The 72,089-nt window shown below is 39.7% G+C and overlaps 1 protein-coding gene across 5 annotated transcripts; it reads right to left on the bottom strand.

Annotated features, from left to right (window-relative positions):
- Positions 1 to 30,219: 30,219 nt before the first annotated feature.
- LOC131226691 (uncharacterized) lies at positions 30,220 to 51,892 on the bottom strand. 5 transcript variants are annotated; one of them, XM_058222326.1, is made up of 6 exons: positions 51,612 to 51,892; positions 36,258 to 36,343; positions 34,495 to 35,283; positions 33,025 to 33,237; positions 32,622 to 32,746; positions 30,220 to 31,207 (listed from the first exon to the last, which is right to left on the bottom strand). In XM_058222326.1, exons 1-6 carry the CDS (start codon positions 51,612 to 51,614, stop codon positions 30,624 to 30,626), a joined length of 1,800 nt encoding a protein of 599 aa, XP_058078309.1. In that variant the 5' UTR covers positions 51,615 to 51,892; the 3' UTR covers positions 30,220 to 30,623. The 5 variants fall into 5 exon arrangements, with proteins under 5 accessions (XP_058078309.1, XP_058078306.1, XP_058078304.1 ...); XM_058222323.1 differs by lacking the exon at positions 51,612 to 51,892 and adding an exon at positions 43,226 to 43,566; XM_058222321.1 differs by lacking the exon at positions 51,612 to 51,892 and adding an exon at positions 39,215 to 39,348.
- Between the last annotated feature and the right edge of the window lie 20,197 nt (positions 51,893 to 72,089).

Below are 72,089 nucleotides of genomic sequence, written 5' to 3'. Positions count from 1 at the left end.
AAGTCCACCACTTGGGCAAGAGTAAGGACTCGTATGCAAATGAATGGCTCTAATTCAGTGTTAGACAAGCATTGTGGGCACATGGGAGGCATTCCCTCCATGTTTTTTTAAAAATTTTATTTATTTATTTATTTAAGTATGCTATACCCTTTCTTCTCCTCTGCTACGTATGTATCCGGTTCCGCTATTTATTATGTGTGGCTCATAATCTCTCTCTCTCTCTAACCTGCTCCCTTTCCATTCCATCTTTCATTTATGGGGGGTCAGAAGTCTGTGGGCACTACCATGATGTATGTGTTTTATCTATGACGTCCATCAATTTTTCATATTGTATTAAGCTATGAGCTTAAAATTGAAGTAGATCCAAAGCTCAAGTGGATCAAGGCAAAGGAAACAATTGGGATTGACTGCCCACCGTTGAAAACTTATTGTGTGTGGTAGAAGTTATAAATCAAGCTTCTTCTTTTTCTTTCTTTTTTTATCCATTATCTAAGCTCACATGACATTATAAATAAGTTGGATGGCAAATAAACATCCTTAGGAAGGCTTCAACCTTGGGCGTTCAATTACTCTTCCTGTGGTGTGGCCTACTTGAGCTTTTTAAGATCATTTTCTAGTATGAGCTTGCAAAATAAATGAGTAAACATCACGGTGGGCCTTAAGAAGATTTCAATGAAAGGAATTATTATCACCACTAATTCTTGTGGTATGGTCCACTCAAGCATTCGATCTGTCTCCTTTTTAAGTTCATGCCCTAAAATGATCTTTCAAAATGGATGGAAGGATTGGATAAAACACATATATCATGTTGGGCACATAGAGGCCCTGACATTACCGTTCGTAGCTAAGGTTGTCAACGGCCCGGATTTCAAACTGTTTCAGGCGGGGTGGTCAAGTAGGCCCTATTCAAAATTCTGATTTTTAATACCCGAGCCTTGCCCATTGACACCCTTATACGTCTCTAATTAGGTCCTGGTGGTGTAGTACCTAATCCGCGTCCCTCCATACTCAGAGGGGTCACTACTGAATAAGTGTCACTTTATCTCCACTTGCGTGCATTGTACGTGTCATACCCAATAATTTAAATATAAACAAAATTTATAGACTTTTGACATGTGGTTGACCACATGATAGCAGCTCCTTTTACTTTTTCATATTTTTAAATCAATATTTTACTAATTTTCTCTCAATTACTTGATGAGGATGTGTGATAAGTTGCATGTAATAACCTTTGTGTGTGTGTGTGTGTGTTTGTGTGTATAACAACTCATTTATCTTTCATGCAACTAGGCTAGTGTGGGGTCCACCATGGCATGCATATGGAGTTCAATCCATCAAGAAGGTTGGCTCCACAATAAAATAGAGATAAAATTTTATTTAATTATTAAGCCATCTCATGAATTAAAATTTTTAGGTGGTTGTCAATTTTATTTTTTTAAAATGTAATTAATGCAATTATGTCTACCTGATTTTTGTAGCCCATCTTTTCATAAATGGCCAATATTGCCTCTACTAAATAGGTTGAATGACATGCATGCACCACGGTCGGCCCCTTAGATCCACACGCAAGCAAGCAAACACGTGAGATTTGAGCTTTGCTTAGATTTTTCTTCCAAGAAAGTCAGCTTTACTTAGGTTTATCTAGATAAAAAGTCAACAAGTTCCAACTCGTGTGACCCACAACATACTATACACCGTCGGTCGCCTCGAGTGTGAAATGACCTGATTTTATGTAAATAGCTTAGCTCACTTAATAAAAGGCTTAGATCTCACACACGTGTCACATGGTGACAAAAGTGCTCATGTACGTCACCACACGTGTAAAATTAGCAAACATCCAAGCAACACTGGACCGTTCGATTTTCACGCGCGGAGATGATGCTTTCCGAGCAATTTCAATCTCACGTAAGCCTGCTTTCTACCTTACCATACACTCGTGCATCAGGACATTCTGGTTGCTTTCAATGACGTGGCTAATGTTACAACCACATTTTCATTCGGTCTAGAAGGCCATTTGCTTGTTCAGTAATACGGACGGTTGGGATCACTACTGAGTGGGCCATTGTCTCAAAATTCATACCCGTGGGTCTGTTTGAAATGAGGGATTATTGGTTTAGATGATGTGAAATTGCGTTTGGTCCAGTCTATATTTCATCCATCCTTTGAAATGGGTGGGAAGGATTGGATTAGAAGTATTTTACCTTCCAACGATGCCTACAGAAAATACCGTAGGAGTTTTCGTAGATTTTGAAATCAACGTATAACTTTCACTATGAAATCCAAAGCAAAGAAGTGTGTAATGAGTAAGATTATTGGCTACTTCAAGAGTGTAAAATCTTGAATCCGCATGATTATTTTTGAATTGAATTCACAATAATAATAAAAAAGAAATTTTAGAATTTTATTAATTAATCAATAATACTTAAAAGAAAATGCAAACCTAATTAAGAGTCTCAATGTAACTAAACCAAAATTGATCAGAATAGTAAATTTTACTAAAAATATAAACTCTTATTAATCTAAAATGAAGGAGATATGTACAAATTAAAATTTATTAAAAATAATAAAATTTTCTTATAATGATAATTTTAATTCCAAAAAAGGGTTTTCTTGCAAAATGAACCGACGGTGACTTGCTTATTTTGGCAGATTGACCTTGGATGATCTATTATGATCAAAATTTATAGAGAGTCTTGTATTCATATTCAAATCAAAAGTTATTATTAATTTATAATTCACACTTCGAATAATAATTTTTTCTCATAGGAAATAAATTTTTTGAAACTGTAGAACTTGACCTGAATTTAATGGATTACCTCTGTTTTCGTTCTAGCTGTTTTTTAGCTCAGCTGTGCCAAGAGTAGATATGCTGTATATCAAAATTTGATCCACTAGTTATAATTCCAGCGTCCCCCAAACACTGAAAAGTATACAAAACGGCACTTTAAAAAAAAATCAATCTCAACAACACCCAGATCCATAGCTCAGGTAATAGACTGAGTGAAAGATATCTCATTCCAACACTACAGTGGGTGTACTAACAAGCTAAAAAAAAAAAAAAAATTCAATTTCAACAGCTGGTATGGAACACCAGCGTTTGGTAGGGCCGCTGTCTGTATTTCATCCAACTCGCCTCATCATGGTGAAAGCGTTTCCTCTTTATTTATATATATATATATATATATATATATATATATATATATATATATATATATATATATATACACTCACCTGCGAACCAGTTCGTACGTACTAGGTACGAACTCTTGGGTGACTGCTGGCACGGGCACAAGAGCGTGCTTAACGCTTCTGTTAGGGAAAGATCCACACCGTCCATCAGGTACAAAGCTCCAATTGTTTTCTTTCAATTTTGATAAAAAAGGCTAATGGCCCACCTACTTGAGCGTCGAAGTAGCCTTTTTTTATCAAAATTAAAAGAAAACAATTGAAACTTTGTACTTGATGGACGGTGTGGATCTTTCCCTAGCAGAAGCGTTAAGCACGCTCTTGTGTCCGTGCCAGCAGTCACTCGAGAGTTTTCCCTTCATCATTGGATTCTTTTCTGCGCAGGACACTGGGAAAATGATAATTTTAGCATTTCACTCCCAAAAATTGCTAAACATGCCCCCAAAAATGATGATTTGGAGGAGCAGATTAGGGGGGCCCTCTCTGTGGTGCCCACCTTGATGTATTTGCAGTATGTCTGCGTCTACGAGTCAAAAAATGAAGCAGATATAAATCTTAGGTGGACCACACTATAAGAAACAATGGTAATTGAATACACACGGTTAAAAACTTCCTAAGGCTCATTATAAGGTTTATGTACCGTCTAACCCGTTGATAAGGTCAAGTAGATAAGGATGAAAGGAAAAAAAAAAAAATATCAATTTGATCCAAAACTTTTGTAGCCCACAAAAAAAATTTTAATGGTCAATCAGCACTATTTCCTATAATATTGTCCACCTCAGATTTGTATCATGTTTTGCTCCCGTACCTTAAAATGATATGCAAAAATAGATAGATGGCATGGATAAACCAATCATACATCAAGGCGGCCCGGTCAGGGTCACACTGCATTGGCTGAGTCCGGATTAGGTGTGGCCCACCTTGATGTATGTGTAATGTATCCACGCCGTCGATCCGCTTTTCAGCTCCCATGATTCGGTCAACAAAGAGAGTAATAAAAAATTATCCATAGGCCACAGGCCATCATCAAATCACGATCATAGGATCGGCGTGGATACTTTTAAGGGTGGAAAGGTACGTCCAAAAGGGAATAAGGTGAGACCCGGTCTCACCCAAGACGGTGTGGCCCCTTAACATAGGGCTCACCTTGATGTATGTATTGCATATCCACGCCGTCCATCTGTTTTTTCAAGTAATTTTAGGCCATGGGTCAAAAATATATATTAAATAGAATTCAGTAAACAGGGGCGATTGACCATTAATGGGCTAAAAAAGTTTTAGATCAAGTCAGTATTTGTTTTATCCCTTCATTAGATTTATGTGACTTATGAACAGGTTAGATGGCAAATAAACATTAAGAAAAATCTTACGGTGGGCCTTAGGAATTTTTACTGGTAGATCATTCAATCACCACTGTTTGTTATAGTATGGTACACCTAAAGTTTGGATCTTCTTTCTTTTTAGGATCACGGCTTAGACAGATGGACGGCGTGGATACAGAAGAAATAAATTAAGGTGGGCCACCACGGAAAGGGACGCACCTCCTTGGGTGGGTGAGGGGTCGTCATTATACGTATTGATGATGTTTAGGGTTTGCCAATTCCACGCGCGCGTGGGACCCTGCCCATTCGGAAGGAAATGCATGCGTCAACGTGGAACACGTGTGATAGACTTGAGCTATCCATCCATTGGAAATAAGAAGTGCTTAGATTCTCTCTGCCTTGAAATTGAATTGCGTAATGAGTTACCCAGTGCACTCATCGTACTGAGTGAACTCAGTTGGGCCCACCTTGAATGTATGTGGTTTATCCACGCCGTCCATCCCGTTTTCAATCTAATTTAAGTGGTTGAGCCCAAAATTGGAGCATATCCAAAGATAAAGTAGATCATACCATTGGAAACAGTACAGATAATGATCTCCACCGTTGAAACCTTTCTAGGCCCCACAATGATGTTTATTTGTCATCCAACCTGTTCATAAGATCATACAGACATGGATGAAGGGAAAACACAAATATAAGCTTGATCCAAAACTTCTGTGGCTCCAAGAATTTTTCAACGGTATAAGTTCAATTCAACTGTTTCCTTTAATGTGGTTCATTTGAACATCTTATATGCCTCATTTTTGAGTTCTAGCTATAAAATTATCTGGAAAATTGGATGGACGGAGCGGATAGAATATATAAATCATGGTGGACCCCATAGAGTTTGCTCACTACGCAATCCGCTTTCCTCTGCCTCGGACGACGACTAGATTAGATACTGACAAGGTCAGTATCCAAATGGCTACTGGAGTGACGTCACCAAGCTATGTGTACTCCACCATAATGCATGTGTTGTATCGATACCATCCATCCATTTTGAGAGATTGTTTCATGGCATGAGAAAAAGAATGAGATAGATCTAAAGTTCAAGTGATCCCACCATGGAAAACAGTGGGGACAATGACATCCACCGTTCAAAACTTCTTAGTGGCTTGGAAGTTTCCAATCAAGCTGATATATATATATATATATATATATATATATATATATATATATATATATATATATATATATATGCACTTCATTTATGCCTATGTTAACTTATGAATAGGTTGGATCTCAAAAATACATCATGGTGGGCCCTATAAATGTTTGGTGGGTGTGACTCCTCCCATCAATTTTAGTGGTGGGTCTACTTGAACTTTAGATCTATCTCATTCTTTTTCTCACTTCATAAACAATGATCTCTACAAACGGTTGGACGGTATGGATACAACACATGTATCATGCTACTGTCTACAGAGCTTGATCATGTCACTTCAATAGTGATTTGACTACTGACATTGTCAGCATCTAATCCATGTCCCTCTTCATCAGGGAATTAGTTCGTTTCATTGGTCTAATGGGCCACGTGTGAACGTGTGTGGACGTGGAAGCTTTCATAAACATGTGGAATTAACAAATCTCATTAATAAATGCCCTGACACATGTTCCTCATGGTGTATTAAAAGTAGAACTGGGCATTTTTTTACCTGATCTAGTGGATTTGACCTGATCCGAACTGAACCGACGGCTTGGATTGGTATGGATCGCGTAGGGTCATTCAGATCCAACAGATTTTCGAATCGAGTTCAGATTGGACCTGATCCAATCCGATCCGGATCTATTAGTAGGCATGTATTTACTATTTTACCATATATATGCCTTTTATGTGTTTACCCTACCCTACTTGCACCCGAATGCTCGCCGCGCAGAGCCCTAAATCCCCAAATCGTCTCGTCTCTACCCAAACGCAGCAGCTCACTTTCTGCAAAGATTCCGAAGCTCTTCTTCCATGAGCAAAACCAACCATTTGAGCATGCTACTATTGTTACCGTTGGTGGTGGTGGTCTTTCATTGTCTATACAACAACCAAACAGTAGCAAGAACAACAATAGTCTGTCTCCATTTCTATATCCACCATGACAAGATTTCTCAATAAATATCTTTGCCTTTTTAACCAGTAGCTTTTAAGGTGTTTGATTTATTTCCTTTGATGGGATGTATTTATTTATGGAAATTTGAAGGGATGGGAGGTGGGTTTTTCAGCTTAGCTCAGTGGCAGGAACTGGAGTTGCAAGCATTGATTTTCAAGTATATGTTGGCTGGGGCTTCTGTTCCTTTGGATCTTGTTCTGCTAGTTAGGAAGAGGCTGCTCAAATTTAAATTTGGACTGATCCGAACTATGACCAATCCGATTCGACTCGGATCGGATTAGGCCATGTACATTTCGGATCGGTTCGAGTCAGGTGACCCAAACTCGGTCCCGGATCGGATCGAGTTCGGGTCAGGCCATTGAGATTTCGGATCAGATCGAGTTGGACCTAATCCAATCCGACTCGGTGCGATACCCAGCTCTAATTAAAAGAGAATACGGATCCTTTACTTACAACACATGATTTTTTAATTTTCCTATATTGTGGCTATAGACATTATCATTTACGTTGTAAGCACTATTATAATCATTTACATCACACCAAGTTTAGAATTTATATATGTGGCAAGCAAGTATCCCAACTCATTAAATATATCACTTTGATCTCTTGCATTAGCTTTAAGCAAACGATGAGTTTGAGAAAACCAGGGTAGTAAATATGGAATAATCTTTTTATGATCAAATAAATATTATAATATTAGGAGTGATGCAAGTGCAGCTTATCTCAAAAGAGATCGTGACGCAGGGATGAACGTGATAAGGTCAATCATCGTCTTCCTCAAAGATAATTACTCCAAATCCACAGAACTTTCTCTGTTCTCCTCATAGAGATTTCTCGAATCCATAAGGAAAGAAAGCAATAAAATAAAAATAAATTATAATAAATTTGTAAATTGATTGATGAATGAAAAAACAAGTTCATAACCCTTTAAATAAGGATGCCAAGCAATGTGAGAGAAATCAGAATCATACTACAACTAAAACTCCTAGAATTCGCAACTTATTATAAGTAGTAAACTTACTATTTATAAATAAGTATAGACGGGCATGTCTACTAGTGCGCAAGGTTTTCGGCAAAAAATAGTGAGTATCCTATTTGGCTTCACCAAGCTATTCTCTTAGTTATTCTAAGCACTTCTCGCGTTTGGCGCAACACCTAAAGCCCAATGGATGAAGAGTTATAATCAAACTAAAACTTACTATTTATAGTAAAAACGGAATTCAAATAGGAAACGATCGTCGATCTAGTGGTATTTCACAAATCTGGCTTGCGTAACCCAACGTAACGGGTTGGGTGGCTAAAGTAGCTTGTTATACCCCAAAATCATATATTTTACGTCCGATAACTTATTCCGGTTTGCAAGATACGCCCGATTTAAGATCTAACGGTTCAGATCACTTATGTCGTCAACCGACCCTTTTCTGATCCATCTTGGCCATGAAACTGTCCGCGACCCACTCTACATCAAAATGCAGGAGAAGAATTCCATATAAGAGTTTTTTCATGATGTATGACTCGTGTTTATACTCGGTTATCATTGTCATGCTCAACGGCTTAAAACACACCACGGGGCCATAATGTACTACATTATGAATATAAAACTCCAAACAAAAAAGTCAAAGACATGTCCATATTAAAAAAAATAATAATAATAAATGCAAGTATGCAAAATTAAGTGACAAGTATTGAATGGCTGAAAGTAGTAAAAAATCACATAGTTTATTGGAAAAGGCATTCCCTATTACTTGAAATAGTATGTATGATCACCTCACTCGTCCGAGACGGTTCTTTCCCGTTCACATTACCGAATGTGAAATACTATGCTTATGAAGGCTCAAAGAAGATTTATAATAAATCGCACAATTGGCTGACTTAATATCTCACGCTTAAGATAGGTCTTCAACAATAGTATCACAAGTCTATAATTTGAGTAAATAATGAATAATCGTAGGCCTTCATCAATCAAAATGCACACACCTCTTATTCACCATAATGTTGCCTGTTTTTTTCTCTCGTAGATGCTTATCCTAATTTATTTTAGTTTGGCCTTTCAACTTTTGTCTAACCTAATATTGAAGTTTGAAAATTCATATAGTTTTAGTCTAACTTAATTTTCATCTATTTTTGTTCAGCGCATCATTACAGCATGTTCAAATTAATTTAGCTCTTCGTCCATCACCTTATCATCAAGTATCAAATTCTTAAATTATCACCTAGTGATTTCTTTAGGCCAAAAACCAATTAGCCAAACCACAATTGTCTCATGACCACCAAGGTTTAGATGATTCTCAATTATTACTGATCACTTCACCCACTCGAACTGCCATCAGTAATTTTCATTTTCTACCTTTTAATTTGCTTATTGATTATATTAAGTTCTTTATCAATTCAATAAAAGTAGTGCTTGACTTCTTTATTTTTATTTTTTTGACTTTTGAGTATATTATATTATTGTTAAATGATATACGTTATTATCGGTGTAATAGAAAGTTATTGCTTTTAAGAATTTTATATATATATATATATAAGGTACTATGCGCTTGACCTCACGATAAGCTCCCGTGAAGTCGAGCTGTGTGGGCCCCACCGTGATGCGTGTCGACCATCAACACCGTGCATTTGATGGGTCTCCTCTAAATTATGGGATATCCCAAAAATCAGCCATATACAGAACTCAGGTGGGCCATACCATCTAAAATCATGTGAAGACACCGTTAAAACATATAAAACCACTTGGTGGGGCCCACCTGAGTTTTGAATGCTGCTGAAACTTGGTCCGAACCCTCATCCAAGTGGGACACACATAATGGATGGGCTGGATTTGCAAACCACATCTCGGTGGGCCCAAAAAATGATTATGAATTTTTTAATGGTGCACGGCCCCTCCCCACTTCTGTATGTAGTGTGGCCCACACAAGTCACCGATTGACTTGATTTTTGAGATCTACGCCCACAACGGAATGGTGCATCTGACTGATGGGGTAGATGTTCGAAATGCATCACGGTGGGGCCCACACAGCTCGACCTCATGGGATGGGTGAGCTCGAGCGCATAGTACCTTCACACACACACACACACACACACACACATACACACATATATATATATAACCTTATATGATAGACTAATGCTCTTCTTCACAAATTGCCTAATTTCTTGTAATATGTGGTTAAGTAGACAATTGATCTTCTCGGATCCAATCTATTTATTTCAGCGCTTATGATTATGTGGCGTTTTGTTCAATTTAAGTTATATTTGGCTCTGACATGCCTAGCACAAACATACACACATATCTTATTTGCTAAGCACTGCATGTGTGATCATGTGTCCCAATTGAAGCCAATACATTGTACCATGGCTTATTTTAACTATTAGATTATATTTTAAATGTTAATCTTAACCAATGAATATTCAAATCCAAGATTTACATCTAAGGATAATTAATGAAGCATGATTGTAAGATTATAACTTTTTATGCAGTGATGGGAGAACATAAACAAGTCAGGTCAAAGCACTCCCACATCCTCGAACGCACCACGTGCCATTGTCCATCTTCAATCATTCTAGATATGCTGCATGTGGCAATGATGCCAATGTGTATAAGTTCTACCATCTTGCTTCAAGTGCCTACATATGTCAAGTATCTTAATGCATGTCTTGTACAACATGTGTCACCATACTTCTTCAAGCACTTCATACGTGCCATGGTTCAACTTCAAATACTCACACATGCTGCATACGCTTCATGTGTATTGTCCATCTTCAAGGATCACATGTGCCGGGTATGCTAATCTGGTGTATGTCAATCGCTAACTAGAATTTTTTTAAAACACTTTGCCTACAAGAAAATTTTAAAATAGATAATAAATTTCTAAATATTATTATATTGAGAAGTAAATAGGAAAAACAATATTTTCTTTCTTACATTTTAAAAAAAATAAGGTTTCAACTCAAACATTACTACCTTATGGCTTACTACAAATCCAAACGTCAAAACAACGGGAATAGGAGACAAAAAAAAAATTAAAAATTAAAAATTAAAGCATAACGAGGCAGTTCAAAACTCAAGTGGGTCATACCACGAAAAGAAAAGAGTGGGGATTGAATGCTCACTGTTGAATCCTTCATGGGCCACAAAAGTATTGGGTCAGGCTATCTTTTTAAATCCAGATTGGATTTTTCTGCTTGTGGCAAAAAGAGAATATAGATTCAATGTTTTTGTACTTTCAAATTATAAGTATAAATGATCTCATGAACAGATTGGATGACATATAAACACCCTGGTAGACCCCATAAAGGTTTCAATGGTTTCATCCCTCATTTTTTGCCAGTGTCCTAAAATAAAGGGGTAAAAGGAATGAACAATTGAATTTCTCACAAACATCATAGTAGGCCCCACTCAAGATGAAATCCAACCCATTATAATCGAGGATTGATCAAATATGTTTGAACGTGTGGGGCCCACCCATGATGTGTACATGGAATCCAAACCTCATGTTCACCGTACAGGCCATGAAGTAATCCAATCCAAAACTCAAGTGGGTCACACTATAGGGAGCAATATAACCTGAAACCTATGATCCAGGTACCCATTGACAGCCCCATTGCCACGGATATTAATTTTTAGTGCCTGAGTATCAAGTGGCTTACTCTGCCTGAGTATCACATCACTCTAGTGTAGCAAAAGTCTTAAATTATGATTCCTCAAAAAATCAAAATGGGCCAACAGCTCGGAATCAAAAGTCAGCAGTCCGTTGATTGGACTAGATATGTGACTTTGTCTTTCTTGTAGTGACTTTTGTAAGACAGATTCTCCCCGATATTTGTGGGACCAGACTCCGACCGCCCGTTTTTATGTCCTCATAGGACGCGGATTGCGTGGTGATCCCAACGAGGAGGCGGCTACTGGTCGGTTCTCCGTGGGACCCATCATGATATGTGTTTTATTCACACCGTCCATTCATTTTTGGAAATCATTGAAGGGCTTGATCCCAATAAACAAGGTAGATTTAAATATCAGGTGGACCACACGCCAAAAAGACAGTAGTGATTGAATGTCCACAGGTAAAAACCTCCTACGGCCCACTGTAATGTTATTTGATATCCCCTTGTTGATTAGGTCAATAAAAACATGGATGAAGGGAAAAAAGAAATATTAGCCAGATCCATAACTTTGGTGGCTCCAAAAAAAAAATTAAGGGTGGGTATTCAATTAAAATTGTTTTATATGATGTGGTTCACTTGATATTTAAATTTACTGCATTTTTAGGGGTCGATCGGAACCATGGATTTGAGAGGGTTTCAAATCCTTTGCTGGGTTGGCAGCATAAAGTAAATGGGGTTTCAAATTCATAGTGAGAACTTGGATTATACGTAAAATCATTTCAATAGTTGCATGTGTAACATTTGTGTCACTATACTATTATTCTATTGGGCACGATGGCCTACTAATGATGATCAACACCATCCAAACATTATCTATATAAATTAGTACCGACCAAACATTGTCTCCGTAAATTAAAGAATAAAAATCCTTGGTTAGTTATTCCGACATGATCCTGTGCTTGTGGCCCATCTAAGACTGTCTTGGAATTTCATTACTTTCAGGTAAAGCATATATTTCAGCCAACTTATTACAACTATTGTGTCAAAAATTACATATATCAGTAGTTAGAGACAATAAAATTGATTTAGTAATTAAATTCAAACCCCTTAAAAGATATGCATAGCTACTTTTGAGTTAAAGTTGATTCAGAATCCAGGGTGCCAAACGCAGCAGGAGAATTTCATATTCAGGGGGTTTCAAATCCAAGGGGTACGAAATCCACGCTCCCAAGCAGGCCCTTAGGTTCATATCATAAAATATTAGATAAAAATAGCCGGCATGAATAAAACATATATATCATGGTGGGGCTCACATGCCACAAATCATTCGCCGGGAGCAGAGTCAACTTTTTTTTTTTTTTCTACACACCCACTCACATGGACCACAGGGTACTCGAACCCATGACCTCAGCAGTAAGGACATGCGCGCAGTGGGGTATAAAGACCATGGGCCCACCATGACGTATATGTTTTATCCAACCTATTGGTCCCCAGTCCTAGTATAAAGACCGTGGGCCCTCTATGATGTATGGGTATTATACCTGTCTGCCCATTTATAGAACATAGTGATGTTAAAACTTTATTAGGGCCACTGTAATATTTATTACTGTTGATAAGGTCACGTAGACATGGACAAAGGGAAAACAAAATTATGATCTTGATCGAAAATTTATGTGGCCCATAGAAAATTTTCAACGGTAGGCATTTAATTCCCATTGTTTCCTGTAGCGTGGTCCACTTGAGGTTTGGATATGTTTCAACTTTGGGCACATGATCTAAAATGAGCTGAAAAAACTGATCGGCTTGGATAAAAAAACATACACCACGGTGGGTCCAAATAGTCCTGACACCTCACGTGGCTATGTGATGTTTGGGTCACCACGCAATCCACGCCCTTTTTCAGAACTTGAAAATGGTGAAGACCTTTCAACTACACACGTCATCTGTACGGAATCTAAGACTGTCCAAATCATTAAGCTAATTGTGGATTGAACTTAATTTAAAAATTGTACGGAGAAGATAATATTAACCGTAGGATTTTTCTTTTTGAAAATGTGGACCATTTATTTTAGTCCTAACAATTGGATGGTTAGGAATGCCTAACCAGTGTAATTTACATATGAGAAAAGGTACAATAAGATCTACCTGGTTGAGCTTCTCATTAGGTCGAGCTCTGTGGGCCTCTTTACCATCTATGTCTGACATCCAACCCATCAATCAGATGCACCTTTCGATAGTGGGACAATAACTTAAAATCAAGCCAATTCATGACTTAGGTGGGCCACAACATGGACAGCTGAGAGTGGATACGCACCCATTCAAACCTTCCTTGCTTTTTACGGGACCCATTAAGATGTAATTCATACATCCATCCCATCTACTGTGTGTGTCCCACTTCGATGAAGGGTACCAATTTCAGGCCATTTCAAAAATTAGATGGGCCCCACCTGGTGTTTTTAGATGTTTTAGGCATAATTTCACATGATTTTAGATATGGTGACCCACCTGAAATCGAGACATTGCTGATTTTTGGCACTTCCTGTAACCTAGTAGGGGGGCACATGGTTCGGTCGGGTCCAATTTTAGGGTGAAATTGGAACTGGACTGTTCCCAAACAGTTCTAGGAAAAACAGAATCGAAACCGAATCATTTGCACCCTAGAACTGAATTGGAACTGGACCGTAACCAACTAGTTCGGTTTCGGTTCTACAATTCTGCACTTCTTATAATACAATCCAATTGCATGATTTGTTTTTATAATCCAACGTAATTGCATGATTTTTTTATAAGCTAGTCCTGTTGCATAATTTTTTTTATAAGCTAGTCCTGTTACACAATTTTTGGGAGACAGGGATAGAATAAAGAAAAATTAGTGTTTCTTTACTTTTTATGTTTAAAAAAATTTAAATGTTTATTTACTGAGGGGTCTGGTTCCAAGTTTAGATCCAAGGTTCGACACCCAGATCCATAGCTCAACTGGCAGACTGAGTAGAGATACCTCGTCTCAACACTTGAGGTCTTGGTATCGATCCCGAGTGAGGGTGGCTAACATGGAGTGGGTACTGACATGGGTGTGTACTAACAAGCTAACCTAAATAAAAAATAATAAAAATAAAAAGATCCAAGGTTCAGTTTTACAATTTGGTTCGTGGTCCAGTTGGATTCCATAGAACCCTGAACTAAGAACCGAATTGAGCTAATCGGTTCTTTGATTTTCGGAACCGGAACTTGCACGCTTCAGAACTAGACCAAACCAGGCAGTCTGGTCGGTTCCGGTCTGGTTTACCTGTTCCACCAATTCTGTGTGCACCCCTATAACCTATTGGGGACCCACCAAATGAACAGTGTGGATGTCCGGCACATCATGATAGGCCATTTTCAGTTGAATTTAGACCATCACTGCATTTTACTCCTTAATTAACCTTCTATTTGTAGGCCACACCACAAATCAATATGTTAGGATTGTACCATTCTAGAGGACTTTAGTCCATAACCTATCCATGGTGGGGCCCACGATGGGTAACCACAAGGGACCACTAAAGCATAGTACTAAAATCCGAATGCAATGTGCAGTCTGGGTCGAGGATCACATGACTCCTTTCTGTCATTTCTTGTTGCAACCACCAGATTCGTTCACATGGACTTGGGTCCCACCTAAGATTTGGTTAGCTTTCAGTTGAAAAATATTAATAAAAGGTGCATTAAATTGCAATAATTAATTAAATTATGGATTTACTCATTTCTTTGTGTTTGGGGAGAAAAACTTGGACACTCTTGAGTGTGATGGATAATACACTGGCACTTGGATTTTTATTTTTATTAATGTTTTGGTGAAAGTTTTAGGAAGAGTTGAGAAAGAGAAGTTTTGTATTTTTATTTCTCTTGTTTTAATAAAGAAAAAAGGTTTAAATTATTGTCTTATGAAGTAGGTGTATTACCTAATCACATAAAACTTGTTACTTCTTGTTTATTGCAGTTTTTGTTTGTTTTGCATCAATCGTGTGCGAATGTTTTTCATAACAAAATTTATTTATTTAAATATCTAGCCATTGCATACATTTATTGGACAATTGAAAATGTCTAGTGAGTCTATCTCAACAACCAAGTATCCATGACTAAGAGGTTAGAATAGTTCAACCAATTTGATTTGGAGATTGTGACTTACCGACATAAGTTTAATTGACATGTGAATAATTTCTCTGTGCGTGTATCAAGCGTCATACTCCATGAGAAAATGTTGGGGCATGTTGGGTATTTGGATAGGATTTGCTTGGTAAGTAAACAAGATCTTCTTATGAATATGGATTGTTGATTGTTTGAGTTGACTCGAATTTGATTGGGACTTGTATAGGCCAGTACTACAAGTCAACCCCTCGGAACCCTTAAATCGACCAATTCGAGCCAATTTACACTCCACTGGAATGAGCCATGACCAGTCACACCTTGTTCACTCCTAACTTGAAAGTCGGCCTAGAAGAGTGGGCTCACAGGATCCGAGAGTTAACACAATATGGGACATTCGCAAAAGTTGAAGATCTACGATGTACCTCCAATGGTTTGCTTATACTATGGGAGTAAAGAAGCCTTATCACCCCTATTGAGTCTACAGTTAAGATGGCCTTGTTATAAAGGATGGGTCAAGCTCACTATTGTCCTTTCTCTCTTTAAGATCTCTCAAATTTTGAATTACCTAATTTCATCTATTAATATTTTCTTGTATTTTATAGATCACTATCTCTCGAATTTTGAATTACCTAATTTCATCTATTAATATTTTCTTGTATTTTATAGAACGAGTGATCGAAAGATAAAGATGAGTTTGGATGGAATAATGATTATTCCTATTTAAACCAACATCATCCATATCTTTCTTTCAGCCAAAATTAATTTTCAAATACACTTTGAATTTGAGAGTCCAAACAAAGTTTGGAAAGAGAAAAGTAGCCAAAAACATATATGGGACCTACCCATTAGTGGTTGGTCATAAGTGAGCTTCACAGGAGCCATGTTCAACATAACTTGAGCAAGTCATGATTCAACTTGAACTCAGACAAGTACAAGGCCAGACAAGTTACTAGGTAAAAAAAAAAAAATGCTTACTAGGGGAGGAGGGAAGTTCCACTCCAAGTTAATAGCCATTTCACCCCTAAGAAAAAGGGACACTAATTGCGTGTAATCAATGTAACCCCCTCATATGGCCTAATGAAAAAGTATAGTGTACTTAAGTCTTAAGTGAAATGACACTTTGCCATTTTTACTGGATGTCCAATTATTAACATGGACACATAACACTTTTTCAAAGAGCATATTAGGTGTGGCTGGGCTTTACCTAACTAATATTGCCCTGACCATGGGCTCACCTGAATATATGTATTGCATATCCACATCGTTCATCCATTTTTCCAACTCATATTAGGGTATGATCTAAAATGGAAACAGATTCAAATCTTAAGTGGACCACGCCGCATAAAATGGTGGTGATTGACCATTAAAAACTTCTTGTAGGCCACGAAAGTTTTGGATCAATCTGATATTTATTTTTCCCCTTCATCCAAGTCTGTGTGATCTTATCAATAGGCCGGATGTTAAATAAACATTATGGTGGGACTCACTGCTCTTTCTCATGGTGTGGTCTATTTAAGAATTGGGTCTCCTTCATTTTTTACCTCATGCCCTAAAACAAGTTAGAAAAATGGATGGACAGCATGGATATACAAAATATACATGGAAGTGGGCCCACAGTCAAGGTTGCAATGTATTGGATGAGATCAAGGCCGCACCTAATCCACTCCCACCTTTTCACATGGTCATGTCACTACTTAATAGCAAGCAATTTTAAATCATGAAAACAGATGCAACTGAACTCTGTCAGGCATGTGCATGAAGTAGGTGCTCCCAATAAACCTCCCTATAGTCTGAAGCAAGCTTCATAAATACGGCGAGGCCTTTTCAACTTTTCGTTCATCTAGAAAAGTAGCCCAACTATTATATTTGTGTTTCCATGGTCTGAAATGGAGAACCCATCAAATATCTAAGAGTTGTCCACTTCATTTTATATCAAGTGTCATTCTCGGACATGTCCCACTCAATTTTTGCACCCACATTTAATAGAAATTTTTGTTGCGACATTAGTAGGTAGCATTTACAAATGTTAGTTGAGAGGAATATACACTAATCATTTTATAGAAATTTTCATCCATTACTTGGGAGGGATATACACCATTCATTCATGAAAGAGTCCAAACGGATGTCTGCTGGGGATCACATGTGACACGTGTATGACATTTGAGCCCTTAATTTTATAAGGCTATTAAATGACAACCAACCGTTAATGTACTTTTTCACAATAATAAATCGTTACCGTACATGTGTGGCCCACCTGATGTTGGACTGGCTGATTTTGATTCACATACAAATTTTGTGGGTCCCACATGATGAATGAAATGGTTCGGAGGAGCGAATCATTGTACTATCCAGCAGTCTGTATGCAGAGGGAAGCGTGGTCCCATCCATCTCGTGAAAAATATCGTTCTCGGCAGTTTCTCGACGTCGGAGTATCTCGGGAGATTTTTAGATTTACGTGTTTTTGTCGTCATGGATCATCAGGAAAGGACATTGCTCTATTATCCTGAGCAACGGTAGTACGGGAAAAGTGGGGCCCACGTAATGTATGCACAAAATCCAAGTCGTCCATCAGATGCATCGCTGTATTTTATCCACAATGCCCAAAAATCATGCCGATCTGTGAATCAGGTGGGCCACAGCATAGAGAACAAGATGGGAGGAAACACCCACCTCTGATTTGCGTGGGGGCATATAGTGTTACGTATGTGTCATCCAGGCCATTCAAACTCATCATCTGGTCTGGATGAAGGGTCAAGCCATGAATCGGGTTGCTTTGAAAGTTAGGTTTGTGTCCATGCAGTGCAAATCAAGGGTGGACGTTCCCTCCCAATTAGTTAACTATGGTGTTGCCCAACTGAGTTGTATTATATCATGCTGATTTTTAAAACAAGAGGATATCATGAACATACTCATCTCATGGAGAAGTTGTATGTGCTGCAGACATCAAGTGGGCCCCACATTTGCCAATACCAGTACCATTGGACTGTAGGAGAGAGAAAAATCCGAGTGAAAATAAAATATTAAAAATATTTATTATTTATTTAATGAGTTCCTTTTAACTTTTAGTTAGTGGTGGGCCCACCTTGATGTATGTATTATACATTGATATCGTCCATTCGTTTTGGCCTATAGACACAAAATAGGGATGTGCATCGAGTTGAACCGCCTTAGCTCGACTTGACTTAAACACTGGCTGACCTCAGCTCGTATAGGTCCTCGAGCTTGACTGGCCAGCTCAACTCGAGCCAATTCAAGCCAAGTTCATGCCAAGATTGAGCCGAGTTCGCCATTGTAGCATTTTCACAAACACCACCTTCGAAATCTCACTACATTTGAGACAGTAGCAATGGTTTTACAAGTATTTTATCAACTATCTTCTAAGCAACATAAAAATTAAAAAAAAAAGAATGCTGGTTTCACATACATACCTTCCTTGCCATCGGCCACAATTCTTTGAGTCATTTCATCAAACACTTGGTGAGCAACATCAATATCAAAGTAACTGAGTCACCGAACTAGTTCGATCTGAGTTCGAATTGAGTTGGGTTCGATCCGAGTTGAGTCAAGTTGGGCTAGGTCAAACTCGGCTCGAAGTCATTTTTGAGCTCAAAAAATCAGCTCGACCCGGCTCGAACTCAACTTCAAACCCCGTCAAATTGAGCTTTTTTGAGTCAAGTCAAGCGAGCTAACCGAGCTAGCTTGGTTCATGTACACCTCTAACAAAAAATGAATTAGGTCCAAATTTTAGGCGCTCCATACCATAGGAAGGAGTGGTGATTGACCGTTAAAAACTTCTTGTGGGCTACAATGGTGTGGGATCAAATTGATATTTTTCTTTCCTTTCATATAAGTTCGTGTGATCTTATCAACAGGTTGGATGGCAAATAAAGATTACAGAAACATTATGGTGGGCCTTAAGAAGTTTTTAATGGAGTGTTGTAACATTATGGTGGGCCTTAGTAAGTTTTAAATGGTGTTCAATCAGCACTGTTTCTTATGGTATGGTTAACCTAAAAGTTGGATCTGCTTCATTTTTTCGCCCATGGTCTAAAATGATATAGAAAAATGGATAGACCATGTGGATGTAGAATACATACATCAAGGTGGGCCCCCATGGCAAGGGCTGGATCATCACGGGCAAGGACGAGGCTGCACCGAATCTACTCTCACGTGGAATATGGGAGTGTTAGAAGCCCAACTGTATCACATATATCACATGTGAAGTGTTTGAAGTTGTATTGTAGAACATGTGGCACAAGACACACATTAGCATATTTGACACATGTGCCCCACTTAAAGCTAGATGGTAGAACTTGTACACATTAGCACTATCGGCACATGTAGCATATTCCCATCAAGTGACACATGTGGCCCATTGCGCATGTGGGGTGTTTTGTATGTGTGTGGCACCAAAGAATGTGAATGATAGTATGAGGCACGAGAGAAGATAGATGGTGGATATGTGGTGCATTAACACATGTGGGACTCTTTGCTTGTCAAGGGAAGATGGATGGTGGCACATATGACATGGTAGCAGATGTGAAGCACAATAAAAGATAGATAAGTGCTCATTTGGCACCGTGAAACATGTGAAGTGATTGAAGATAGATAATAGTTTCATGAGAAATGGCGTTTTCTTTTCTTTTCTTTCCAAGAATCTAAACCAGCCTTAAAATCTAATGCATTTTAGAAATATCACAAGCTTATCAAAATAATATCATTTTATCACTTTCAAGTGGAGACATCACAATAAATTTAAAATTATTTGCAATATTTGTTACAATGGTCCCATCTCAATCCATAGGCTGCGAACATGAGGTGATCTCAAAATCCTAATCTACAACTGGTCCCCCTCCTTGCCTCACTTCTCACCTACCTTATTGACTAAGGGGATTTGTATGATCATGATTGCATGACGCGTGGAGTCTACTTTTGATAAATTTTCATTTACACCATCAACGGCTTGTTTGGTTGCTAGGGAATTTATTTTCTAGCTTTTAGAATTTTTGGGGAATGTTATAGCTGCTTAGGGGCGTTTGGCATATGGAATTAGATAAGATTAAGTGGGATTGAATAGACACTACCACCAATTAAATCTCACACCATACTTATTTTACCAAGTATATATGCATTAAAAAATGAGTCATGTATTATGGAGGATTACAAAGAATTCCATGAAATTATAAGAATATTTTCAAATCTGTTTGAAAATTATATTTGAAATTTAAAATATAGCATTTCTTGGATATTTATTAAATTTTATTTAGTTGATAAATAGTTGATTTAGAAAACTTAAAAAATGTCAAAAATTCTATTTCAAGTTATAAGGCTTTTCATTTCCCCTAAGAAAAAACTTGGGCAAGTATTTTTTAGAGTATGTTTGGGCAGAAGGATAACCATGAAAAGCATAGTCCACCGATGAGGCTTTTTTTTATGCGATATGAATGATAAGATGTGACCATTATTACAATTTTTTATCACGAATTTTTTCAACAATAGCTGCATGGTGAATTATTATCTCATAAATATTTTTAAAAAAAAAAAATCAATATCCATACAAATTATCTAAAAATAAAATCTATATTCTTTTTCTTCATTTAAACACTCCTCTTGAAAAAGTTGAGAAATTGAACTTTTGAAGTAGAAACCAACCAAAATGTGTAAACCTAACTTTTATTTTTTGCTAGAGCTTTGCAAAGTAACATACACCCTTGGAAAAGTTAGGGAATGGAATTATTAGAGAAGGTAAAAATCAATTTAAAAGACTTAAAAGTGTTTTTTAAGCTTTACAAAGCTGACGTATAACGCATGTCAGCTATTGTACACACCACCACATGTTCCAGCACGCCATATAAGTAAAACATCTAACCATCCATCATATAGACCTCACCAGCATGGGTAAGAAGTGAAACATCCAAGCCATCCATCACATGGACCTCACCACGTAGATGCTACTGCCAAAAGTTAAAGGTGGTCCACTCAGCATGCATGCGATAATATTAGGAATAAGGGAATTGGTAAGAAACGTCTGGCTGATTTTTCACAACCATACATTCGTTCAGTTAATTTTGGGCCCCCAAACTAAACGGAACGGCGTAATTCTTTGAGTTACGAAATCTTCTACTGTTACTCTTTTTATAGATGGCTTGGATCTTGCTCCCGCTGGCACACATGATGGCACGTGTATTAACCAACTTGTACACACGCGTGAGCTTATCAAAGCTCATTTTTATCAAACTAAAAGAATTACTAAGCTGAGAAATATAAAAGCAACCAAATATCTCCCAAATCTTTGGCTTACATAATGGATTGCCCTAACTTCTAAAGGAGAATTACACACGGGACAACCACACACTCCAACTGTGTATGTAGAGCTGGCATGGGATGACTCGACTCATCCGATTCATTTAGACTTGACTCGATCTGAAGTGAGTGGGTGAGTCGATCGAACCAAGTAGACTTCGTCCAATATGAACTCCAATCGAATCATGTTCGGGTCACCCAGTAACTTGACTCGGCTTGACCAAAAATCTAACTCCGTACTGACTTGACTCAATCTAGAACCCAACTCCTACATATATATTAAAATAAACTTCAAATTTGACGTTTTAGATCTAAGATGTATGTGTGTAGCTGATGAAGAGGCCACAATTCTGGCAGGTTCACCTAGGTTTTGAGTTGTGATTTCAACCCATGGATACTTGCTACACCTGACCCAATTCAGTACTTGTGATTGGGTCATACTCAATTCAGATTACTCCAGGCCATGACCCGGACTTGGATCAGGTCAAGCATGCTGGACTTGATACCAAGCCAGGTCGAGTTTGGGTCAGGTCTATTTCAAAATCGAATGGAGTCGGGTCAACCCTAACTGGGTCCAACTTAACTCGATGTCTAGCTCTATGTTTATGTAGAATAGAAACCATGCATGTAGTTAGGGTTGTCAACGGACTGGGCCTGGGGATGGTCTCGGCCCGGACTTTGAACTGTTTCCGGCCAGGCCTATTAAAAATTCTAATTTTACAGGCCCGGCCCGGCCCATTCACACTCCTACATGTGGTGCAACTCCTCACGGCCGGGCACCGTACATCCGAAGAATCATTTCTATCGAAAACACTTGTGGTGCAGTCCACTTCAAACAATCAAACAATCAGGACCGTAGTTTACGCATTCAATTTTTTGTAGCCCACTTAAATTTTGGAGTGGCCCACTTAACTCATGGATCGATCTGTCTTTGTATGTACCTTACATCCATGCCGTCCATCCATTTTGACAGCTCATTTTAGGGTATGATGCAGAAAATGAAGCAGACCCACATCTCAGGTGGACCACGCTTGAGGGAGCAGTGGTGATTGACCACTAAAAACTTCTTATCAGCTACAAAAGTTTTGGATCAACCTGATATTTGTGTGGTCCATTCATCCAGGTCTTTCTGGCCTTATTAACAGGTTGGATGGAAAATAAACATTCCAGTGGCTCCCAAGAAGTTTTTAATGGTGGGTATTCAATCACCACTGTTTCCGGTAGTGTGGTCCACATAAGGTTTGGATATGCCTCATTTTTTAGATCATGCCCTAAAATGAGCTGTCAAAACCGATGGACGGCGTAGATGTAAGGCACATACATCGAGGTGGTTCCCACAGTCAGGAATCCACCGAAGCCGTGCCTGACATTATTAGGGGCGCATCTAATGGAGAGATTAGATGACACTCACACCATTAGGCCCACAGCTCGAACGTATGGGAAATCCGGTACGTTAGAACGCATGTGATCATTCTCCAGTTCTTACTAAAATGTCTGTTGTAGCCATCATTCTCCCCCAATCAGGGAGATGCAGCGTGTGAACAGTTCATCCGCGGTGGTACCCATCCAATTAAAATCAAAGGCCAACCAATCAGGCCCACCTGCACAGACTGGCGGTGATGCAGGAAGAGCGTGAGAAAGTGAAAAAGAAGATAAACGTCTTTACCTCGTATAAAGGCCTTGAATCTAAAAGGTCGTTTTTTGATTTTTTTTTTTGATTTTTTTTTATTTTTTTAAGATGCAGAGAAAATTTGAAATAATTTTATTGAATAATTATCTAATTGTGTATGATTTCCTGATTAGACCAATAATAAAGAAAAGATAAATTCTAATTCAAAATTAATTAAAAAATAAATAAAGTATAATCTTTGTAAAAGTTATCCAAAATAGTAAAACTCATTTAAAGTCTAATTTGTCAAAAAATAAAAAGTCTAGATAAAACTTAGGCCTCGTTTGTTAAATCTGAAGTCTAAAATCTAAACCCTGAATCTGAAATCTGAAGCCTAAATCTAAAATCTGAAGTAAAAAAACTTGTTTGGTAACTATGGCTGAAGTCTGAAAATTAAGTAATGAATTTGTTAAAAAATATCTGAAATGTCTGAAATATGTTAATTTGACACATTTGCCCCTATGCCCCTATCTATCTCGTGTTTGGAAATGCTTTACGTTATAAAGAAATTATTTTTTATTAAATGAAAATAAAATTATTCTATTTAATTCAAATAAACTATAAAGTATTTAATAGAAAATTAAAATATCATTATTCATAAAAACAGATAAAAAATTAATGAATTGCATGTATAAGTGTGGCGGCAATTTCTTCTCGCATATTGGACATAATAGTTTGTTCGAAGTTTCCAAATACTCCTTCCACTTCAGGCATATCATTCTCTGATTTGATATTCATCTTTGAAAGAGCATTTTCATCATTGTATTGTTGGAAGAGTGGATCGGATATAGATTCTTTTTTGATGTAGTTAGCATGATTTTTATTAAGAGTGATGAAATGATTTTTAATAAGAGAATGAGATCAGTGAGGCAACTTAACATAAGCATCACACTAAAAGTTTTCTTCCGTGGGATTGTGAAGTGAGGCCCATTGCTTTGAATTCGAGTGAGATTTTATAACAAATGCACCCTTTGTCTTGCTTAGTTCAAAACCACATTTTCAATGTTCCTTTGTTGGTTGGATTTCAGCTGTATGTCTAGTGGGCCTCATCATGGTTTATCCAACATTCACTGGGAGCTCGGCATGTATCTTGAAAGTAGACTGGTAGCTCTTAAGAAAAAAAAAAAAAACTATTCCCTTGTAAATATGTGGCCTACCAACTCAGGGGACTCGCCTGATGTTTGGGCCAAGTTATTAAGATAGTGGGGCCCACCTGATGCATGGATCGGATGTCCCCCAGGGCATGCCAGGTTGGTATGTAATTGAGGTGCATGTGAACTTCTCTAAACTACATATATTGGTTTGTTTTTAATTATTAAAATCCAAAAATCCAAAGGAGAATGATCACTTGAGTTTGAAGGTATGGTAATTACCATAGGTGGGAGTTGTATGGATCCACCGTTATGATTGAGTGCCGTCCAACCGTCCATTAGATACTCCCCATGTTAGGCCTAGATCCCAAAATCAAACCTGATCCACACAGCTCAAGTGGACCACACCAAAGGAAACCATAGAATACATCCATATGGAATGCGGGGTCCACCATGTTGTGTATATGCCATCCAACTTATCAGTACAAATCTAAGTTGAGCCACATCAAGTGAATATATTGGTTTTAGCCATGATTGTACATTTTCCCCTGCAGGTGCCCCACCCGAGTTTCGGATCGGGATGATTCGATGTATGATTAATATGAGGATTTTCAACAGATGTACAGCTTGGATTCCACATAAACATTACGGGTGGGCCCCACATAGTTGGAATGTTTGTGATCATTACTAAAATCAAATTTTCATGGCTCAAAAAACCTAATTTAGAGATCACAGTCCCCAAAACCTGATTCAAAATGTGTCGTTTGGGTGTGCAATCCACCCCAAAAATTCTATATAGCACAGTTTCACAACATCCCAACATGCAATTTGTTTGGATATGATGGCCATGTATTTGATTATTCCACGTTTTCACTAAATGGGCCATTAATTCTCCTTAAACAATGAACCCATCAAAAAAGTAAATAAAATAAAAGTGATCCACAAAAACAAATTGATCTTGATAGAGGAGTTTTTAAATGAAAAAAAAAAAAGTTCATTGGCACACGGTGCGCACTGAGAGTTAATGCTGGCATTCTCAAAACTTCACTGGCCCCACGAATGTTTCAACTGTGGACATTTAATTATCACTCTTTTGGCCCACTTGAGCATTGTATACGGTTCGTCTTTGGCCTCATGTCTTAAAATGAACTCACAAAACGGATGGACGGTGAGGATTTCTCACAAACATCCCAGTGGACCCATCTGCGTTCCCAGCGCAGGAACTCCCCGCGAAAGGCTTTCGCAGGAAACCAGCGTCCTAGACGGAAACGGATTGGCTACTCCCCCAGCTACTAGCGCTGGTGGTCGGTGCTCTGTTAGCCCTTCCATGATGTATGTATTTCATCCATTCCGTTCATCCATTTTTACAGATCATTTTTGTGCTTCGCCCCAAAAATTAGAGGGATACAAATCTCAGGTGGACCACAATATAGGAAAACAATAATAATTGGATATGCACCATTAAAATCCTCCTAAGGCCCACTGTACTGTTTATTTTCCATCTAATCTATTCATAAGGTCAAAAATATCTGGATGAAGAAAAAACAAATTTCATATTGATCTGAAACTTCTGTGACCCCAAAAGGGTTTCAATGGTAGACATTCAATCCCCCGCTGCTTTTTGCAATGTGGTCCATTTTTTCTTTAGATCTGTCTTATTTTTCAGTTCAAGCCTTACGTCGAGCTCGAAAAATGGATGGACGGTTTGGATATAACAAATACCTCGTGATGGGACCCACAGAAATGACTTCAATGCACCAGCCAATCCGTCCCAGGCTCCCAGGGACGCGGATTGCGTACTGAGTAACCCAACACGCTGAGCGTACTGAGTAAACTCTGTGGGGTCCATCATGATTTACATATTTTATTCACTCCGTCCATACATTTTAAAAGATAATTTTAGGGCTCTGTACCAAAAAAAAAGTATATCCAAGTCTCATGTAGACCTCACCAAGGGAAACAGTGTGAATTGAAATTATACAGTTGAAAATTTCTTAGGGGTACAGAAGTTGTGGTCCAATTAATCATTGGACATGTTTCTTTTATTGGATCACACCTTAAATTATCTAAAAAAATTGATGGACAGTGTGGATCAAACACATAAATCATGGTGGGGCATAAAAAAGTTTCATAGGTTAAAAGTTGATTTTGTATTGCGCAGACAGCTTAAAAGAAAAAATTGCCATAGTAACTTGAAAAGGGATACTTTTGGAAGCAAAAACTTTTTGTTTAATAAAAAATCACGGAGCGCATTCCGTGTTCACCATTAAGCGAGACTCCTATCATGGAAATAATTCAGTGAAAAACCACTTAGCGCTTTCCGTCTTCCATGTTAATAACGTATTAACAAACACCACTAAACATGGAAAATTTTTTCAATTCCGTGTTAAGTGCAAAAATTCAGTGTTAACAAACACGGCCTTACAAGAATCTTAGCATAATTAATCGGAATTACTAAGAATAATAAATTTTCTCTAAATTTTTATTTTTGAATGGCAAATGTGTCCCAAACTTGGAAATCGGGCTCACAAAATTTTTGATCGTTGAATCCAGTGTCGACAGCCTCCGTAGTACCCCATTCTCGACTCTCAGCACCCATATATCAGGTTCCGATCGTAGTATCCTACAAGGAGAATTTTTTCAGTATGAATTTATTCGTAATAAGCATAACCATAAGCATAACGCACGAACAACAACCAAGACACCATCACAAAATTCACTATGATAAAAAAAACTTTAAAGTACAATGTGCATAAAGGAAAATACAATAATAATAGTAACAGAAACTCCTGAAACTCAAGTACACGTTCCAGCTCCAACTAAGCTCGCGTCACTTGCTTTTCTTGCGAAATAGAAGACGCCGCCCACTTTTGAGTGGGTTGTCCCTAAATGTCCGATTACAGTAAAGATTGATAGGTCGTGCGTCAAATGGTAATTTCTCCCCATCTTTGGCCCAATTACATTATGACTGGTGAGCCAAATCTGATGAATTACTTTTGCTTTCATTTGATCCAACAATGCTATCAATCAATACTATGAATGTATCAAATATGATGAATTACTTCCGCTTTCATTTGACCTTCTTTTGATCCAACGATATTACGAATGTATTTATAACTTGTCTTATAGCAGGTGGCCAAATGATACTACTTAATCCTTCAGGTCAAGGAAGACATCTTCTAGTTTGGGTGCAACTTGAGCCGGGTCAATCCTAACGCGGACATTAGCTCATTTTGGGTAGGACTTAGAAAAGCCCATGTTGTGCATGCTACGTGGGCCACCCAGCACCGTCTAATTTCAAACAGTGGAGAGAGATTTTCCAATCGCCCTTGTTCAATCTAAAATAAAGGGTTAAGATTTTAGATTATTTTTTAAAGTGTCATCTGGCCCCTACATCTATTATTTTGAAGGCATGATTTGATGGTTAGGCCTCCACATATGTTATTTTAGGATTCGGTGGTGACCCCTCCAATACGGAGATCTTGGTAACAGTCGGTGCAGGAAAGTTGTGGCCTCACCATGATGTATGTGTTTTAACCACCCAGCCCAAATATGAGGCAGATCCAAATTTCAGGTGGACCACGCAACAGGAAACAGTGGTGGTTGAAGCCCACCTTAATGTTTATTTGCCATCCAACCTGTTGATTAGAGTCACACAAATATCGGCTTCATCCAAAACTAGGTCTCCCCCAGGAAGTTTTTAATGGTGGCCAGAACTGTTTCCTGTTGTACGGCCCACCTGTGATTTGGAACTGACTTGTTTTCTGGATAATGCCCTAAAATGAGCTGACAAAATGGATGGGCTGCATGGATAGAACATATACATCATTGTGGGGCCCACAAGACCTACTAGGAGCATTGGCATGGGCCTTTTTTTTTTTTTTGTTAGCTTGTTAGTACACCCCACTATCAGTTCAACTTCACTGTTAGCCACCCCCACTGGGGATCGATACTAAGACCTCGGTGTTGAAACGAGGTATCTTTCACTCAGTCTACCACTTAAGCTATGACTCCTCTTGAGGTTGACCCATGTTCAACTACTCTACAACTTCTCTAAGGCATTATAGTATTAGAAACATGGCCAAACATGATGTAGTACAAAAAATAAACCGTTAGGATTGATGGAAAATATGAGAAGATTATGTTGGTTTGATGATCGGGTGGGCCATTAAAGAGATGTGGTGTCAAATTACAACAAATGATAATGACAATGCTCTACCCATCAATGTGCATCTATTGCTCACGGATGAGTGGACCAGCCTGATTTTTAGGATAAAACACATGCTACATGGGGCCCACCACTCAAACTCACATGAGTGCCATGTTAGCACGTGTGATACACATTACGTGATATCCAGCAAGCTGAAATCAGTACACGATCTGAGCTAAAACGATATCCAAAAGAGAGCAGTGCATTCTTTCCAGGCCTGGGCAATGCTTCAACGATAGAGCAGATTCTACACACAATCTTGCAAATGAGCATTTTCAAGAACAAGGGCCCCACCTTAGATCACCCATGGCACAAAATCAGCCCTAACCTGGTAATCCTAACCATCCGAGAACAAGAGCTCACAACCAACAACGGTCACTCAATCATGGATTTAAGACTCATACAAGTCCGATACAAAGGTAGGGCCCCTAGTCACACCCCTACACTAACTTTGATGAACGGATTAGGTCCATGGGGCCCACCTTGATGTATGTATTTTAAACTCACAACATCCATCCATTTTGCCAGATCATTTTATGGCATGAGCCCAAAAAATGAAGTAGATTACCCCACTGTAGGAAAGTCTTGATTGAAAACCCCACTTAAAGGAAATGGGATTGGGTACTGAGTTATGCAGTACGCTCTCATCAGTTGAGCCCACCTTGAATGTATGTGGTTTATCCACACCGTCTATCCGTTCTTCCATCTAATTTAAGGGGGTTGAGCCCAAAATTGAAGCATATCCAAAGATCAAGTGGATCATACCACAGGAAAAAGTGGGGATAATGATATCCACCGTCAAAACTTTGCTAGGCCCCACGATGATATTTATTTGTCATCCAACGGGTTCATAAGATCATACATACATGGATGAAGCGAAAACACAAATATAAGCTTGATCCAAAACTTCTTTGGCCCCAAGAATTTTTCAATGGTAGACATTGAATTCAACTGTTTCCTGTGGTGTGGTCCATTTGAACATTGTATGTGCTTCATTTTTAAGCTCAAGCTCTAAAATTATCTGTTAAAATGGATGGTCGGAGCAGATAAAAATATATAATCATGGTGGATCTCACAGAGTTTACCCAGTACGCTAAGCATAGTGAGTTACTGACTCCGCAATCCGCTTCCCATTTAAAGCTTCCTAGGCCCCGCCCTAATGTTTATTTGCCTTCCAACCTGTTGAAAAGGTCACACAAACCAGGAAAAAAAAACAGATTGATCCAAAACTTGTGGCCCACTATGTTTTTAACGGTCAATCATCACTGTTTCCCATGGCATGGTCCACCTGTGATTTGGATCTGCTACAATTTTGAACTCAATACCTAAAATAATCTGGAAAAACAGAGACAGCACAGATATAGAATACATGCATCAAGGTGGGCCCAAAGGGCCACACCGTCTTGGGCAAGGCCACCTAATCTGCCCCGATTGGTAGAAACCATCAAGCCACAAACAACAAGTGTTGGGGCCCATCCATCTGCTAAAAAAAAACATTGGAACACTACATTATTATACCATCACCATTTCTTACAATGCAATGACATCCCTCCCTCCTACAAACAAATCATAGTAACCAACACAATCCTTTCATGCGAGAATCAAACAATCACCCATCACTACAACTGGAGAGCACACAAGCACATGCAACTACAAAATTGGCGCAGCACCAAATAGAAGAAAATTGTAATAAATTGCTGCAGCATATGCATTTTTAAATAGACGGCTATGATATAGAACCAAAACAATTATTGAGCAGGCCACAGCTATAAAACTGGCTGCGCACTCTCGATGTCGAGGCTTCTTTCACTCACGTAATAAAACTGCCGCACTGCCACGGAAAGGAACCAATCACCATCGCATGGCCATGGTCTCCTACACGTCTCCTAGGTTCGGGTTTGCAAGTAGTCAGTTTGGGGCTTGCTCTGCCACACTATGTAAAGGAGCCAATCAACACCACATGCCCATGGTCTCCTACTCAGTTTGGGTTTTTCCTAGAAATGCATAGTAGTCAGTTTGGTGCTTGGAGCCACACAGCCCACCACCATTGATCGTGGACCGACCAAGTCCCAAGTCAAGATCAAGCCTGCCACAACCTCCCACTCTCGCCATTACAGCCATGTTTTCCACCTCCAGCGGAAACAACTCTAACTCACTGCTATTTTTCTCATTCACGTCATGATACAAGCCTCTAGATGGTGCTTCCATGCCTGGAAGCTTCTCATCGCAAGCTGCTCTCTCTTCTCTAAAATCAAAATGCTCTTCCAAAGATTGCTCGTGCTTGGCACATTTTGCAGGTTCTTCGGGAAAATGCAGGGGGGGAACTGTATCACACCTGTCGTTATTAACGTTCTCCAAATGGCCCTTGGCGAGCCACCTCTCATCTACATCCTCAGCATTACTTGCTGAAAGAGCCAACGGTTTTTCAATGGTGGATGGAGAGACTTGCTTTGCTCGAAACAAACCCGATGGAGGGACTTGGCTTGCTCGAAACAAACTCGATGGAGGGACTTGCCTTGCTCGAAACAAACCCCACAGATAAAACCTCCCACAGAATCCTGTACGTCCGGTGGTAGAAAAATCAGTTAAAATTTGATGAAATGCACTAAATATACTACAATGATTTTCATTATTTCAGGTCTGTTTGGGTGCCACTTACAAATGACCGTCTCAAGTACAAACATAAGCTATGGGGGTACTGAGTAGATGTGGGGGCCACATGATGCATGCACAAGATCCAACCTGTGAATCAGGTGAGCCATACCACAGGGGAAAAGTTGTGAAGCAACATCTGCCCTTGATTTTAGCAAGAGGGACTACTGTGTTGTGTCTGTAAAATCCAGGCCATTCAGACCCTTCTTATGGTTTAGATGAAGGTTCAACATGAAAATCAGGCTGGTTTGAAATTCAAGTCTGTGTAAATCAAGGGTATGGGTCCCCTATCACATTGTTCCTTGTGGTCCACCTGCATGTTGGGTGAGGGTCAGGCTGATTTTTGTCACACACATCTGATGGGTGGGTTAGATGACCTTCGTACCTCTCATGGGCCCCACATCTACCCAGAACAACTGTAAGCTTACAGTGGGACCAGCACCACTCGAGTACGCCCCAGAGAAATACGATCTCTAATACATAATCATGATTAACTAAAATTAGATGAATTCAGTTTTAAGTGGCATGCAAACAGGCCCTTTCGAGCTTAGCCATCTAAAGACCAGCATGGATGCACAGACGGGCATTAAGGGAGCACTGGTACAGCCACAGCAAGTGTATGATCTTGTTCCTAGCATCCACATCAACATGCCCAGTGTACAATAACCAGGCTGTACATCAGCAGTGGCCCACCCTGCATTTGCTGTGACAAGCAAATCAGCCAGATTGGTCATGACCGTTGAATCAAGCTAGTCCGATCAACGGATTGAGAACCCAAGTATGTCAGATGCAGATGAATGGTCTTTTCTTCTAACCCATCTGTTTATCTCACAAACAAATGGCCCACCTAAGGCCACCTAGGTCTGCTTTCATGCAATGGCACATACACAGTGCCGTCGACCTTAAACTGGCTGGGATCAAACACACATGGCACATCTGATACCGCGGTGAGTTCAACTATCACTAGGTGGATTCTCACTAGGTTTTGCACAAATGAACAGAGTGATATATCCATTGGTATAGATAGTACAATATGCTGGTACAAATGTGGATTATCACCTTTCTTCTTACTTATCCCCTTAACTGAGCTATTGATCATAGCCCACGCCAGATCTGAGCACCTGATTCAGCAACTGATGTCTTCACCATAAACAACCTTATTTTCAGGCCAAGGAACTATGCAGTGGGACCCCATCTAACATTAGGCTGGGATCTTAAACATGCCACAATTGCTGCTCTCTTAAGTAGCTATAAAATTTCTGGGTGTTATAGCCCTACATCAAACAGATCGAAAGCTCCAATCCATGAGAAATCACTTACTTGAGTCCTGCAGAGGCAGCAAAGAGGAAGAGAACATCAAAAGCTCGGCCTCACCAACCACGACTTTCAGCACCAAGTCCTGGCTGATGATTTCACATATCAGTTGATAGAACGCGGCTCCATTACTGCAATGACAGACAAGAAGCAACCAACATCAGCAAATTACACTATAAGACTGCATTTGGATGTTTGTCAAGTCCGCACTGGAGTAGCAATTGTGGTAAAATGGATAACCATCCACTCAAGTAGGGTCTTTGGGCGTTGACCTTTAATGGATTTGAATCTAATGAAGGTGGAATAACTTCACACTTCTAAGTTCCTTGAGCGATTTGGTGGAAGCACATAGAATCTAATCTACCCGAAATTGCAACAATGCCTAAATAACTTCAGAATATGATAATACCTTACACTTTCGGGGAAAAAATAAAGGCCAATGTGGTTATCGGTAGGAGGGGTGCTCTTAAAAGCCTTGGGCCACGCATTGGTCCTTGGCAGCTTCTCCAAACGAAGCACCGGCGGTAGCATGTTTGCCCCTTCGAATACTCTTGAGCATGCTTTGCTTGACAAATGTGCAACTATCACACCATAGTTAGAATTATGGATATCAAAACATCCCCTGTCATCAAAAGAATGACAAATATGATAAATTTGAATGATCTCATAAATAAATAAAACTAGCCAAGGCAGAATAATGGCATGGATACACCTATCCTCAGTTCCTCATGAACCAACCCAATTGCAAAGGCAACTAGCTGGAACAGGATTCTATAAACTGTTGTTGTGTTAAAGGTGCATGGTAAGCGACAGGAACGTTAGCGACTAGTTCATTGCTAAGGTGAAGAAGGTCCAGGTTTTCATGCGGCTTTTTCCTAATGAAAAAGCAGCAGTATCTCAGGAGTAGTGATCTTTCAAATCGAGGGATCATAGTTGCGACCATGACATCGTGACAATGCCAACAAAAGAAGAACCTTTACTAAAGCAAATTTGCTCAACCCAAACCCAACCCAATTTCAAATCGAGTTGGTCTTTCCCAATCCAAACAAAACCCGGGCACCTTGACAATTCAACCCAAACTCAGGTTGGGTCAATCAGCTTTGGGTTGACCTGAACCCAAGTTACAGCCCTAGGCCTTTGGGATTTCTAATTGGTGTTACATGAAAGTCCTGTGGTTCAAGGTTGAACCATGATCCAATTGAAAGTGGCACCCGTGCCACGTGTTGGATGCACATATAAATAAGCGGCTGGGTATCCAAGGGGCCAATTTTCTTTTTGGGTCTATTAGTTTGTTTCATAGCTAGTTAAAGGGAACAGAAGTAAGCATGGGTGTTTTAATAATTCCACTTCTATTTAATGTTTTGGATGCTGTGATTAAAACATCTGTGTCAGTTCTAAATGGATTTAGAAACTAGCATTAGTTCTAGGGAATCTGTTAGTATATTGGAGTACATATATCAATGAGAAGCATGGAATTCCCATGGAATGGACTAGTCCTTCAGGTTTGGAAGTGCAATCCTTGTTGGGCATGTGTATATAAATACTGTCTTTTGGGCATGAATCGGTGATACTACTAAATCTTGTTTCCTCTGAATATAATTTTATCCTCTAGTTTGTGGGGGATCTGTTGAGATTTATGGGTTTGCTTGATTCTCCAAATCGAGCCATCAAGCAGTATCACATGTACTACAAATTAGGCCAGTCCAGTCATTAGGTAAGCCACATGTCTACAAAAAAGAAATGTTGGAAATAATGAACATGCAATCTGGTAGAGCCAGCCTGATGAACAAAATAGATCCGCGTGGGGAGAGTAGGGTTCAGTGGGTCATTGGAATTTTTATGAGAGAGTATGATCCTGAATCCTAGTTAATTTTTTTACCTCCATACTGGGTTAATGATTGGTTGTGCATGGATGTAATCATGATTGTTGGTAGGCAACTGGCAATCAGAATTTTTTACTGGGGAATTGCAGACATTAGAAGCTTGAACCATCGTCTTGGATGCACCGACAAACACAGGTTGCAGCCCCTCCAGAACAGGGCTTGCAGCATCTTTCGATGATAAGGAGCCAACAGGTTCTTCTGTTCGGATCACCCTACAATTGGTGGCATCTCCATCTGTACAATCCTGACCAATCTTCATATGCGTATTATCTTCATCTGAGCTATCCCCATCAGCCAATATCAGCCTTCTTCGTTGCTGCTTTCTCTTCCTTTCCCCTTCACTCTTATCACTGCATGAAATCAAACTGCTCCTCTTCTCCACCTTCAGCAAAGAACCATCTCTTCCTATATCAAGAGATTCACTGCGGCGTTGTCTGGTGGAACGGACCTCCTCTGCCTTGTCAACTGAGAAACCTTTATCACTGCATGAAATCACAATCCTCTTCTTCTTCTCTATCTTCAGCAAAGAACTGCGAGGTTGTATGATGGAACGGACCCCATCTGCCTTGTCAACTGAGAAACATTTGCTGTCTTTGCACCTCTTCTTGACAGCAACAGCCGCAGAACTGCTAACTCTTAAATCTTGACATTGCGTTTCCTCAACTCCATCCACACTAAGCTTAGTAAGAGAAGCTACTTTCGGATTCTTTTGCGAGCACTCCCAACATGACCACTTTATGTGTTGTTTGGTTTCTTCTAGAATTTGTATTCCATCCAAACAATATCTGAAACATAGTTTAAAAGGACGTGACAATCATGAAAGCTAACTGATAAAATTCAATAGAATCTCTATGCTTGTAAATTTGTAATGCATAAGAATATACTAGGTTTGTTGAGACCACACGAGCATGGAAGGCAACCTACCCAACCACCCATTAGGTGGGTCCAACTGCACATATGACGTGGCTTGAATTCAAGTTGTTCAACTCATATGTGGCACAGTTTTAAAAGTATGAAGAACATAGAATAGCTTGGCCAAAGTTTCTTTCAGACATCGGTTTGTTTCAGAAACAGCTGCCCACCTGATAAGTGCAGCGGGGCCTTCAAAGCAGACTAATGGGAATCACCTATGTTGCATGAAACATGAAGCAAAGTGGCAAGAGATTTGGGTGTGGGAGCTCAGAAGTATCTGTTTTAAGACATAGGAAGTACAAAGTATAACCAGCTACGAAGCAAGAGTAGGAACACGAGTCCGAAGCACAATTTGAAGAGGCAGCAACACCTAATTAGAAGGACCATGAAACTAATGACCCACATAATTAAGAAAATAAATAAATAATAAAAAAAGACTTGGATCTGGTACCCATGTCCAATGCCAGCAGTGGCGGCTTTAGTGGGCTATCTTATAGACATGTAGGCTTAGCAAACTCGCAATATTTTAGTGTTGAAACAAAATGGGGAGAAGGGTTCTTAAATGTAACTATATTGGTTCGAGTTGCTGGTGGAAACCAAATACCAGTACATAAACCTTTTTCTACTCAGTCCACTACCTATTTTGAACTTGTTAAAAGCAAGTGTTGGCACCTTTTCGTATATGAGGGTCAGTTTGGATGATTTCTTGGAGAAGTTTTTCGGCAATACAACATTGCCAAACCAAATCTCATTTGCTGCTTATCAGGAGGCATCACACAAGAAAGTCCAAATTGGCTCTCAACTCTTGTATGAATACAGGCTTATAATGTAAGAAATGGCAGCATACCTATGCTCTGCAGAAATCTGGCAATCAACACAATAGACAAGAAGCTCGGCGTAGCCTGTGCCACCGCACTTCTGACAAACAATTGCCTGCAATGACAAACTAAAACTATTACAATTTACTCATTGCAAAATGTAGAGTGCTGATGCATGCAAGAAATGTTTCTCAAGGTAAACAACAATAGTATCAACGAACAAATCCATGAATGCAATTGCTAAGTGTGACACCACATGGCATAAGTGTGCATCCAAGTGAAATAGGGGGACGCCCCATGTCTTGTGTCTGCCAGGTTTTTAGTGGGACCCACATCCCATGTGTCCATGCACATGCATCCATGCAATTTATTGTGAAGGTTTCATTCATTAAATAGGTTCTTCTAACGTATTACATGATAAAAGAGATAGAGATATTGGACTTGGTCTGGGGCGCTAAGCCCAAGGATTGGATCATTCTAGATGCATCTGGTTCTGCAGGGGTGAATAGTTGTGGCATGGAATATTGGGGCTACAAGATCTTAGCCAAAATCCTTGCCACCGTACATTCGAGGCGCTGCTTGCAAGCATTATACCTAATAATCAAGGAGCATTTGTAACCAAAAGGCAGATTTTGGATAATGCGCTCATCACCAATGAGTACATTGATTTAAGGCATGAGAAAGGCGAGAAAAGAGTAGCATATAGGTTCGATATTGTGAAGGCAAGGCTTACAACTACGTTGATTGGGAACGTTAAGAACGATGGGGGATGTGGGCAGAAATGGATGGGCTAGATTCAAGACTATGGTCGATCTGCCGCCTTTTGTGTTGGTAAACGGATCACCAAAAGGATTCTCCAAGGCCACTAGGGTACCGAGCAAGGTGATCCATTTTCCCAATTTCTGTTTGTGGTGATAGCAGAGTAAAATGCTAGATAAAGAGCAAGAGGTTGGTCTAATCAGTGGCTTTAGGGTGGTAAGAGAGGGAATTTGGCTTTTTTCCACCTCCAATTTACCGATGACACCATCTTGTTTTGTGGTGTTAGGAAGATGTGAAGTGCTATGAAGCAGTGTCAAAGGTAAACCTTAACAAGAACAAGATTTTAGGTATTTGTCTAATCAGAGAGGAAGCAGTGAGATTGCCAGATGCGTTCAGATGCAGTGCAGTTTCCTTTCCGTCAACATATATTGGTTAGCCCATGTGCATTGGTAAACCAATAAAGCACCTTTGGCATAAGGTGATCAAAAGATTTCAGAGGAAACTTTCAAGTTGGAAGAGCCCTCATCTCTCGTTAGAAGGCCGTCTAACTAGTGTTTTCATATGTGATCGCGTAATCGCTTATGTGATCGCATGTGCCATTTTGGGAGCATAGATCACGCATGCAATAGTGGCATAAGCAGTTTTATGACTATTAGGCATTATGCCATGGTATATGCAATGGTTTATGCTATTATGAGATTGCTTATGCTATCACCTAGCAATGAAAAAATGTAGATTTTTTGGAGGGTTGTGTGATGGCATATGCGATTGCATATGTGCACAGGCCCCTTGGGTCACATATAACCACTTGTGCTATTTGACAACAATGTGTCTAACGCTTATCAAGGCTGCTTTATCAAATTTACTCCTCTACTTTATGCCTTCATTTATATGCCCTCAATCAGTTTTGGACAAATTGGAGTGGTTGAGACGATACTTTTGGTGGAGAGGGGCTTAGGAAAAACATAAATACTATCTTCACTAGTGAGGGAAATTCGCAAGCTTTTTGCCAAAGGGGAAGCGGGCATAAGCATGTTGGACACCATGAACTTCACACTACTAGGTAAATGGTTGTCAACGTTTGGTGCTTAAGAAGGGAGGTTGTGGAAAGTAGTTGTTTCCAAGTATGGGGGCTAGGATGAGGGTTGGAGGGAGATCAAAATTTTAAGATATAGAACCTCAAGAATATGAAAAGCAATCACAATGAAGGCCCCTAAGGGAATCCTTGCTTGGTGACGGGAGAAGCGTTTGCTTTTGGGATGATGTTTTATGTGGTAAAAGATCGTTTCAAGACAACTTCCCAAGACCTACCCGATTGTTAGAAAGGAATGTTATAGTGGCTCGTTGTAATTTCAATTGTGGGGATTTTGTGGTGTGGTCTCCCCCTAAATGGGCTTGTTGGATGAGGAAGTTGTGAGTTTGTTGGGCATCTGGATCAATCATAGCAGTACCATTCTTCCTCAACTAAAAGGGACACAATGATTTGAAAAGCTCACAAATTGGGATGCTTCTCAGTTCGATCTTATTACAAGATGCTTTGAAAGCCTATGCCAGCGGTGAGGTCAGTGCATGCTCACCTCTCCTAGTGTCTTTGCTCGAATGGTGGATAGGAAGAGAGTGCTCACCATTGACAATCTCCAAAGAGATTAATGATTCTCCCAAACATTTATGCCATGTGCATGATGGATGTTGAGACAAATGAACACTTCTTCATCCATTGCTCTTTTGTGCATAGTGTATGGGAGTGCTTCCTTGCAATCTTACGTTTATCGAGAGATGTAGAAGTCGAAGTTGATCTAATGCAGGACCGATGCATGAACCAATTAACATGTGAGATCAAGTAGTGGAATTAAGATAATTAAAAAAAAAAAAAAAAAACCACAAGCATTGCCATAATCATCACGAATCCCATAAAAACCAAAAGAACATCATGCATAATCCTAGCCTAGGTTACCAACATTATCACACAAGATCATTAAACAAAACAAAACTATAATCTAATGGATGTAGGGACATCCAATTAGCATAGGGTATAGTCTATTTCAAAGAAGAAAACCTAATACAACCTGGGGTAAAAATTAGGGTTTGGGTAATTTGAAAAGGTACGAAAATTATGGATTTTAGGTTTAGGGTTAGGGGTTTTGAGATTGGGGATGGGTAAAGGAAAGATGGCTTTATGAAATGATGAAGGCTTAAGATGGGAGAATCGAAGAATTCGAAAAAGTACCTTGATGGAGGAGAAGAGAGAAGATGGTGTGGAGATAGATGGAGACCTCGCACCTTCGTTGATGAAAATTAGCCTCACACCAATCTCCCTTCCAAATCGCATGGAAATATCTTCAAATCGCATAAAGATGAAAGAAGAAAGCAAGAACTTTTCTGTCTTTTTTAATCACGAAATCCAATGAGAGAGAGGTCACACACCCCCCTCTATTTATAAATCTAAGAAGTTTCAAAATTTATAATAATTCCCATCTTGTGAATTTTAACAAAAATAGCCCTAGTGTAAATAAAATCAAGTAAAACACTCATAATGTGTCCTAATATAAAATAATCAAAAACTAAATCCTAAAATATGTAAGGTCTAAAACTGATGTAGACGATCAACAATCAATGGCCTGATCATGTGATTCATACGATCTAATGGCCCGATTGTCGTGTCCCTCCAATCCAACGATCTGGATTACTCCATAATGCAGCCCAGTGCATCTTTCCAGTATGGGGTCTTCTAAATGCTCGCACATGCACATGGGGTCTTCAGCACGATCACGGGTACTCGCCTAGCCACAAGGAAATCGGTGTGGCCCACCTCCTCCTCTGATACGTATGCAAAGGCGTACGTGACATGATGTCCTCATTGTGATCAATGACCTTTTGTGGGGTTGGCAAAGTGGTGAAGGCATAATTATATGGCGTCTAACCTTAACAGTCGTGTTATAGATCATTCAGAGGAAATGGAATAGTTGTTGTTTTCAAAATAGGAGTGGATATGTAGAAGAGGCAATGCGAAAGATTAAGAGCAAAGAGGTGGGCTATGTGTCCCGATCGAGGGACATTTGTGATCATTTGTCTATATTTAGGATGTAATTTTGGGTTGTATTCTTTTTCTGCCATGGCTTTTGCCTGGGTGGTTCTTTCAATAAAATTTCATTTATCCTAAAGAGAGAGAGAGAGAGAGAGAGAGAGAGAGAGACTTTATGTAGTGAAGTAAATAGTCACCCAATTTGACAGTTGGAATGATCAACTTAGTAACCCCCTCGTCATCAGTTGGTTCCCATTATTTTGATCTCTTTACAGCAAAATTAACAAGAACAAGCTTCGCTTTGCAATTTCGCTAAGTGACCTTTTTCCATAGTGACAACAACACCATTTCTTTTGTTATTTTACTTCAACTTCTTAGTGCCTTTGCCTTGACTCTCAGAATCTCTCCCATATTTTCAATCTTTTCCTTGTGGCTTTGGTTCAAGCTTAGACGTACACTTTCCTTTGCCATCATTTGGAAAGAGGCTCTCGATGTCCTCCATTCTCAAACGTGTCATTCTCACTAGAAAACATCTCATGGACAATCAATAAATCCAAGTAGGTAACCTACTGTTGGCCAATAGTGAAATTGCACGCATAGAAACCCAGCCTAAAAAGGAGAGAGAGGGACCGAGGTAGCCAATTGCCCTGGAGTCAGGGTCGTAGTGAAGTTACCCTTTAGGAAGTAGCCCTTCCCAGTTTATAAAAGCAGCAAACCAACGAGGTAGCCCGTTAAACCCCACGTAAAGGCGATATGGGCCCGTAATGGACACCATTATGAGGTCGATACAAGTTCTTCTAATTTTTTTCAAAAATGGAAAAAAAATAGAGAGAGAGAGAGAGAGAGACTTTAACGGTCGTTAGACCCTGTATCGTAAAGATAACGGTGGTTGCCATTACGACCATCGTTATCACTCACTACAGAATACCTTACCTGTATCTAAGAAAGATTCATTTAGTATCATACTGGCTCTTGTAGCTCATAGATTTGGAGTTGCACTAGATGAATGCAAAAAATGGGTTTCTCAATGAAGATACGAAAGACAGCATATACATGTTGCAACCGAAAGGTTTTGCAGCCAATGGCTCAAAACATATGATTTGCAAACTTAAAAAATTTATATATGAGTTGAAACAAGCAACATGACAGTGGTACCTAAAATTTCATGAAGCGGTTTACTCATATGGCTTTGTAGAGAACACAACAGATGAGTGTATCTACAGACCTATAAAGATCTAGAGAGATTTGAAAGGAGTAACATGAGTTCGAAAGGTACAAAGAAGATTTATTCAAAGGCAAAAGATACATGCAACTACAGTGGTCAAAAGTTCAACCATTGCTCTTTTGATGACTAAACACTTCCAGTGGATGGAAGTTCAATTGTTACTATTCTAGTGGCTGTAGATGTTCTAATAACAAAGAAAAAACAAGTCCAGCCACAAGACCAACCAAGGTAAAAGGTCAAACTCCATTTGCGCGGCCACAAACGAAATTAGTCCAAAAAGCCTTGCACAAAAATAAAGTACATCTTGTAAAAGGCCTAATTTGGAGAAGACACATTGCCATAGGTGTCAGACCAAAGGGAAGACAGTGCTTTTTAATAATTGCTCAAATCAAAGAGTCACAAACTTGGATGCACACATGAAACATTCAGGAGTTGGGTGTGAAAAATCTATGCACTAAAAAGCAAGGCCATACCAAATACACCCTAACACGGCTATCATCATCCTTGATTAACATCCTATGCAACTCGGTCACCCATGGCCTTAAAAACATGATCTCGATAATTATTAACTACAAAGATAATTACTTGTGTGCTTTGGAAGTAATGCCTCCAAAAAGGTCAAATGTTGTCCTAACCACCAATATCCCAAACAAAAAAGCTCATGTTTTTGTATTCTATGATCTCCACATTAAATCCATTGGTAGGAAAGGAGGCGATGATCTCTACAAACTTAAGCATGTATAAATCGGTGGCCTCACTCGTAACTTTAAGATCCACCATGAGAATATGCATCTCTTTCTTTGCAAAGACCCAACAAAGACGCAAAAACACCCCCCTCCTCACGCCTACGAGAGAGAATAGACCTAGGGTGTTGCAATGGCTAGGATTTCCCAAGGGCGCTGAGGTCAAGAAGTGATCAGGGTCAAGAATGGATTTAATATAAACTAGGCGGTGGCAACAATTATTGATGCTAGTACCCAAGCTTTGGCGACTATAAAATTTTAAGCGCTCGTAACAATGGTGAATTTGCAATGATTTGCCTCGAGATGCAACAACAACGAGACAAAATGCAAACTGAAGTACACCGACAACAAGAAGGAAGAGTATTCCAAGGAGGGAATGTTTATGCAAGGATCAAAGGTTTAAATCAATGTTTTAAATAATGATAACATGTTGTTTAGCGTTCAGCTCTCTAGAGAGTGTAGCATAAGTGGCACACCCCAAAATTCGATACCCGAATACGGAGTCTCCGATCCCGAGTTCCCTAGAGTGAACCAAGCAAAACTGTACATTAGCAAGTTCCCGCGTGTGCGCACAGTCCTAATAACATTCACCCTTATCAGAGTAGCTTTAAATCAGCAACATCAAAAGTTAAGTAGAAATAATTAAACCCATAAATATATGGCTAATATTCAAAATGTACAATTTAAAAAACGGTGTTCACCCAAATGGAGACTACCCAAGCAACAATAGACATGTCCAAAACAAAAGAAAAATGTAAAGTATTCTGGTTTGCCCAATGCTCCAAAACATCACAACGATGGTGCAAGCCTGTCTAAGCCTGCCCGTTTGAGATCTCGATGGTACATGTAAAAATAATATTGTCTAGTTGGTGTTTTAAAATGTCGTCCCATGTGAAAGTGAGTAGCCAACTCAGTAGTACTATTATCTAGGTTACACATGTTATCAACACAATCAAGCGCAAGTAATGATAGCACAACATAACAAACAATTGTCTATATAGTCTTTTTATGTGCATGAATGTTATGATATGATAATGCATAATCCTCACAATCCAACACTCTCAACAAGTAACTTCAACCCCTATTTCGCATAATGCCAACACTTCAACACACGACTCCAACACCTTTCACAAACTACTTATCCTAGCAAGTTCCATTATATTCATGATTAGCCAAATAATTATTAATCCTAGTTCAAGCAACAATTTGGCAAAGCCAGAATACTGCGATTGTATCACGAGTCTCTACCCAAATCACGAGGCTCGATGCAATCATAGCGACTCCTCACATGTGTCCATTTAATTCATTTTAGGGCTCATCACCCAAGGGCAACACCAAATAATTTAAGGGTCGCCACGCAAACACAAAGTGGCGAATTCACTACATTAATTCCATTAATAATACGGTATGCTCATAGCCTTCACTAGTTCTCAGTGGTCAATACAGGGAGGTTGGTCACCCTATGGGTGCACATCGAACCGATAGAACCGTGGAACCAGACCGGAATCAATCAAACAGTTCATTTTGGTCCGGTTCTAGAGTGCACCAGTTCCGGTTCCAAATATCAAAGAACCGTTTAGATCGGTTCAGTTTCGGTTTAGGGGTATGTAGAACCGAACCTAGAACTAAACCCAGAACTGAACTTACATTTATAAAAAAACAAAAAACAAAAAACAAAAACCAAAACCCTAAGTCTAGTCGACCCTGTTGCGTGTGTGCAGCAGCTGCCCTTGCCCTCTCTCATCTCTATCCCGGGTCCTCTCTCTCTCGCAGGTCCTCTCTCGCTGCCACCGGCCCTCTCTCTCGTTGCTCCTCTCTCGCCGACCCCTGATCCTCTCTCACTGCTCCTGTCTCTCTCTTGTTGCTCCTCTCTCTTGCTGGTCCTCTCTCTCTCCACACACCACAGAACCGTGGAACCAAACCGGTTTTCACGGTCCGATTCCGGTTCGGTTCTAGGGTGCTAACGGTCCGATTCCGGTTCCGAAAAGCCTAGAACTGGATGGAACGGTTTGGTTCCGATTTCACCCCAAAACCGGACCGAACCGACCTGTGTACACCCCTACGTCACCCTATTTTAAACTAATATAGGGGGCTCGTCAACCTATTTTATTACCGATATAGCAGGCACCAAGGCGGGTTGGGTCGGGTTGTTGCTCAACCCTAGCCCAACCCAAGGTTCCTATACCTCAACCCTAACCCAAACCAACCCAACCCAACCCAAGGTTCTATGCCTCAACCCTAACCCAACCCAACCTCGGGTTGGGAATTCTCAACCCAAGCCCAACCAGGGTGTTCCGTATCCGTTACGATACACCCGTAACGGCCGATACATAACGGTAACAGTCGTGACCGTTACGTGTTATGGGGTCGTAACGACCACCCCCTCTTTTTGGTGCCCGTAACGGCCGTGTAACGGCCCTTACAGTGCCGTAACAACTTTTACGGACCTAAAGAAAATAGGAAAAAATGGAGAAAAAAAAAACATACATACCCTTTTTTTTCTTTCTTTTCTTCTTCTCGGGCTGCTGTTGCGGCCCTTCTTCTTCTCCTCCTTCTCGGGCTGCTGCTGCGGTTGCGGCCCTTCTTCTTCTTCTTCTTCTTCTTCTTCTTCTCTCTCTCTCTCTCTCTTTTCTTTTCGGTTTCCCTCTCTCTTCTTTTCATTTGGGTCCTGGAAAAAGGAATGGACTGCATGGCTGTTTCACAACCACGCACTGCAAATTTACTTTTAAAAATGCTCTGCAGTGCACGCTGCACAGTGCACTTGCACTGTTTTGTTACGTGGGCCCCACCTTGATTTTTTGGGGAATTAAACCCTTATCTTGTGGTTCACCTAAGATTTGGATCAGCCTCATTTTTTGGACCATGCCCTAAAATAAGTTGGCAAAAAGGATGGACCACATGGATATATAACAAATGCATTGAGGTTAACCCCAATTTTAAAGGGATACTCACTAGTGGTCCACCAAAGATTTAGATCTACCTAAATTTTTAGACCATGCCTTAAAATGAGTTGGCAAAACAGATTGATGGCATTGATATACAAATACATCGAAGTGGCCCGCCAAGCCCACTAGTGGTCCACCTGAGATCTAGATTTACCTTTTTTTTCCAATGCCCTTAAATGGGTTGCCAAAACGGATGGATGACATGGATATATAATACATAATCGAGTGGACCCCAACACATGGCCCTAAAAATTTATACATGACATATGTATTAATTCAAAATTAACCAATTAAATTTTGGGACCATTGTTGCTAAGTCACAATCCCAAAATTAAATAACTCCTACAATTTTCATCATTAGTTTGCAGACACTTGTTTTTTGAAATAAGACCATTTGATATTTTTCATTTTTCACTGTCCAATAAATGTCCACCAATCCATTAGTGGGATAAGTGTCAATAGATTACATTAGTTTGAGGCTAATTTGGGGCATCAAATGGTCCCCAAACCAGCCCCAAATCGACAACGATATTTACCTTAATTTAATTTCAATTTTTTTAAAGATTTATGGGGAAAAATGATATTAAATTGTTAGGTATATGAACTACATAACAGGATACAAAAGTCCTTAAACTCTATATATTGAAATAAAATGCATATGAGTCACGAAGTATGCAATGCACTAGCACTATAAATAAAAGGAAAACTTGAAAATATAAGATGTTTTGGTATTACATTCATTGTAGTAAATTTATATAGATATTATATAGTTAAAAAACTAAATATAAAAGGTTTGCAAATAATTTCAAGTTGTCAGGTTCATAAATCCATCAGACAACCCGATATAGCATTCTCACCAAAGAGTGGACCGTTACACCACCATAAACATGTTCCAAATTATAAATGAATGCATATTTGAAATATTTAGAATATTCCGGATTTAATGGATATTTTTTCATAATTTTTTGACCAAAAACAAAAAAACAAAAACAAAAACAAAACAAAACAAAATTGCATCGTTACACACCCCGTATCGGCCGTTACGGGCCGATATGGGGCGTATATCCGTATAGGTAACGGTGGGCACCGCTACGCCCACCGATACCGATACAGAATACCTTGAGCCCAACCCAAGCGAACACGATCGGGTTGGTCGGGTGGATACATGTTAATATTTTCATTATTACATTAGTCTATTGTATTTCAATACACATCTTATTTTTGTATCTATAATTTTATTAATTATATATGTAGTTATTTATCGTAAAGAACTTCATTTTTTTCTAAACAAACAAGTTAAAATATAAGACAACTATTCCTTTAAAAGTCGTGTTGTGTAGCACGTAATCTATTTAGGAGAGAAATCCAACATATCATATTAGCTTGAGTCATTGGAAATGATGTGGACCAATGAGAGCCAACAGCACAGGAATTTCCCATGCCTTAAACACAGACAATCCACACCCAATTATAATTTATTTGTAACTTATATATTGATCGGGTTCAGGTTGGATCGGGCAACCAAAGACCTCAACCCGAGCCCAACCCAAGTTTTATCCGGTTGGTTTTTGTATAGCCCAAGCTCGAGATCAGGCTCAATACATTCTGCCCGAGCCCAACCCAATGTCAGGTTGGTCTGGTTGAACCCGCCCAGCTTTCAGCCCTCGCAGGCACGTCACCCCAGCATAGGCTAACAGCTCGGACATAGTGGCTCATACCACCAAGCCTGACTCACGAGTCTTTATACGATCGTAACGCACTAACGGTTATGAATTGACTTAATTCAATGGTAACAATAGTGTTCTATATTTCTTTGAAAATTATATAACCACCAAACATAAAAATGATCGGACCATGCATTGGACTGATCTAATCGAAAACAGGAACCCCGAACAAAATCGGTATTAAGTGCAAAGCATCCCGGGGAGCACCAACAATTGTCGATCGTCTGTGTTCAACCTCAGTCTGTCGTATAAGTCTGGGATAGCCAACTCTAAGTGAGTCATCCTCTTACCTTAACATTTTGCAAAGCTCGATCTACAATTACAAATCAAAATGTCAAATACATAAACATAATCACGAAGCAACTTGATAACATAATAGGGTACATCAACTAAACATATGTACAAATCAACACAATTCGATGTATATCAATACAATCCAACATATATCAACATCACTTACCAATTTATATGTAAGAGTTCTAACAGTAAAAATTTCATCTTGTTCAAACTTTTTATCAAACATGTTAGCTATCAACTTCAAATAACATTAGGGATACAATAATAAAATAATTTATATACAACTAACATATAAAATCCTAACAATAACAAAAAAATCATTATCTAACACTATCAAGGGTTGATAAAAGGAAACTTAGAAAATTTGTTTGTACCATATAGGGTTTCTCTCAACCTACTCGCACTTCTAGGGTTAGGGTTTAAGAAAGATCACCGAAACCTAATCAACACTCAAGCTATTGTAAGATTCTTGAACCTCAACCTAAGACCTATATTAGGAAGTAGGATCCATTTCTTACCTCTGATTGTAGACGAAAGATATCTGACGAAGGATCCCGACGCGGCTACGGTTGTGATAGAAGGGATGAAAGGGCGAATGTGCACAACCCCTCACATTTTTTATATCTCTCCCCCAATCTTAGGACACAAATTCATATGAGGGGTGTGAAATAGTGGACTATTTATAATGCCAGAAATGGTGCAAATGGCCCCATGAGCTAGGCGTTTACTATTATAATCCTATGAGAGGTTTCTAACTTTTATAGTCCACTAGGGGATGTACAGGTTGATCTACATCATAAGGTAGTTGGCCTTAATGATGATCTACGCATTGATGTGATAATTTACGAGTATGATTCAAAGTCAGATCGACAATTACTGATCATCAATCGAGGTCGCGGCCATAGGAATATGGGTAAGTATTAACTTAGACTAGTGCCCTAAATTTAGTCACGATCTAACGGTCTGAAGGCCACGACTTGGGCAAAGAGTGAAGGAAAACGTTTTAAGTTCATATTACTTAAGGCGTTCGCGCATCCCATGCGCTCAGCCCGCGAGCCCAAGTTGAATGATTCCATACGTGATCTCGACTCAATGTCCGAGATGGATGTCAAGCCCACTAAGATAATTGTTTTTTTATAGTTTTGTGTTTAACAGCCCACTAACGAGCGGTCTAGAGCTTTTTTGGTTAATTTGGGCATTTCTAAAATAAAATAATTAACAAAATTTATCGTGTGTGATTAGCTAGGCTCGGATTACCTAATTTTATGACACGAGTCATTCGCAATAAGCAAAAAAATGGTGATTCAATCCTAGTCACCCTAAATCATTAATTAAAAGGTTATAGAATACTTTCATAAATTCGTTTTATGTGCATGGGATTATCCAGATTTAATCCATCAATTATCTTAACTTTTTGTAGACCTTCATTACGTTGCGGCTAGCTTGATTAATCGGTAGTGGATTGACTAGATTAAGGCCCTAGATGAATAGATCACGAGGCTAGACTCAAGGTTTAAGTGATCAGTCGGATTCAATGGCTTCTTAAGGATATATAATCGAATTTTTACGGTTCAATTCATCTTTAAAGGCATTGTTCGAAGTTATGTCAAGGTCTGATACTTAAAAACAGGTTTTCATGCATAGGATTTTCAAGTGTGGACATGCAAATTTATCCATATTTATTTAAGGTCTCAACAATAATGCCTGAGGATTTTTGGATTCCAAGTTGGCAAAAAATCTAGGGCATCATCATAAGTTGCACGATACTTATATTTTTTAATTTAGAAATAAAAAAATATATGATAATTAATAAGAAAATTAATATATATATATATATATGCCTAAAAAATTATTCATTTTTTTAAGTAAAAGCATATACTCAAACAAGTAATTAATTATCATTTATCAAAAGTCAATCCACATATATAAACCAAATCAAATCATTATCACATAAACAACTTTCTAAGCAAACAAATGTAACTAGTAATGTCTAATTGAAACCACAAGTCACAAGCGTGAAAAGAAATTAAAATCGTACAGGGTGAGAGTATTAAGTATAAAATACAAACTGCAATTATCATTTATGAAAAAACATAGCATACATACATTATAATGCTACATACGCTACACATACAACGTGACCCTTATAGCGTACGTTATAGGGGATTAATGCTACGTCACGTTGTAGCTACGCTACAGTACGAACGCTACAAATGTTATTCAAAATATTGATTTAAATTGGCTTCAGATAAGGACTACTTTAGCAAGGCTATAAACAACAGGTCCAATCACAACAGCAACGAACGGTGGTGCTAGTCGGTGCAAACAGGCAATGGTTTCGGAATCTAATGATGGGGATCAACAGCGGCAAAAGAACGGTGGCCAACATCAATCAAGGTTGAGAGAAACAAAGAAGGCAATGGTCTGATGAAGATATAGCGATGGCCATGATGACGAACTTGGCGGGGTATGTAATGGCAGTGCAAACAGGCAACAATGGCTTCAAACAACAATGTAGATACCATGGATGAGGAAATCGAAGATTTCGGAGATGGCAAAAAGATGTAGGGCAATCGAGCTAATGATGGTGAGGATCAAATGCACGGATTGAAGATGGGTGTTTTGGGCCGACGCATGATGACAATGGTGAGCAATGGACAATACAATTTTGTCAGTTAACGGGTTCGATCCGTCAACATGGTTGCCAGTGGCGTAGATCCGGGAACCTGGGCAAGTTTAATAGCATCATGTGACGGTAGTTGATGGGTTTGGAGTGTTTTGTAGTGATGGGTCCACACAGGAGAAAATAGGTTCTTAAAGAAGGCAATGTCAAATCCAACAACAATGGCAGTGACCGATACTTGGGAAAAGCAACACCAAAAAGCATAAATTTGGAGAAACCCAATAGTAAATGCAAGCATCAAAGAAGGAAAAGATCAATGGTGGAGACCAATCACATTTATAAAACAGTGGGGGTGGGTTTTCATATCTAATATGGTGGGGTTTAGATATGAAGATGATGAGTTTGCGAAAGACTCCAGAGAAGATGAAAATAGCAACACTGGTGCTAAGTGATGAAATCATGAAATTATGCAATGGGCAGCGAAGGTCAGATCAATGTTGGTAGGTTTCAAGCAGATAGCAAAGGTGGTGCGCAAACAAACGTTGTACCTAACAATGGCGATTGCAGATGAAATCGCGAAAACTACAAGGAGATTGATTTCTATCGGTGGTTGCCACTCGAGCTCCAAAAATCAACAACATGGCTTTATGAGGCAAGCTTGTGCAACAATGATGGGTGACCATTGTGAATTTGAAATGGGCTTTAGACAAACGGTACACAACGGATGAGATGAGAAAAGTAATGGGTGCAACGGGGTGTGAACGAATCAAAAGCCTCGATTCAAAAGCTTAGATACCATGTTAAACCACAAGAGACTACATTATGGAACCTGTAACTTGTTTATTTCTCTGAGGACAACATGAATACATAGATGGGATGGAAGATCCGGTAGAGAACTACAGAGATCTTAACAAATACCCTTCCGAACATAAGAAGAAATATCCTAATCAAAGAAAGATTTCCCTAATCTACTCTAATAGCTATGGAGCCGCTCCAAGAGCTAAATGAAGTCATCCACTTACCCATCCATCAAGTTCCTCCAACATGGAGGAGACCAAACCACTTCCTCCCCTGAGCCTAAGAAGCATCGAGCAGTGGGAACATTTGCTTTTGAAGATAACCTTGTTAACCTCAAAAACTCATTATGAAGCGCCCCTTCTCCAATCCAAACATCCTTACAAAAGCGAATCCTCTTTACATCCTCCTAGTGAGAAGTCGATCCCCTCAAACTCAATCGTCACCTTAGCAAACACCTTCAACAACTCTCACGCCCTGTGTAAGGATGAATAATTTATCCACCACCCCTCTGCTTGACACCATACTTTCTAGCTATAAACGACCTTACATGCCAAATCTCCACAACCACCAGCCGAACAACATTGAATATAGACCTACGTGGTCGGAAGTAAGAAAAAACTTGACAACCTATGATCTAACTAAAATTATGACCCTTGATGGAGGGAGATGGTGGATGTGATTCATATCGCCAACTCCAATTAGTTGGAAGAAAAAAAAACACAGAAAATGACGCTATGACAATATAACAAGATAGTTCCATTCTCCATTACAAACTTTCGATTTTTGACACTGTGTGAAGAAAAGTATGACAGAGTAAAACACGCAAAAGGGCCACTTGAATGCGACGATATCTAGTGTTCCCATATTTAGCACTGCTGAAAACACCGATTTTGCATCCTAGTGCATACCTTTTCAGCAAATGCATTTTCCTACAAAAAATCAAGTATCTGATTTCGACCGAGAACCTAACCTAGCTAGAACCATGATCAGCAAAATACTCATATTACTTAAAAATACCCATATAAGCATTAATGATAAGACCTCCGTGTATTTTAGAAGATCAACCAAAAGACACGTTTTATTGTTTTTTTTTTTTTCTTAAGATCATCTTATACAAAACTAGTAATAATAAGTGGAAAGGGAAAGATTTTTTCCTTGGCAGCAAACACAGAACCCAACCATCAATCCACAGGAGAAAAGCATGAAAGAATGGGGGGAAAAGAAGGAAAAGAATAAGAGAAGATTACCATTATCAATGCAGGTTCAACATCAACTACTATTCACGCGAGAGGAACCAAATATTTAAAAAAAAAAAAAAAAAAAACATTAACAAAAAAACACAAAATAAAAAATAAAATGATTGAAATGAAAAATGGATCTAAAACAGTGCGAAGACTGAAAAACAAAGTGAAAATGAACACATGAAATATGAGAGTAAGAAGGGAAGATTGAGGCGATGGAAAAACAAGGGGATGAGAACGGGGGAAGAAGGTTGAGGCGGTGGAAAGAGATAAGAGATAGTGAGGACTCTTCACCAAAAAAAATGTAGATGATGGATGAAACGGCGCTGCACCCGAGGGGGCGCTTTATGTGCAGAACGAAATGATATAGTACCATACTCTCGACTGCACCGCAATTTGTACTCCTTTAAATTTAAAAAAACGGAGAAACCTACTCTCCTAGCTTAACATAAATGGTACTGAATTATATTAGACGCGATTACTATTATTATTGCACAATAATTACACGCGTAGAAATACCATGGCATTTTAACCATCCGTCTGAATGCTTAGGATAAAACTATTACCTAGGGAGAACACTAGGGTAAGTGACTTCGTTTGGTAGACCATGGAATTGTATTTCACATGCCAAATGTACAATTAGGGTTTGTTTGATTTATGTGCTAAGTGTAATTACTATGTAAATGGGTAATGCATAATTAACTCATCTTTTTCAATACAGATATTGCAACTTACTTTTTTAATACTTAAATCGAGAAACTTTCAACATAAATGTGGGGCCCATCGAGATATATGTTACTTATCTACACCACTCATTTGTCATGTCAGCCAAATTTATGGCATGAGGAAAAAAATGAGGCAGATCCAAACCTCAAGTGGACCACACCATAGGAAACAATGAGAATTGAACGCTTACAATTAAAAACTTCTTAGGGCCCTTAAAAGTTTTGGATCAAGCTGATATTTGTGTTTTCCCCTTATCCATGTCTGTGTGACCCTATGAACGGGTTAGATGATGAAAAATCCTCAATGTGGGCCTAGTGAAGAAAATAACTTTTAATAACGAACAAATTAAGGTCACTGTTTCCTTTCGTGTGAGCCATTTAAGTATTGGATCTGTCCAATAAGGCCACTCTTTGTGTGGTGGACTTTGCTGACAAATAAGTCTCAATCGTAAGGCTACTCTTATCTTTTCTTCTCATGACTAATGGAAACTATTATGCGAAAAGATTTACATCAATAAACCTTATGGGCCCACAGGAGGGATCTCCACTCTAGCCATTAATACCCCCCAAGTGGGTTGTAACACAATGACCAACAAGTATAAGAGGGTCGGACACAAACAATAGGAGTCATGGGCTCTTCTCGGGGCTACCTAGGCGCCTGCATTTCACCAATTTAGTCCATCAAGTGTGAATTGTTAAATTAAACAGAAAATTAAAAACATCATCCTTATTTGAAATATATGTATGACATACTGCGTAAACTTACAAAAGTCTTGGGTGCAATTTTTAACACTCCCAATGGTGGGTCTATTTGAGTTTTTTATTCGAGATAATCATTGGAATTTTAGAGGGGAAAATAAGAGGTTATCATCTATTAAGGAAAAGCTTGAGTGTGAAGTGCATTATCTAGGCTCATGGCGAATGGAGAAAATAGTTGGACATTTGTTAAGAGATTATATCTTCGATTTAAAGAAAATGGGAGCAACTCATGTTTCTTTTTTAGAGTTAGTTGGCCCATTGTCTCTATAAATAGTAGGCTTATAATGAACTTATACAACATTTTCTCTCTCACTCTTTATCTCTCCCTATCCACCCATCTAAGATGACGTTAAATCCATTAATGATGTTCGAATTGAGATTTTAGGCTCATGGAATAACATATCAAAGTGCCCGTAAGATTATCTAAATACTAAATCTAACTCATCATTCGGGTTCCTCTCACCAATATGAAAGGACATACCAAATATTTTGATAAATGACAAAGTTTAGTGAGCCACAACACTCAATTTAAAAGTAACCTAATGGTTAAAGTTGATTTCACTTTGATAGTCCAGTGACCCCTAGATAGCTCTAAGTGTTTTAAGGGAGAAAATAAGATATAGATGGACTTCAATAATCAACAAACAAGCTTGTTCTTTCCACACTATATAGATTACAACAAACAACAAATAAATTTAATATTAGCAATACTAGATGAGACTGAAGTAGACTTGACATAGATAGGCTTTTTAGGCTTGAACTTTTGATGGCAATTGTTAATGTTGTAATTTGGATGTCCTCACTGGACCGCTATGCACCTGCAAAAGCAACCAACAATGGAGACCATTATTATAGCAGGGACCCTTCGATGCCAAAGTTAGGGCAGACAATCTGGGCCCAGTAGAACTTAAGGTTTTTGTGCATGTACCTTTTACTATAGATAAGGCTCTTATTTATAGTCGTTTATTGCTAATTACGTGCATGACAATGAATATGCCACTCAGTTGCGTATCATTGAGGGGATTGTTCCCCAAACCCAAGGCGTTATCCTCGACGAAGATCTCAGGAACTGATCCTCCCTGTATTAAAAGGAGATCTCTCAGTGGTCAGTTTCTAAGGAAATCGCGGTAGACGGTCGAGGCCGACCTCCAGGTTAGATTGGTCGAGGCTAAACTATTGCTTAGTTGAACTGTTGGTCGTGGTTGAGCCTTTTTTCGAGGCAAGTCAGGTCGATACTTACAGTCACTCATTGGTCACAGTAGCAAGACGTTGACCAGAGTCCAACCCAGTCATGGTGGTTAATGCTCGAGCTGATCGTGGAGGTCATGCTTAGTTGTCAAGGCCGAGCTCTTATTCGAACTCATTTACTTGTACTTTGTGTTATCTCTCATTATAATTGACTTGGTCAGTCCATTTTCACCCATAATACCAATAAATATACCTTAAGAGTTTTGGCCACATGAATGGAGTAAATGTCACACATACAACATGGTGTGTTTCATAGAGCTTGGGCGGTGTAACAATGCTTATAACAACCGGCATGGACAATTCTTAGCAATTTTGCATGTCCATCAGTTATTCATATGATATTTCTCACCATATGACTATAAAGCATGGTCAACCCACCGCACTAAGGGTATGAATGTTTAATGACGGATAGAATCAACTTAAAAAGAAAGGCCATCCATGGCAAGGTAGCAACTTGGGTTGGGCTTAACTTAACTCAGTTGCTATAATCTAAACATTAGCCCAACTCAAATTGGGTTAAGGTGGGGTTACGCTATGGTTAGAAATCCTTAACATGGCCCAAGGTGCATTAGACTTTGGGCCGTTTGGCACCATAGATTTTTGTGGATTTGAGGGGATTTAAGGGTGAGTTTGATTTTCCAATCCCAGGGAAATGCCCCGTGAATGGTAATAAATATTTCCCTCCTTAATTGCCGCACACTTCCTCATAATTGATTTGACGACTTACTTTTGTCAGTGTAAAAATGACAAATATTATGAAATATTTTTGGGTCCCACCATGATGCATATCATATATTTGCACCGTTCACCCATTATGTCAACTGAATTTATGATATAAGCCAAAAAATGAGACATATCCAAAGCTCAAGTGGACCACGCCATAGATAAATGTGAATTAAATACTTACTGTTAAAAACTTCCCGGGGCCATTGTTTCTTTTGGTATGGGCCAGTTGAGTGTTGGATCTAACTCATTTTTCTTCTCATATCTCAAAATGTTGTGATAAAATGGATGGACGGAACAGATATATTATATACATCAAGATGAGGTCCTAAAATGACCACTACTACTTTTGAACCGGTTTCCAAGAAGTGAAATTCCCATGAATATTCAAACCGGTGAAACAGTAATAATCACCCATTTCCAGGGTATTTACCATTTCCAGGTGAAACAATAAAAATCAAACAAGCCCTAAGGGTATTTCAAATCAATTAGTTATTTGGCATGGTGGATTAGAGGGCATTCTAAATCTAAGGAATTTCGAATCCTTACTTTTTGTAAGTTTTTCAATCCCTCCAGTTTGTTTTGATTTTCAATATTCTCTTTCTTTTGTTTATTTGTAAGGATAGGAGAGTCCCGTGTTTAACATGTGTCACTAAACTACTATTTTATTCTATACATGGCCCATTGATGATATCCCAAGACAATTATATTATCAATTATATCACTTAATAGTATAATTTGAGCATTCCAAACATTATCTAGATAAATCAACGATTTAAAATTATTCATCAATCATTCGATTGTGATCCTATGCTTGGGGCTTACCCAGGGCTTGAAATTTTATCATCTTCAATCAAAATATATATTTCAATGTGCTTATTATAATAATTGCATCAAACATTACACCCATACGCTAATTAAGAATATTTAAGTTGATTTAGCAATAAAATTCAACCTCCCATGAACATACTACATAATTTATGTGCATAAATATTTTCGAATCACGAAGAATTCTAAATTCACGTGCCAAACACAACTCGAAAATCCGAATGTTGGCTTTTCTAAATTCAGGGGATTTCCAATCAAGATATTCCAAATCCACAGTGCCAAACAAGACCTTTAGTTAAAGCCTAGAGAATCCAATGTATTTACAGTACTCGACATCGAATACTATACAGTAAAAATACCAGTTGAGGTGGGCATCGAGTCGAGTCGAGTCAAACTGGATTGGGTCCAACTCGAATCGATCCGAAACTTTCAATGCACTACCCGAACTCGATTCGATCCGGGACTGAGTCCAGGTCCTTTGACTCGATCCGATTGGTTGCACCGTTGGCCTGACCCAAACCAAGTTCGATTCACTCAGGGAAACTGAGTTGGATTGGAATGGGTATGGTTCGGATCAAATCTTTTGTTTATTTTTTATTTGCTTGTAGTGTGGTCCGCTTGATCTTTAGATCTGTCTTATTTTTCGACTAAAGCCTTAAGACGAACCCGCCAAATGGATGAACAGTTTGGATATAACACACACCTTATGATGGGACCCATAGAACTTGCTGACGTCAATACAACAGCGCAGTAGACGTGCCAATTGCTTCCCGTACTTAGAGGGGTAACGACCTTGCGGGTTACCCTCCCATTAAAACATTCATAATCATTCTTTGGGCCCACTGAGGTGTGGTTTAAAAATTCAGACCATCCATTATGTGTGTACCACTTGGATCAGGGGTCATACCAAGTTTCAGGTGCATCAAATTTTTAGGTAGGCCCCACCAAGTGCTTTTATATGTTTAGGAATGTCTTCACATGATTTTAGATGGTATGGCCCACCTGAGTACCACATACGGCTAATTTTTGGGATATCCCATAATTTAAATGGGACCCATTAAATGCACGATGTTGATGTTAGACACATATCACGGTGGGGCCCACACAGCTCAACTACATGGAACCATTTCCCTTTTCCTTCTTTTCTTGAGCACTGGGAAGTTTGACAGAGCTCGGTGCTCCGTGCACCTTGAGCCACAGGCTGAGGCATGAGAGGATGAACTGGCTACTCCCCCTACGGACTGGCTACTCCCCCTGCCACCAACCAATGGCTGGTGGTCGGTGCTCCGTGGACCTCACCATGATGTATTTATTTCATCTATGTTGTCCATGTATTTTTATAAATTATTTTATAATATTAAACAAAAAATGAGGTATACCCCAATCTCAACTAGACAACATTATAGGAAATAATGTTGAATAAACATTGCGTGGATTGAATTGGTCGGCCTGGATTGGCCAATAATCTAAACTTGATTTGATATATGGTCAGATCTGACTGGGTCTGCTCGATCGGACCTAATCCTAGCCTTTGGCTTAGATCGGATCGAGTCGGATCCGCGGAATCACGTCGATTTTTGCCCCGCTCTAAGTACCTATGTAGAACCGGAATCCTATGTACTAATGATAAAATGATCGAGCATTTCAAAGATGTTTCAACAAAGCACTTGTATCGGCGGTAAGCACTTGTTCGAATTATTGAAATCGGCAGTACGTGGCTAATGAACAGCCGTCTGTGGAATGTATGTGTCCGGGCCCACTCATGGGTACTATTCTATATATGGATTAGATTTTCAATGTTCCCGCGGAGTAATGTTTGAATTTCAAACAATCGCGGTCGAAATTGCTTTTGAATTTCAAATTAAAGAAATACTCTGATACTCCCCCAGAGTGTGATAGACAATACATAGGCAGATTTTATCACTATATATTGCTTATTTTTATATAAAAAAATTAAAACTAAACCGTCTAAAATAATGGGAATAAGTTTATATGTATCATGACAAAAAATTTGTAGTCTCATTTGGTTATCAAAATATTAGATTGCTAGGAATCTATTGAACGGCTAGAAATTAAAAGTATCCAATGGTCTTATCTCAGAAACAAGTATCGGAGAATCAGTGGTAGGATTGCACAATAAATCTTATCTTTTAAACGTTACTGAAAGGCAGTGGGTTCCACCATTTAGCTAATTTGGGATAATATAGTGCCTGCGTATCAAGCGTCACACGCAGCCGGAGTATCAAATAACTCCAATTTAAAGATATTTAAATGAGCACTCACGTCCGACCGTAGTCCGTGGGATGTGGCCGTTATCAATCACCTTTCTGACTTTTACTAATTTTTATTGACAAATGGCAAAAATAGATTGGCTATTTAACGAGGGCTGCTGTGGGCCCCACTTTAATTTTTAATCTGATCTGATCCGTCCAACGTGTTTTTAACCTCATGCTCAACATAGGGACCATCCGTCCAGACGCCAGTTCAATTCAGAACTTACATGGGCCACTATGCAGGAACAATATCAAATCATGCCTTTGATTTATAAATACGCGTGGTGTGGCCCACACGGATTTTTTAATGGTGTGATTTTTGGGTTGTCATTTTTATAGTATAGGATGAACTGGTTAAATGGAATATTGGCACAAGGTGGGCCCCATAAACAGTGAAAAAGTGTTTATTGGTCGTGGGACACCTTCCAACTGTTCCTTTTGGCGTGGCCTATTTGAGTGTTCTGTCGTATTGATTTTTTTTCCAGTAGTCTAGAAAAGAAGGATAAATATAATGGATGGTCTGGATGAGATGTTAATTTCTCATGGACCACCAAAGAAGCCCGGTAGCACCGCAACTGGCGATGGTTTCGGTACCATTTAAGCGCACCTCTCTCAATTATCCAGCTGTACCGCACAAAAGAGACGTGATTAGAATATTAATCATGATGGGCCTACGTTGCACTAACCACCCACGTAGCTAGCGAGGTAGGCCGCGTCCCCAAATTACCCCTTAGTACAGTGAAGCGTGCACGTCAGTTGGGAGTCGGATTGCGGGAGACGGATTGGCTACTCCCCCTGACACCAGCCCCGTGGCTGGTGGTCGGTGCTCTGTGGGCTCCACTATGATGTAAGTGTTTCATCCATTCCGTTTATCCATATTTAGAGATCATTTTATGGCTTGATACCAAAAATTATAAGATATAAATCTTAAATAGGCCACACCACAGGAGAAAAATAATGAATGGATATTCACCATTAAAATCCTCCTAAGGCCCACTGTACTGTTTATTTGACATCCAATCTGTTGATTTGGTCATAAAGACCCAGATGAAGGGAAAAAATAAATATCAGCTTAATCCAAAATTTTTATGGCCCCCAAAACGTTTTTAATGGTCAAAATTTATTCAACACTGTTTCCTGTAATGTGGTCCACTTAAGATTGAGATATACTTCATTTTTTTCTCATGTCATTAAATTATATATAAAAATAGATGGACAGCATGGATGACGCACATATATCATGATGGGCCCCACAGAGCACCGACCACCAGCCAATGGCTGGTGTCAGGGGAAGTAGCCAATCCGTTCCCCGTATTGCGTGTTACCTCCGCCCGTCCGTGGCTCCGAACGGGCAGTTTTGTGAGCGGGCCCTTCGAGATGTATCTGTACGTCCAAGCTGTCAATCTCTATTCTCATATTATTTTTTTAAGTGGACCACTTTAGATAATAATTTTGATTGCATTAAGATACGCAGAGCATTAAATCCTAATTACATTAAGTATAAGAGCCATATGTAATGTGGTTTATTTGATTGTTAGGTCTGTCCCATTTCCTTTTCGATACCTTGAAATGATATTTTAAGAGAAAAGAGAGAAGTAGTTGGATGTACAGATACATCGCAGTGGGCCTAGTGATGAAGCTATCCATTGAAAGCTAGGGACGGGCGCGGTAGTAGGCCATCCGCATCCCGTCGATTACCTGCAGCATCTGACATTGATAATACCCAAAACAAGACGTGGCACAAACTTCTCGGGGGACGTGGAACACCACCCATTGGACGCAGATTGCGTACTAGCCCGCCTCGTCCGCAGTTCAGTGGGCGGGCCAACCGTGATGTATCTGTACAACCAAATTGTTTATCTCTTTTCTCATATTATTTTGAAGCGTCAGAACAAAATTGAAATAGATTTAACGATCAAATGGACCGCACCATAGATGACTCTTGCATTTAATGAAACTTACATGCATTTTAATGCAACCAGGCTTATTATTTAGTGTGGTCTACTTGAGCGTCGGATCTGCCTCATTTTTGTTCTTATGCCTTAAAATAATCTAAGAAAAGGGATTGACGGCTTGGATTTACAGATACATCACGCTGGGCTCGCCCACAGAACTATCCTTTCGGAGCTAGAGACGGGCGGGGGTAGTACACAATCCGTGTCCTACCCCACTATGATGACGTCTGAGGGGTTATGCTAGGACCGTCCGCCAGGTCCATTTCAGTAAGGACTGTCCAGCTCTAAGGGTTCTGTTACCATCCTCTGAAGGGTTCTGTTAGGACCGTCCAACTCTAACCAGGTCCCAAACTGTGAAGGGTTCTGCGAGGACCGTCTGGCTCTGGCTGAGTCCGGATGGGGTAGCACACAACGTGTCCCTATCCAGAGGGGCGTGGTCCTCTTAGATTAGGTATTACATCCCGCCAGTTTGAAGCTCGGACAGGCGAGGCTTTAAGCGCCGCTAATGGACCACTCTTATGTATGATTATTTTCCACACAATCTATTCATTTTTTATATATCAGTTTAAGAAATTGGACTAAAAATAAGACATATATGAGGCTTAAGTAGACCATACCACAGGAAGCAGCAGTGCTAAAGATGCCCGCCATTGAAGCCTTCTTAGAGTCTAAAGTGTCGTTTATTTTCCATCCTAACCTGTTAATATGGTCATATACACATGGATGAAGTGAAAAACCAAATATCATATTGATCCAAAACTTTTGTGGACCTTAAAAATTTTCAATGGTAGGAATTTAATCTCTATTGTGTGGTCCATTTGAGCCTTTGATCTTCTATGTTTTTGGGATCATAATTTAAAATGATATGGAAAAATAGATGGACAGTGTGGATAAATTTTATACATCGCAGTGCCCCCTCACGGCCCTCAGAGCCTCAGCCTGCTCCGAGCTCCTAACAGGCGGGGGGTAGTACCTAATCCTCACGTTATACATGGATGGATGATTCCAGCAAAGGTTACAAATATTTTATTTACGTTGTTCATACATTTTTACCCATCAAGCTCTAGAGCATAAGCCCTACGAGAAGCAAGATCAAATGCTTGAGTAGCCACACTACATTAAATATTGGTGAAGCACCTAAATCAAGGTGGCCCGCATAGCTCCTCACATAACTGTACGTCTTCTCCTAGCGGGAGTAGGGGTGTGAATTGGGTACTACCCCCACTAAGACCTAGTTACAAACGGATAATCCTACTTAAGGAACATGTGGAGCCCCCTAATGTATATTTTTATCTACATCCATTCATTCACATTGATAAATCATTTTAGGCCATGATCCTAAAAAGGAAGCTGATTAAAGGTTCACGTGAACCACATCACAAGAAGCAATAGGGATCGAAAGCTTGCAATTGAAAACTTCCTGAGGGCACAAAAGTTTTAGATCAACCTAAACTTTTTTATATAGGTCCACCTGACCTTATGAACAGATTAGATGGCAAATAAACATCACGATGGCCCCGGGAAGTTTTAAACTATAAGAATTCAATCTCCATTGCTTCATGTGGAATAATCCAATTAAGCCTTCAAACTGCCATTTTATTATTATTATTTTACAAGGCTTATGGCCTTGAAATGATTTATTTGAATGGATTGATAGCATGGATAAAATATATACATAATATTGGGCTCCAAAGAGCCATTGATAAGTATGTCCATCTCTAACTAGGTTATGGTGGTAGTACCCAATCCCCATCCCTTTTAAATAGTCCCGGTGGGGAAGTACCCCATCCTCATAACTTCATAGATTCCACCATGATTATTGTGTTTTATCCATGCCGTACATATGTTTTTACGGCTCAATTTATAACATGAGCTTGAAAATAGGCAAATCCAAAGCTCAAATAAACCACGAACAATATGGGGATAATTGTATGGATGATTAAAATTTTCCCAAGGTTTGTCATCAACCTATTTTCTATCATTTATTGGAAAATTTTATGATAAAGGCCTTATGGTATGATGAAATCACGATTTTGGCCTCCCCTCTCTAAACCTGGGTTTTTTTTAAAAAAACCAAAGGGCAATTTTTGGTTTTTTTTTGTTGGAAAAAAAAAAACGTCATTTTGTCAATTGCTCCCTCTTATGGTGATAACTTCTTTCATAAGTTGAGATGGGCTTTTCGAATAGGGGATTGTGGGTCCCATGGCCCACTACTTGAGAGATCCAATCCATTCATTTGTTTTTGAGGCTTCCTAGGACATCGAAAGGCACTGTTTTTATCTTCATCCGAGACCTTTGTGGCCCCCCAAATGGAGATGATGGTGGCCTTTTTTTAAAAAAGCCTTTTACTCTCATGTGGTCCACCCCTAATATTTTCTCCCCTCATTCTTAGGGCCGTGCCTTGAAATTAATTTCCCGAGCTAATGTTTGGAGTGGATTTCAATAGGAAGTTAAAGTAGACCCCATATAAGTTGTTTGATGGGATTCTTATGGTGGAGCCCTGCTGCAAGAAGGTCATTTGACATTTTCATTCATTTCTTCTTTGTTGTTTTGTTTTTTACAAGAGGGGACCACACAACGGCTAAAGGTTTCCTGACAATTGGAAGCTGTATTAAGTTCCACCACACCCTTCGAGAGACCATGACACTTTCCGGGCAAAAAATGATAGTTTTTAAAATTTTTCGATTATACCCTCCGACATAGAATCTATAATAACCAAAGTTAGGTTTATGTTAGGATAATAATAGCTTTTATGTATTGTTATTATTATTATTGTATCAATAGTGCGAGTTTGTGAACGGGAAGAGAGTGTGGTGGTTTCCCTCTATGGTTATTTTTTTTAAAATTATTTTTTGCTTGATATGAATGGTGGGATTATGTGAAGGGGGGAAATTATGGTGATCCCCCTCTATAAAAGGTGATATTTCATAATAGGTTTATTTTCAAAGGCTAGATAGTGTGAATCGTTGATACTTACCGTGGGTTTTCGATACTCATTATGGATTGCTGATATTCATTTGTGGATCGCTGATGTGCACCGTGGATCACCAATATTTACTATGGATCGACGATTTGCACCATGAATTACTGATATTCATTGTGCATCACCGATGTGTATCGGGGATCATCGACATTCACTGTGGATCGCTGATGTACACCATGGATCACCAATGTGCATCGTGGATCATCGATGTGTATTCAAATCAGACTATGAATCGCTAAAATTCACTATACTCACTGTGGGTCACCGATACTCATTATGGATCGTCGACATTCACTATACTCGTTGTGGGTTGCCGATACTCATTATGGATCGTCGACATTCACTATACTCATTGTGGGTTGTCGATACTCACTGTGGATTAGCAATACCACACTATAAATCATCGATATTCACTTGCATTAAATGTGTTGTAAACCGAAACTTTGACTTCTGAATGCGTCTGTTGGATAATGAAAAGATCGGCCTAAAAAATTAAACCATCATCATACAGGCATTGTTCGTAGACATGTTGCGATTAATGAGGAGCCATGTTCAATGCATTTCCTGCTTATATATGCTTTTTGACCATCAAGCCTCACTAATCTCATCCTTTTAACTTTCAAATCTTCTTATAAAAATTAATGTCTTTTGTTATGTCTTTCGATACTTCTCGTAGTGTCATTACTTTCGTTATTTCTCTTTTTTAGTTAGACTTGCTTACTATGTGTCTTTTAAGAAATGATAGAGAGGTTGTTGCACGTTTCAAAAAAGTCCAACCCTTTGAAACTATAACCATTTTTGGGGGGAAAATGACCATCATTTTACGATTGGTTCTAGTCATTCTTCAAGATTTATGTGTGGCTCAACATTTTTTACATTCTGATGACACAATGGCTTTATTCTCATCAAGCTCTTCATGAACAATTTAGAAAATAACAACCACCAAACCATCATAGATGCCATCCGCATGGATTACCATAATACCTGACACTCTGTTCGATAACTCTATGGGCTTAAATATAGATTGAGATGTCAAATTAGAAGAGAATGTCATCTTGTAGAACTGAAAAATCATCTTAATGAAGTCAATATTGGGATTCGAACAACCCGACACGTAGCACTATTAACAACATAAACTTTATAAGAGGCTAAAATACTCTAAACCAGGGGACAAAAGCTCCTTGTGATAATACTTGCTTTTTATGAATAGTAAGAGGTCGAAATAATTTTTGTGGAGTGAACATTTATCTAGGATTGCCACAATCTTGGTCAAATGCACCTCTCAATATGAGTCGGTGCAAATTAGTCATATCAAGATACTGATGTCTTTTCTTTTATATATGTAATATTCTGACCATCTTATATATATATATATATATATATATATATATATATATATATATATATATATAGAGAGAGAGAGAGAGAGAGAGAGAGAGAACATGACGATTTTTAGCATTTTCGCTTTATATGGCACTGTACATTCACTGTACATTGTCTTTTGTGTTGTGAAAGAATGTTATAATATATGAATGTTGTGGATTGCCGGAATTTACTGTGGATCACCAATATTCAATGTGGATCGCCTATCGTATCAACAATCCACAGTGAATATCAGCGATCCACAGTGAATATCAATAATCCACAACAAATATGAGTAATCTGCAATCAATATCAAGAGTGGATTTGATTTGAAGACATATTTTATCACACGTTGCTCTAACATCTATCAATGTGTCCCATTAGCTAATATCAAGAACTGGGTACATCGATTCCAAGGATCTTCGTTGTGTGATTTTTTTACAGAATCCCCATTGAGTTCAATCCAACGATCTCTATTGTGCATTTTTTTCAAGACGATTGTTGAGCTTTGCCCAGTGATCTTTGTCATGTATTTATAACAAGATCCCCATGGATTTTTGTTGTGCATTTCCAATAAGATCATTATACAAGTATTTTGTATTTTTGAATGACCTTATTATAATTATTCTTTTAAAATAGTTCTTACATTTTAGTGGGTGTTAAATGAATTTTGATGAAAGTCCCATATTAGGAGTGCATGTGTGATCCATGCCATGATGAACTTTAGGACTATCTTTCACATATCAAATGGTGTCCAAATGAGTTGATTTAAAAGTCATTTGAAATTTTATCAAACTATCTGATGAGGGTCGAATATTGCAAATCAAACCCCAATTATTGCTTGATTTTACGTATATGATAATGCTTAACGGAGTATTTTAATTATATTTTTATTGCAGGATGAAATCAGGAGCGTTGATGAAAAAGAGTACTACAAGCGTGGATTTGATGCTCCAAAGTCACCAGAGCAAGGGACGTACTCCAGAGGACCAATATTGAATAATTTACACACCAGGGATCCGAGGAAATCAAGCCATTCACATTAAAATGACCCGAAATTAGTCCAGAATGCAAGATCACAGGGGCTCCGTCATCCGATTAACATGAAACTCCATACATGGGATGGAGATCATAAAATAACTGTACAAATTAAATTTCAGCCATTGAATCACTGAGGAAGTGACCCAACGGCCAGATCAGCCCCTTAATTCATTAAGTGGTGCCCACCTGATAACAGGATATGCTTCAAATTTGGTCTCAACCCCTTAATCGGGGAGACAAAATAGATGGACGGTGAAGATTTCTCATAAGCATCACAGAGGGCCCTGTATGTGCAGCATGTGCGTACACCATGTACACGTGCCCACCGAGCACAGAACCAGCCAAGGCGGGTCAGCAGGCACTGACCCGTGTCTCCTTTCCAAAAACGGCAGTTGCCGTTTTCATTCAGCGTAACGGACGGAAAGTCCGTTTTTATGGACCTCTGCAGGGCCCACCCACGACACGTATGTCTGATCCAATCCCTCCATCGTGTAGAGGGCCTAGAAGAAATCAAACGCACACTGATTTTTTGTACCCATTCATACACACGTGTTTGGTACAAAGGCCACAAGCGGACTGCCCTGCAACGTTCAAATTAATTTTAGCATGATTTCTTCTCTGGGCCGCGTCAATGGACGTTCAAAACCATCTGTCTTTGAACGAAATCTTGTCCTAAATCCAATGTATGGGGTGGATTTTCCCGAAAATACTTCTGTGGGGCTCACCGATCATCACAGCGTTGTACGTGCGTAGGCTTACGCACGTCCGTGAAAAACGGACCTACGGATGGTTTTGGCCCACCATCTTTGATCAGATGAAAGATCTGATCCGTCCATCGTATAGGCCAGCCAAAAATGTCCCAGGAGACGTTGATTTTACGAATAAAATACAAAGAACAAGGGACTTATGAAGCCCTGAACTTTGCTGCGAAAAGATGTTGTGCGAACTTTGATGCGAAAAGGTTTTCGCACCGACCGACTTCAGCACTCCACCGCCCATCCTTGCTGTATAAAAGGAGAAGGCTGGGACGTCTAAAAGGGAGGAGAGGAGATCCAGGGAGAGCTCAGTTTGGAGAGAAGACAAAGAAGAGAAGAAAGAAAAGGAAGAAAGAGAGCAAAGGAGCTTAACGTGAAGCAATCAAAGGGATGTGTTTGTTTTCTATTATATTTTTCTTTCCAGATTCTTTGTTCCATCCCATGAGTTGTTAATTTCTTAGCTAGGGCTGAGATGAAGCCCCTAATTTGAATGACTCTTGTATGTGTTGATTTTATATGAATTTAATTGGTTTGTTTCTTTCTCTAGTGTGCTTAACTGAAATCTCCGTACTTCTCCATTCTACGAGCTTAACCAAAGTCTAGTTATGGATGTTGTTTGGAATATTATTCTAGGTGCTTGTATCTGACCATGAACAAATCTTCTACAGAGGAAGAAACAGGAATCTACATCTCTTCATGCCTGACCATGGATGGAAAGATGTGATCCATATGCTTTAAGGGATTATACATTCTGTATGCCCGACCAAGGACATAGTTTGTGATATATTTAATTTATATCAATCTAAATAGGGTGAATCAACAGGTAAAATAAGGGTTAGGATAATCATGGGTGGATTCGAAAGTTCTAGTCTTCTCCTTGATTGAATTTTTCTCATTATTCTCGATTATTTTCCGTATATTTTTGTTAGTAGTTTGCTCAATTATTTGTTGGATTAGTTAAGAAGAATCGTAGATTTAAATTGTGACAACCAGTCCTCGTGGGAATGATCTCGTAATACGTACCATATGTACATCTGATTCGTATACTTACGAGTTTAAAATCATTTAAATCAGATTGGTTTAAAAATAAAACATCACTATCTATCCAATGAGTACAAGATCACCTCAATCGGTCATGTAACGAAGGAATTATGTATATTTTCATCGGATCGGTGACCCACAACCATAATGAAATTTAGGCTCACTTATGGGCTTTCAAATGGTGTTTAAATGAAATATTTCCAAATCCATTTTAGAGTTCATTAAACTGTCTTTCCAACAAGTATAAGATCACTTAAATTGAACATATAACGAGGGAGTTAAGACCATTTTCATGAATTGGCGACCCACAACCATGATGAACTTTAGACCCACTTTTAGGTTATCAAAGCATGTTTGTAAGACCCATATCCTAGCCCGTATCGTTCCGTATACTTTTACGGTCCTCCCGGTCGAATTTTGGTAACCCGCAACCTGCAACCAATGTTTACGCGCTATCCTAAGCTGAGTCCTGCATATTTGAGTTGACTCGACCCGAGACTTGTACCAGTGCGACCGGGTCGTCGCCGCGGTTTCGATCACACCGAGGCGATACTCAGGCCAGGGGATGTGGGTCGGCATTTAGTTCAAGAAAAAATACCGCGCGTTGCAAAACCTAAGAGAACATCACATCAATCCCATCAATCAAGTACACATCGCCTCACATGTCAAGTACAACCCCATCCCCAAGCAACCCCAAAGTCAACTCTCTCTTACACCCAAGCACACCCATCTCTCTCTCTCTCTCTCACACCCCTCTCTCTCTCATTTCCTCCCAAGCAACCCACGTCCAAGCAAGCTTCATGAGAGAGCTTTGTGTGACCCACTTTCTATCTCCATCCCCACCCTCCAAAACCAATCTCAACCGTTGAAGTTCGTCTCTTGGAGCTCAAGGATGTGTTAATGGAAGAAGAAGTCCAAGAAGATCAAAGGTGGGTGATTTTTGTTTAAATTTGATGATTCAAGGGCCCACATGTGGTGGACCCATTTGATGTATGTATTGAGGGGCCCATAGTGGCGGGACGCCTCCCATGACCGATCTCTCTCTCTTCTTTTCCCTCTCTCCCTTTTTTTATTATTTTGTTGCGGTGATTGATGGTACGTGTGGCCCACCTGATGCGTGTATGCCGTCCATCATGTGGAGCCCACCTTGGTGTGTGTGAGAAATCCACACCGTCCAATAGATCTGGACAGTGAGACCCACCTGATGTGTGGATTTTATCCACACTGTTTGTCCATGAACCGGATTGGCTGGTGTACCTCGTGCCAGCTGCGTAACTGCTACTTTGACGCAACAAGCTCCGTTGGTCCCACCAGCAATTGACGTCACCAAGTTCTGTGGGGCCCACCTTGATTTTCGTCAGGTCGTCCATCCACTGGTGAGGCCATACCAAGGTATATGTATACCGTCCATCCAGCCTCCCTTATTATTCCAGGTCTTGGGCCTGCAAATGAGACGGATTCAAATCCCAGGAGGAGCACACCGTCCTCATGTTTGGAAGTGGGGCCCACCCACACATACTGCACGTGTGGGATGGGACCCACCTTGATGCATATTGATGGACAATGCTGGTGTGGTGCGCACCATGATATATGGGTTTTAATCCACGCCGTCCATATGTGAGGGATGCATCGTGATGTAGGTGTTTTATCACTATGGTGTAGGCTACACGTGTGGGGCCTACATTTGTAGGCACCTCTGTGGACCCCATTCAATGCCCGAATGTTGCATCCACATTGACCACTCGTGTGGGCCCCTCCATGATGGTATATCCAAGTCGTCCGTCCATCTGGATTGAACCGTGGGGCCCTGATGTATATCCTTCATCAACGTCGTCCATCCAATCCCCTGGCCATGGTCCAGGGAATGAGGCAGATTTAAATCTCTGGTGGGCCACGTGCGTGGACCCACCCATGATGTATATGTTGTATCCATACCGTCCATAGTCTGGACGGTCAGACTGTCTAGATTTGTGGGACCCACGAGGGGGTATGTGTTTTATACACACCGTCCAGCGTCTAAACTTGGACGCTGGACTTCTTTCTTCAATAATAAAATATTATATATATATGTGTATGTATGTATGTATGCATGTGGTGGGCCCCATGTGGGACCCACCTACTGGATGGATTGGCCGAGGTACCGCACACTAGCTATGTACCTGTGTACCGATTTCAGCAGTTATGTGGGCCTATCACGATGTATGTGTTAGATCCCAACCATCCGTCCATCATGGACCCACCATTGATGTGTTTTAGACCCAAGCCGTCCACCTGTTCTGCCATGTGGGCCACACCGTGATGTATTTATTTCATCCACACCGCCCACACACCTGGACAATGCTGGACAATGTTTGGATGGTGCTGATTCACATAGACAATGTTTGGATGGTGCTGATCACATTAGTGAGCCATGTACCCTTATGATTTTGTACAGTGATATGCATGTTACACTTACAACTATTGAAATGATTTTGGTGTGGTCCAAGTCCACTTGAGGCCCATTGGTGCAGCTCATCCATAAGGCCCATCGTGATGTATATTTGAGGCCCGTGTGATAGGGCCCACCTGCCTTGTATTTGAGGCCCATATGATGGGGCTCACCTGCTTGAATCGAGGCCTATGGGCAAGGCCCATTGTGATATGTATTAGGCTCATGATGCGTGACCCATTTGATGTATTCGAGGCCCAGATACATGGCCCATTTGATGCATATGAAACTCATGTGTAGGGCCCACATGTTGTGTATTTAAGGCCCATGTGCAGGGCCCACCTGTTGTGTATTTGAGGCCTGTGGATGCGGCCCACCTTGATGTATTTGTGGCCACCTGTTAAGGCCCACTTTGATATATTTGTGGCCCATCTAGAGGCCCTACCTTGAGGTATTTATGGCCCATCCATGGGGCGCAATCGGATGTATTTGTGGCCCATTGATGTGGCCCAACTTGTTGAGTATGAGGTGCATTGGTGCAGCCCATTAATGCAGCTCACTTGATGTATGAGAGGTCCATGGACGTGACTCATCGTGATGTATATTAGGCCCGTGTGAGCAACCCATTGTGATGCATTTGAGGGCCAGGCGATGGAGCCCATTGCGATGTATATTAGGCCTTTATGTGAGGCCATGAGCCCACTTTATAATTGGCTCTATGTGGGCCACTGCTTGGGAGCGATGTTGGTTAAATATCCACATTGATGGGCAATGATGGTCGGACGTCCACATTGTGACCCTCCCTTAGGCCTTGTTAGGCCCATTCTCATCAAGGTCGATTATCGATCAAGGCCGATTATCGTGGCCAATTACCGATACCGATTGTCGTGGCTGATTGCCGATTTCGATTGTCGTGGCCGATTGTCGATTCCGATTGTTGTGATCGATTGTCGATTCCGATTGTTGTGGTCGATTGCCGATGTCGATTGTTGATGTTGATTCTGAATTGTCGATGCCAATTGTATAGGCCGATTCTGATTATCGAGGCCGAGTATTGAGGCCGATTCCGATTGTCGAGGTCGAGAATCGAAGCCGATTGTATAGGCCGATTTCAATTGTTAAGGATGATTCCGATTTGTCGAGGTCGATTATATAGGCCGATTTCGATTGTCGAGGTCGAGTATCGAGGCCGATTCCGATTGTCGAGGCCGATTGTATAAGCTGATTCTGATTGTTGAGGCCGATTGTATAGGCCTATTCCGATTATCGAGGCCGAGTATTGAGACCGATTCCGATTGTCGAAGCCGATTGTACAGGCCGATTCCGATTGTCGAGGCCGAGTATCGTGGCCGATTTCGATTGTCGAGGCCGATTGTATAGGCCGATTTCGATTGTCAAGGCCGAGTATCGAGGCCGATTCCGAGTGTTGATTCCAATTGTCGAGGCCGATTTTGATTGTCGAGGCCTTTTTAGGCCCATTCTGGCCGATTTTGATTTGTCAAGGCCAATTGTCGAGACCTATGTGATGTATATGCGAACCGTAGTTGAGGCCCATTGTGCTGAGATTCGGACTGTGTGATGTATATGCGGCCCGTATTTGAGGCCTATTGTGATGTGTATTCAGCCCGTGTTTAAGTCCCAATGTGATGTATATGAGGCCTATGTGATAAGGCCTATTGTAATGCATTTGAGGGCCAGACGATGGAGCTCATTATGATATATGTTAGGCCCATGTGAAAGGCCCATCGTGATGTGTATTAAGTTCTTGTGCGAGGCCCATGGTGTTGTATATCAGGCCCTCTGTGAGGCTACGAGTCCACTATATGTTAGGCTCTATGTGGGCCACCCCTTGGGGGCAATTTTGGTTAAATGTCCACATTGTCGAGGTCGATTATCGATGCCAATTATTGATGTTGGTTATTGATATCGATTATGAGTATGTGACAACATAGCATCATAAGACATGCCTATACGCATTATCTGCATGTTTGTTATGAGATGTGATTGACCATTGCATATGTCATAGAGTAGGTTGTTCATGGGGTTCCCTGATAGGCTTAGTTTCCCTACATGAGCGCACGGTATTCGCAGGATTGATGCATGATTGGACTGTGTGACTCATGCATCTCGCATTTGTGTGACATGACCGCTGTACGCCCTATCGACATCAGGGCCGTAGCCTCCACAGGTATTTCGTGGATGGCCAAATGGGACACCGAAAATCTGTTCTACATGGGGTGCTACAGATATCCCTGGGTGAAAGTCCTTAAACCCTCTTGGTTTCAGAGGTTGCTCCATCATCTAAGCCGAGTGGATGCATGAGCGCATGTGGGCGGTATACCGTTAGGCCGCGTCTCCCACTA

Source organism: Magnolia sinica, chromosome 15 (assembly GCF_029962835.1).
Source record: "Magnolia sinica isolate HGM2019 chromosome 15, MsV1, whole genome shotgun sequence".
In the NCBI taxonomy this organism is placed as follows: Eukaryota; Viridiplantae; Streptophyta; class Magnoliopsida; order Magnoliales; family Magnoliaceae; genus Magnolia; species Magnolia sinica.
This window is presented reverse-complemented; position numbering and strand designations above follow the sequence as displayed.

Excerpts from the sequence above, each read along its gene's own strand:
- LOC131226691 (XM_058222321.1), bottom strand. The coding sequence starts at position 39,337 with ATGCGATTTGAAGATATTTCCATGCGATTTGGAAGGGAGATTGGTGTG. Across the intron at positions 36,344-39,214 it reads CTCTCTTCTCCTCCATCAAG|GCAATTGTTTGTCAGAAGTG; the intron begins GTACTTTTTCGA and ends TTGTCATTGCAG. Across the intron at positions 31,208-32,621 it reads GCTGCCTCTGCAGGACTCAA|GATTCTGTGGGAGGTTTTAT; the intron begins GTAAGTGATTTC and ends CCGGACGTACAG.